This window comes from Achroia grisella, unplaced genomic scaffold (assembly GCF_030625045.1).
Source record: "Achroia grisella isolate CSIRO2021 unplaced genomic scaffold, CSIRO_AGI_Agris_v1 utg900, whole genome shotgun sequence".
NCBI lineage: Eukaryota > Metazoa > Arthropoda > Insecta > Lepidoptera > Pyralidae > Achroia > Achroia grisella.
Genome location: NW_026713059.1, coordinates 37,831 through 109,919, shown reverse-complemented (window position 1 = coordinate 109,919; position 72,089 = coordinate 37,831). Strand labels below are relative to the sequence as shown.

General features: G+C 33.0%; 1 protein-coding gene across 1 annotated transcript; it reads right to left on the bottom strand.

Annotated features, from left to right (window-relative positions):
- Positions 1-20,448: 20,448 nt before the first annotated feature.
- Positions 20,449-50,619, bottom strand: LOC131853188 (uncharacterized). The gene is made up of 2 exons (XM_059204015.1): positions 50,479-50,619; positions 20,449-20,844 (listed from the first exon to the last, which is right to left on the bottom strand). The coding sequence occupies exons 1-2, from the start codon at positions 50,617-50,619 to the stop codon at positions 20,449-20,451; spliced, it is 537 nt and encodes a 178-aa protein (XP_059059998.1).
- Positions 50,620-72,089: the final 21,470 nt, after the last annotated feature.

The following is a 72,089-nucleotide window of genomic DNA, read 5'->3' as shown; positions in this document are numbered from 1 at the left end:
CATTACATACATTTTATTGATGTATTGATTACAAAGACGAAAGCTCCATGAAAGCTGTAAATTTGTTGACTGCATCGTTATTACAAAAAAAAAAAAATCGAATTTTGTTTTGTAATAATTATAATTTACGAAATAAGCGATTAGCGCTTTGTTTTTTTCACATTTTGTCCTTATCTAATACAATAAGAAAAAAAACTACATAAGTATAGTTTTTTTAAAAGAAAAAACATAACTTTTAATTTGGATATCTTCAATAGAATCAGAATAGTAAAATATAATTCTTTATGCTTCCACTCCATCATTAGTTAATAAAAAAATATCTTTTATAATTTACTGATGAGCTGATTGCATTATCAAATTAATAAAAGAATGGTTTGTTTTGTTTTATTGCCTACTACAAAAAGTATTATATATATTTTAAATTCTCTGCTGTGAAGATTGTATTGACAAAATAATCGAAAAGTGTTTTTTTCGCATTCTGTCCTTTTACTGCTTAACAAACAGAAAAAAACTATTCAGTTTATGGTGTACTATATATATTTGTGTTATAATCATTTCACATCATTACCTCTTTTCATGACAACTGGCCGCTTATATACAAGACAGACATGTTCCATATTTTCACCTATAAAATATTCTCACGGCATCCGTCACTCGTCTTATACAACTCTGTTCCATATATATATTTTCTTTAAGATAATCTATTGTTAATATTATATTTTTTCAATATACTAATTACTAGTTGAGGGTCTATTTTATTTGAATATTTATTGTTACCGACCCCACATGTTTATATTTTACTGATCTCACTTTCACACACCATCCCTTAATCATATCACACAAAAAAGTCTTAATATACATAATTTAATGACGTGATTGATTTGATGAAATAATCAAAAAGCGTTGTTTGTTCATATTCTTAAACCATCTAATACATTTTTTTAATACTCCGATTGTAATCATGATATAAGCGAGAAGTGCTATATTTATTCACACTTCTTTGTATTGCTTAATAAAGAAAAAAACTAATCTTTTATAAAATTACCGATGTTTGATATAGATTGATGATGTAGATTACGGAGACAATAAATACAAAAAGCGCTTTTATTTATTTATGTATAATGTATATCCTTTCCTATCTAAAAAATCTGACACTTTTTATAATATACGGAATATAGACAGTTTCAAAAGAGTTAGTGAAATACTAAATAAAACACTAATAAAAGCTTACGTAACAATAACAAACTGATTTTACCTAAATGTCGTTTGGCTAAAGTTAGTAATACAATAAAATACCAGAGTCTGTTATAAATCTTCCAGAAAAAATATTTAATGTCAAATAAAACAGTTCCTTTGCAAAAAAGCTTACTATAAAATTGAAGAATTCGTTAACGATAATAATGTTTTTTCTATAAACATTTAAAGTTTTTTTATATGACAGTTGTGTGACTGATTACATTAATAATGAGTGCGTAGCGACTTCTATGTTGATTATCGCATGCCTCTTACTTGTTATACTGTAATTATTTATATAAAAAAAAACATCTATTAAAAAGAGCAACACACAAGTTTCTTGCTCATTCTTCTTGTGATGAATCTGCATTCCAAATGTGTGGTAGAATCAAAATATGACTATTCAAAAGTGCTTGTAATGAGTTTAATTGAATAAAGATTCTTTCTATTTCTATTTCTATTGCACTATAAAAAAGTTTTATAATGTAAAGGTATAACAAAATGTAACTAAAGTGCATCAAAATGTTTCGTCTAATAAATAATTTATACATAAACTAGCACTCGACATAATTACGTCATCAATCATATACGTAATAATGACATTGTATTCACATCAAAAATTTATTATTCACACAGTAATCGTCTGTATTGTAAATAAACAATGAAATACTTGAAGGTCAGTATTATAACACACAAGAGTTTATTTTATTCGTATATTCTTTGCAGTTTTTTTCATATTGTACTATCACTTCCGGTTTTTCCAGAGTAGTGGGCCTATGAACAGTTATTTGGATACAAAATGGCATTATACCCATTCTGTGTCCGAGTCACTGTTCATAGGCCGCCATCTTGTACCGGAGAAGAGAGAATTCGGCGAACGGAACCAATGAGTTGTGCGCGTGAGTCAAATAATTGCATATTTTTTATAACTCATTTCAATTTTGTTTCATTTGTTAAAAATATCCTGATTAATTAACTCAAGTACAACATCATATAGAAGAGACTGATTCTTGGAATACAGGGTATATTCTATACCGGCCTCAGAAGTAAGGGACTTCATAAGCAATTGTACAAACTATAAAAAAATAAAATACTATGGTGATATTGAAAATAGCGGACACTATAAGAATTTTCTAGACATCAATAGCATTTTTATGACGTTACCAATTAAGGAAGGATTTCATCAAATTTCGAATGAGTTGGTATAACGAGTTACGTAGTTATACCACGCTATAGGTTGCAGTAATGACGAATGGTTTGCAAACAGCAAGCTTACGATTTTTATAAGCTTACATCAGACTTTATATATATATTTATATATCTACCAATAAATAAAAAATGTCTGCTTGAAATTTCAAATTCACAGCTTTTCACATATAAGGTACTTTCATAAAAAAATAATGATTTGTTTGCTCTTGTTAATTACTGAATTTTATTCGACACTATAACATTAGTTATCTGCGAATGGATGTCCCATTCGCAGATAACTAATGTTATAGTGAGTATCTAACTTAGGCTCTTTTCATTTCTGAGTTTATTTTAATACCACGCGGACAAGTCGCGGTTATCAGCTAGTTATATTATATATTACACGTTTATATTTTATTTTAAAGAAAGTAATAACATAAACAATTTTATTAAAGTTACATATTTGACTACAATTTATTATGTTTTGACTTATAAGGCTGATTATGTTTCTAATAAAACATGTATCTATACATTAAAATAATGAAATATGCCATAACCCACCATAGCCTATTATTTGGAATTGTTCATAGTTCATACGAAGACGATACGATAATGAGTGGTATGAGAATTTGGATATATTCATTCATGTTGCTTTCTGTAACAACTATAGAAATACACTCGAAAGATCTAAAACTCAATGATATAAAAGCTACATACCACAGAGCTACAATTTCTGATACATATATAAGCTGTATAGTCAGATATCTCGAAGAAATATTCAGGTATAAAACAATACTAGTTTATGGACAATTGGAATACCCAAATGGAACTTTAAGAATGGCAATGAATGACATAATAAAGTCACTTATGATTTCCAACATGTATGATATAGATTTACGCACAAATAAACAACGCAACTGTACGGAAGTAAGTCTTTCGCCAATTCGCCAATATTTGTTAAGCGCTAACAATAAGTTTGAACTGGATTTTATTTTAAATGTCTACCTTTGTGCTGAATGGTCTTCAGATTCTAGGTTTATTGTGATTACAAATGCCGCTAATGATGCTTATGAAATGCTGAAAGTGTTTAACAATAAAGGAATTTTTGCAGCGGCATTACTACCGATTGTGGAAAGCAATTATCTTCACATTCACGTTTCTATATCAAGATGTCCTGATTTCTTTGATTCTGGCCTTAATTTTATGTATAATTGTTCAAATGAAAATAAGCAACTAAGAATTAATAAGAATATACTTTTGAAATGTAAACTAAAGTTTGGTATTAAATTAGTTCCACCATATACTTATATAAATTTTGTTGAAACGACAAAGAATGTTACAAGTTTATACACGGGAATAGAAACAAAGATAGCGTCTGCTATTTTCAATATACCAAATCTCAATGGAGTTGTATCTACAATTCATAATTTGGCTACTTTCGATTTTAATAATAAATCAAGTAATAATGTATTAAAGGAATTTTATAACGGTAACATTGATATACTTTTTGGTGGTTTACATCTTAAAAAATTCGCTTACATAGAAGCAAGTTACCCTGTTTTCTACGCTGATTTGATTGCGGTTGTCAAGAAAAACGATAACCAAGACGTTTTCAGTATCTTCTCCGTATTTACGAAGCAATCTTGGGCATTTATTTTTATCATTAATGCTATTTTTATTTATGTAATGTACACTGTCGTGGTCATTAAACGTCAGACAAATTTAAGTTTCTCACTTACAGTTTTAAATCTTTTTGGAGTTTCGTTGGGCACGAGGATTTCTTTAAGAGTAAAATCTTTAAGACTCATATTTTTGGTATGGATATTGTTCACATTCGTTTTGAGAAATTCATTCAAAACTCTTCTAATAAGTTTTCTTGTGAAAAAGCAGTGTGGCAAACAAATAGACACATTGAAAGAGCTTTGCGTGGGTAATTTCAAAATCTACGTTTCCGATGTTAATCATATGCATTTTACTAATGGATTACAGCTATCTGATTGTTTTATTCCACATAATAGGTTTGAGTTAGTTAATAATCCTCTTTTATATTTGGCAAATGATCCATCAGATAACGTTGCTGCGTTCATGTATCGACGAAATTATTTTTACAATTTACACCAATATATTAATAAGTTCGGAGATGTGCCATTTCATGTGGTGAAAGAGTTGGTATATTTTGTACCTTTATCCTTTTACTTTAGACGTGGAGATCCTTTGTTAGGTTTGTGTGAACATATTGGATTAAAAATTGTTGATAGTGGTCTTATTCAGAGCATTGATCAAACTGTGGAAAACTCTGTCAAAAGAAGAATCGCTGCGAAGCTACCGTTAGAAGAATCTACTACAGTTCTCTCTATAAATCATTTAATGGTAACTTTTTATATTTATATTTCAGGAATAATGTTGTCTACAATTGTTTTTATATTCGAGACGATGTCAATAATGATTTACAAACAGAAAAATAAGTTTGTTAATTAAATGATTGCTCATGTATATTTGCTTTTCATTTTGACTATAATGTTAATACTAATAGGCTTATATGTTTATAAAATAAATATAAAAAGTAATCAAAATTTTGATGGAGATATTCATTGGTTATACAACAGTAAATATAATTTATTCTTGGTTATGTCACACCATTCGAGTTGTATGTATGATATTACTGTTACTAAGGAACATTAGAATAGTACTAATTTTCTAGCGCTTGTAAACTGCTTTACTTCCGACGGGCGCGAGTTCGATTCCTCGCACGGTACAAAAAAATATTCATGAATATGATTGTTTGCATCGGCTTAGGTGTTTTCTTCATATATGTATTTATAATCAAATGTATCTATGTTATTCATGTTAATATATTTAGATACATTTATTATTAAATCACCGAGGGCTATATAAAAAGACGCCTATTTGACTCAAATGTTAATACCGTGTGAGGAATCGAACCCGACACCATCGGAAGTAAAGCGGTGTACTGAACCGCTAGACCACCGAGACCTAACTAAAGCCATTATTACACATACCGTATTATTTTTACCGCAACTAGATAAAGATATATCGCTGTATTATCGTTAATAGAAACCATTTTTCAGGTGTACGACAAACGTATAAGCTGTTAAAATAGAAAATCCGAACGGAGACGAAATAAAGGGAGAGTAAAATCGCGAAGGTCGCACATTTTTTCTTGGTCTTGTTGGATGTGGAACAGTGGCCCATCTATCTATGAACTGGGAGTTAATGATAGTGGAAGGGCTACCTTACCTTACCTACTGCGAAAGTATAGAGGGAACAGAGGGAAGGGAATTGTTAGTAATGAGAACTCATGACTCCATTACTAGCAATGTACTATGTCAAGTTGACCTCCACGCGGTTCCCCCTGAAAACCATCCTGATAAATTCCTCATCATCTTATCATCCTCCACTAGTGCCCCGTCAGCGTAAACCGTTAGCGCAGACGAGTGCACCATTCCATTATCAACCATAAAAAAACTGCGATATTTTATTAATTTTAATCAATAGATATCAAATCTAATTAAAAGAGCAACACACAAGTTTATTGCTTATTCTTCTTGTGATGAATCTACATTCCGAATAAGCAGTAGAAGCAAAAAACTTGACTCGACTATTCAAAAGTGCTTATATTAAATTTATTTGAATAAAGATTATTTCTATTTCTATCAAATCAAAATATCTTTATTAATGTGATTTACTCTTTATGTCAAATTCACTTTTCGAACTTAGAAGAACAAGAAATTCCGCTCTTTTTTCTTTTACATAAGCTTGTACATGATTATAAAATACAGATTCAATATTAATACGGTTTAAACTAGTTAAACAGAGTTTGTGTTATGCTACTAGACAACTGACATAAATACTTAGATACCATTTATTTTTGTAAATACATTCATATAGAACAAAGCAGAACAATACAAACAATCATATTCATGAATACAAATGTTTGTACCGTGCGAGGAATCGAACCCGCGACTATAGAAAGTGAAGTGCTAAACCACTAAACCACCGAGGCCGTCAATGTCCACTCCACCGTAAGTCACCGTAAGTTCTATATGAATGTATTTACAAAAATAAATGGTATCTAAGTATTTATGTCAGTTGTCTAGTAGCATAACACAAGCCCTGTATAACTAGTTTAAACCATATTAATATTGAATCTGTATTTTATAATCATGTACAAGCTTATGTAAAAGAAAAAAGAGCGGAATTTCTTGTTCTTCTAAGTTCGAAATGTGAATTTGACATAAAGAGTAAATCACATTAATAGAGATATTTTGATTTGATAGAAATAGAAATAATCTTTATTCAAATAAATTTCATATAAGCACTTTTGAATAGTCAAGTCAAGTTTTTTGCTTCTACTGCTTATTCGGAATGTAGATTCATCACAAGAAGAATAAGCAAGAAACTTGTGTGTTGCTCTTTTAATTAGATTTGATATCTATTGATTAAAATTATTAAAATAAATGTCCACTCCACCGTAAGTACTGTTCTATGGTGTTTCACGGTAAACACGGTGTTTGTAGATGGCGCACAATTACAGTAATGTGTCACACATCGGGCCAGTCCGAGGCCCAATAACTCAGCGGTGCCGCCGCACTAAATCTTCCGCGCAATATCATCGGGTAATACGCTGCCAAATAGTGATGTAAGGGAAACTCAGTGCAGATTAATTTGCACCTGGTCTCGTTTTGTAAGTATATTATTAGTTTTAAAACTAGCGTTCATTTACAATAATAATTTTCAAATTATTTATGGGAATTTAATGAACTTACTATTAATAACCTTGGACAATTCACAGCGTCATCTAGTTGTAAACTAAGCAGAGCTTGCGTTGAGGTACTAGACAACTTATAGAAATTACTTAAATACAGTTTTACATACAGAATTGTATATTATGTATGTAAAAAAGTATTTAAGTAATTTCTAGACAACACTTAGAAAGAAAGAAAGAGAAAAGGAAAAACATATTGACAACCATTATTGATATGAACATACATTTACACAATTGACATTGGTACATTTTACATATATATATGTATGCACACATACACACAGACACACACATACATATATACATACACATACATACATACATAGAACAATTACAAATAAACATCTATAACATTTATATACAATGGTTGGCAAGATGGCTGATACTCAGCATTTGCCATGACAACTTAGACTTTATAATGGTGTAAAAAATGGATATAATTGCTAACATTTTTACACGGTATTAACACCGTGCGAGGAATCGAATCCATGACCATCGGAAATAAAGCTAAACCGCTAGACTACCGAAGCCGTTAAAAAGAACAGCCATATATAGAATAAAAAATTATTTCTTCGAATAATGTTACGTTTAAGCACTTTTAGATAGTTACTTATTTTTTTAATCTACTGCTCATTCGGACTATCTCATCACAAGAAAAACGAGCAAGAAACTTGCGTGTTATATAGTCATGTATGAAATTAAATGGCTACAATAAACTGCTTCACTTTGTCTTTAACAGAAGCATGTGTTGCGGCGTACCTAGGTGATGCATTCATCACCATACAGCAACATACTGCGTGGTACCATTATTTTGAAGTGATGAATTTCACTTTGTTCTAGGTACCCATGTTCTTATAATATAAGTGCAGTAAGTTTCTTATCATAGAATTGTCGTAAGTTATCTTTTTCTTCCACATTTTGACGGCCTCTGTAGTCTAGTAGTTTAGCACACCGCTTTACGCTCGTTGGTTCGATTCCATGCACGGTACACATATTTGTATTTATGAGTATTTTTGTTGGAATCAGTCTGGGTGTATTCTATGTATATTATGAATGTATTTACAAAAAAACTATCTTTATATTAGTTGTCTAGTACCCATAACATAAGCTTTAGCTACATTAACTTGCGTCTAGATGGCTCTGTGTGAATAGTCCTGATTTACTTGCCTTATTTTTAATATCTCAGTTGGTACAATGTGTACAGTCTGCATTATTTAACCGTTATCCGAGGTGCACGTGTCTCAAGCGTTACTTTAGCAAAACCTTTTACTGTATTACAAGCAACTTGTATAATCTTGTATTCCGTTAAGTGGATTTATTTTATGTGCAGTTGAGGGTTAACTGGAAAAATATGAAGTTACATATATATACAAATACATGTATAGTTAAAGGAGTAATGTATTTTTATAACCAACTAAGAAAACGTATATGTGCAATTATATGACCTCGGTGGTTTAGTCCACCGCCTTACTTTCGATGGTCGCGGGTTCGATTCCTCGCATGGTACAAATATCTGTATTCATGGGTATGAATGCTTGTACCGATCTGGATGTTTCCTATGTATATTATTTATAGTCTAGTATTAATAACACAAGCTGTGCTTAGCTTGGGCCTAGATGGCGCTGTGTTATTTGTCATGGGTCATTATTATTATTAAAGATAAAACAATAATTTCCTTGTTAATAGTAATTAAATAGAGACATGGAGAATAGCTTTTTGTACCATAAAAATTGTATTGTAATTGTACAAGGTTACAGTAAAAATTAAAAAGTCTATAATTTAATTTAACTAAAAATGTACGTTAATACATATATACAAAACCTAAATATAAACATCGGCATATTCGGATCATTACTATAATAGATACTGTACAATATAATTACTAAAATACACACAGACAACTAAATCTATTTATATATATATATCTACTAAAAATATCAACCTTTTATTTTACGTCCAATTACATTAAACTCACAAAGGGGTAGCTCGAGTAGATTCTTTTATTAAACCGATATGAACTTTGTTCTAGAAATTGAGAGACATTTTCTGCTTTCAGCTATAAGATGGGATCAACAGAACCTTTGAATTTTCGTATTTATACAAAGTATTTAGAAATTGGAGTTTGTATCCATAGTACTGTACAGGCATTTTGTTATTAGTGCTTCTGTAGAATAAGACAATATTTGATTTTGCCAGATAAATATCTAATCTACTTTGATCGCTTATTTTTATATAATCTTTATATTATTTTAAATTACTTTTGAACAATTAGGAATGGATGTGTTTTGGACACTGGTGCTGATGGATCAATTGTTAGTGAAACTGTATGCTATTGGGTATTTTGTATAAATATTACTAAATAAATAACCCTATACAATTAACACAGTGTCTTCTAGTCCCTTAGCGTGGGACTAGAAAACACTGTGTTAATTGTACTTGTAGTAGACAGTAGTAGACAGAGTCTGTTTTATGGGTACTAAACTGCTGATATAAATACATAGATTTTTTTTGTTTGTTCATACAAAATATACATAGAAAACACCCAGACCGATAGAAATAATCATAGTCAAGAATACAAGTGTTGGTACCGTGCGACGTATCGAACCCGGGACCATCGGAAGTAAAGCGGTGTACTAAACTGCTAGATCACCGAGACCGTCGATATGAACGAATAATATTGTGAAATATTATACAAAACTAAATACCGAGTTTCTTGTTGAGTTTTTTCAGCTGTAGAATTCATATATAAATTTTATGTTATCTGTATATGACATACTATACATATATTATGTATGTATTTATAAAATAAAATAAATATCTAAGTATTTATATCAGTTATCTACCTATCCATAACATAAGCTCTGCTTACTGTGAGACTAGATGGCGCTAATTGTATTGTAATAGTGTTAATTGTGCAAAGTTATTTATAAAACAAACCTTATATGCTAACTACCTGATTTCATACACATTCTATAATCCGTGCATACCTTAGTGCAAGTTGCAGCATTTTATTATCATCCTTTAAAAAAGCAAGTACATAGCCTACATGTAGACATGTAGGCTTACAGGACAGTTCTTGTTAACTTGTAGAGCATCTAAAATGGTTGCCATTAATCAGCTTACACTGTGTAGGTAGTTACAGTGTTGCTATATATTAACTAACAATAAACAGAAGTACATACAGGAGGCACGACGTGATCCGTGGAGTCCGCGGGACCCCTGGGAGCATGCACGTCCTGCTCGCGGAGCCCTAAAATGTTACTACGGTACTGTTCTAATATACTTTTTTTATTATTTCCTTAGGTCTACAAAACTGACTGTCTTACAGGGAACATAATTTTACGCAGATGAAATAAACTATTTAAGTAATACATCCTACTAGATGTATACATAGAATATATTACTTAATTTTACATATAAAATTAAACTGTATTGTAATAATTTGGATTAATAAAAATATTTATACAGATATAAAGTTAAAGTATTTGAACTCTCTTTAGGAAACTCACGGCCTAAGTGGTACAGTAGTTTAGCACATCGCTTTATTTTCGATGGTCGCGGGTTTGATTCTTCACACGGTACATATTAGTATTCATGAGTATGAATGTTTGTATTGCTTTGGGTTTTCTATGTTTATTATGTATTTACAAAAAAATGTACTTATATTAGTTGTCTAGTATCCATTATACAAGCTCTACTTAGCATGGGACTAGATGGCGTTGTGTGAATTGTCTTGAGATATTATAATTATTACTATTTATCACTTTTTTAACTCAAAGTATAACATTGGTACATTTGGTAACAAAAACTCCAAAATCAATTTAGATAATAATAAAATGATATTTCTTTAATACTCACTTCAGTAACGTTTAGAGGCCGCGGGAATAGTTGGGAAGCGCCATTTTATGTGTCGTAAAACTCCAGTAAATTCGCTTATAGCGTCACTAACAGCAAACAGCTCTAGGGACGCACGTGACGGGAACAAATAAAAACTACTTGTTCAAGTTTGATACGGGAAATTGTTTTGAGAAACGTAAAGTGGAGATTTTGCAGGCGGCCCTGTCATAGACACGTTCAACTTCTTTAATTCACTGTACGCCTTCTTTATGGTATAAAGAAAGAAGGAAATGTTGCACACAAAACCTAAAACCTTCTAGTAACCCATTTTGTATTTAAAAAAGCAAGTTCTTGCTCGTTCTACTACGTTCTGAATGAGTGGTTTTTGAAAATAGAATTCAAAAATGCATGTATTAAGTTTATTTGAATAAAGAAACATTCTTTATTCAAATAAACTTATTATTATTATATATGTAATATTATTATAACTTATTACTATTCTATTCTGTAACGATTATTGTGTTATGTCACTTTCTTACAAGTTACAAAAATAGCTTCACGGAAAAGGACAAAATAGTTTTTAATATGAAATAGATGGGCATGGGGAGAAACACGAGCGGTGAAGGTGAGAGTTGAGGTACGTCGGCAAGGGGGACTCTTAAACCTACACCCGGGTCACAAGTCCCGGCAACTGCTCGGAGTGTCCTTTTCTGCCACACGATGGACACGTCGTCACCGACTGCTAAGTCTATCTCTCTCTTGATGTATGATGTTTTTTTAATTAATTTGAAGGGGCAATATTTAATGTCATTTTTTTAGATAATAGATAATTTCAAAATATTTAGAGGTCGCTGCACAATTTTTGCATTTTCCTATAAAAAAACGTTTTGTTACACAAAACAAAGCTAGTAGTAATAAAATTAGTATGAAACGGAAGAAGTATATATTTGTTTGCAAAATGAATCATAATTAATTTACTAAAATCTCGTAACCTATACATAAAAATACAGACGGTTTTAGAAAATAACCTTCATTTTTAAAATCGGTTTAAACACACTCCAATTATTTTTGTATGATTTAAATAAATATTAACGTAGTCGCAGATTGAACCCGAAATAGCAGAGAAGAAAAAAAAACCTCATTTTCATATTTCAATATATTTTTCAATAAAAAAATATTGCCAATAAATAATTGCTAAGTCTGAAATCGTAATAAAAGTAAAAAATATCATTATCTATGGTAGGTAAATACTGAAATATTTTCATAGCTGAGAAAATAAAGTATTGGACCTTTTCTCAGTGTAGACCTGTTAAAGAAATTTGAAGGTTTCATAAATAACATTGTATTGAGTGGATACGGTTGATCAATATTCAATTCGGCCGAATTGAATATTGAATTGAATATTCGGCACGTGATACTCAACCAATAAAAAATCTAACGATATGTAAATAAATAACAATATGTGGAAATTAATTTGACGCCCTTGGTGGTCTCATCATCATCATCATCATCGCAGCCCGGAAGACGTCCACTGCTGGACATAGGCCTCTCCCAAAGATCTCCACGACGATCGGTCCTGCGCTGGTCGCATCCAATGCCTTCCAGCGATCTTGACCAGATGGTCGATACACCTTACTGGAGGCATTCCCACGATGCGTCTTCCGGTCCGTAGTCGCCACTCGAGGACTTTACTGTCCCAACGGCCATCTGTCCTACGAGCTATGTGCTCCGTCCATTGCCACTTCAGAGTCGCAATTCTTCGGGCTATGTCGGTCACTCTGGTTCTTCTGCGGATCTCCTCATTTCTGATTCGATCAGGCAGAGTTACTCCGAGCATATCCCTCTCCATTGCCCTCTGAGTGACTCTGAGCTTGTTCATGGGGCCCATAGTTAGCGACCACGTCTCTGTGCCGTAAGTTATCACCTGCATCATCACCTTGGTGGTCTAGTAGGTAAAAACACTGCTTTACTACCGATGGTCAAGGGTATGATTCCTCGCCAGGTATATGATTGTTTATATTGTTCGGGTTTGACCCGCGACCATCGGTAGTAAAGCGGTGTGACAACCGACCCGTCGGAACTATTATTGTTAGAAACCACTGTTAATCTAAACACCACGGATTCGAAATTCGAAATTCCAGCTAGGTATGATCAAGACTTGTTATTTAGTAAGTCAAAGAGATATTAAGGTTTCTTAAGGGTCGGCAACGCGCACGTTACACTCCTGGTGTTTCAGGCGCCATTTACCATCAGATGGGCCGTATGCCTGTTTGTATAAAAAAAATATAAATACACATCTGTTGGGGCTGTTTTGAAGCTGCAGAAATGTCGCTCACGTAATCCTGGAGTGCGTAGCAGTGGCCACACGACGTACACAATCCTCGGAATAGTAAGGTCGCTCCGTGTATTCATTAGTATGATTGTTTGTATCCGCCTGGGTGTTTTCTGTGTATATTGTTTATGTATTTGCAAAACATGTATCTATGTATTTATATTAGTTGTCTAGTACACAAGCTCTGCTTAGCTTGGGACTAGATGGCGTTGTGTGAATTGTCCTGAGATATTATTATTATTATTAACATCATCTTATTTATATGCGTAGTTTGTTTATAATATATATTTATATAAATGTATATATATGTGTGTTATGTATTATATATATGTATACTCTTATATTTATAACTGTTTAATATATTATATAATTTTATTCAGCAAACTTCGAGTATCTCTTCACTCCCTAAGATTGGCTGGTAGAGAATGTTATTAGCATTAAGCCCGTCTATTGTATAAAAAGTTTAAATAAATAAATAAATAAAAAAAATGTAGTTTAACTAAACGCAGACGACACGACGCGTCGTATAAGCAGATATTATTATTATATTACCCTCATATACCTACAGATCGTGTGTGACAGTCGAAAATCCAATTTCCTTGAAGAACGTGAACATTTTCCAATAGACTGGCGTATCAATATTGTTACGTGTTGAGGAACCCCGTACGATCAGCCCATATTGTGATCACACCCCAGTCTTCATGAAAATATTTGAAAAACCATTGAGGTATTATACTACGGTGGTACTAGAGAACGTACGGCATATAATATTATTTATTTATTTCAGGCTACTAGTAGTCTAATATTATAAATACCATATACACTAACATACATATCTATATGTATATAACTCAAAGGTGACTGACGTTGTGATCTATCAACGCACAGCCCAAACCACTGGACGGATCGGGCTGAAATTTGGCATGCAGGTAGATGTTATGACGTAGGCATCCGCTAGGAAAGGATTTTCATTAATTTTCATTAATTCCCCCAAGGGATTTTGATAATGGGTAGAATTATAAGGGAAGGGAATAAAATAGAGGATGAAAGTTTGTATGAAACTTTGTCAATTTTAAACCGATCGGGCTGAGACTTTGCATGCATAAATCTACTATGACGTAGGCATCCCCTAAGAAAGGATTTTGATAAATTCCACCCCTAAGGGGATAAATTAATGCGAGTGAAGCCACGCAAAAGCTAGTGATAATATAAAATTGTATGTGTGATCACGGCACTGACAGCGGCAATCTGCCACGGTAGCGCCGATACACCACACCCTTTGGCCAGTAGTTCTCCTTCATGAAGGTGGGCAGCATGTTGGTGGGGACCCGGGCCAAAAACGACTTGAAACTCGCGTTATGGCTCGACTCCAGCTGCGTCACCCTCAATGTCAGGTTACTCTTAGTACGGATATAATCGACAATGTCCTGTTTCTATTGTATAATGGAGAGGTTGAATGTGCAGCGGCAGTAAATATAGCGAAATATAAAAGTAGTTTATTTTTTTTTTGTTTTATTAATAATGAAATTGCGCTTGGTCTTACCTCATCTGATGGTAAATGATAAAATATATATATTTGGTATATATATATAAAAGTAACAAGGCTCACTCACAACATGTCAATAGGAAAAATTCGCGAACAATAGAAGATATTTCTAAATATAAAATTCAAGTTGTCTATCAATTACGGCCAGATATAAATTTAACAAAGTAAATTTTTCAAATATATAAATATCTTTATTATTTATTCGTTTATTGTACACACACTGTTATTTGGTATATTTTACGGCCTCAATGGTCTAGTGGTTTAGTACATTGCCTTACGTGCGATGGTTGCGGATTCGATTTACGGCACAAATATTTATATTCATAAGTATGATTGTTTGTATCGGTCTGGCTGTTCTTTATGTATAGTATATATGTATTTACGAAAAAATATCTATGTATTTGTATCAGTTATCTAGTACCCATAACATAAGCTTTAGCTAGCTTAACTACACATAGAAAACACCCACACCGATACAAACAAACGCATGAATACAAATGTTTGTACAGTGTAAGGAATCGAAGCCGCGATCATCGGAAATAAAGCGGTATGCTAAACCACTACACCAACGAGGCCGTAAAACATATGTAAATAAATAAATGTAATGATATGTCTGCATTGTGAAAAATAATATTTTTAATCAGCTTTTACATATTTCAATGCTAGAGCTGTCACAAAATTATAACACACGAGATGCTTCAGATATATAAGATGTTGGATATTACTTTTTGCTTACAAATCTTGTGTAGAATATTATAAATTGAAATGCTAAATCAGTGTGGGGATGAAAATATACTTTTTATAGCATAGGGGACAAACGAACTTGCGGCCCATCTGATGGTAAGTGATTGCCGCCGCCCATGAGCACTAGGGGAATTGCAAGTGCGATGCCAGATAACAGAAGCTAGTAAATTATGAGTAAATCTATATTCATGGCTATATTTTAAATGCAAAGGGATGACTGCTTTCTACACTACCTTTTAGTGACTAAAAGGCTGAACGAATATTAATTAAATTTTTGATGTGAAGGATATAGCTTACATTTATCTAAACATACACAGGATGTCGCTATATGCAAGTCGAAATAAGATAAAATCGCTTTTCAGCGATAAGGCCGCCCATTATTACTTCTTAGTCTTGCTCATCATTGTATGTTTATACAATAAGGAATATAGGAAGTAGCAGATATGATGTATAACTATATATAACATCATATCTGCTTCTTCCTTATCCCATTTATTTGCGTCAACGTAATATATTTTTCTCTTCCATTCATCCCTGTTTGCAGTCATCTCGTTATTTACTACCATATCATCTTTCACACAGTCCATCTCTTTTTCGGTCTTTCTGCCCTTATCCACATAAATATGTAATACTTTTTTATATATTTATTTTATACCTAACAGTATATAAACATTATTTTCTGCGAGTAGATTTTGTATTAAAAAAAGATTTTATATCCATTCATTCAGTCGTAATAATTTATTATATTTCATATTATTTCAGTACAGTTTCAGTATTATGTAAATATAAGTAGACAATGTGGATGAATAGGCTTTTAAAAAGAAATTTCGTTGAGTTTCTTACTAGTTCTTTTCAATTGAATCTGTATATTGAACTGGACGGTCGTGAAAAATATTAATACAAAAAAAAAATTACGTTCATATCGGCTGAAGTGTCCGACACGAATAAATGAATTTTGATTGGATTAAAAGAGTTATATATATATTAATTTCATTTTCTTTTCTGCGGAGAATTAAAAATTTTTCATTCATTCATTATTAATAATTTATTATATGTAGTTCATATTATTTCTGCATAGTTTCAGTGTTATACAAAATGTTTACAGCGACATTTCTGTTAGTTAATTATAAATATTGTTGATTCATTAACTTATTAATGAACGTCACGTTAACTCATTATCATATTTAATCTGATGGAGAGTACACGTTAAAAGCGCTTACAAATAAATCTATTAAATTAATGTGCTTTTTAATTCTGTTAAATTATTTTATCTGTGCACCTAGTTTTGTATGATATTTTTTTATACCACGAAGGTAGCAATCAAACATACCATCTGATGGTAAACGGTTACCGTAGCCCATAGACGCCTGAAACACCAGGAGTGTCACAAATAGAAATAGAAATAGAAATAATCTTTATTCAAATAAACTCATTACAAGCACTGTTGAATAGTCATGTTTTGATTCTACCACTCATTCGGAATGCAGATTCATCACAAGAAGAATGAGCAAGAAACTTGTGTGTTGCTCTTTTGAATAGATGTTTTTTTTTATATAATAATTACAGTATAACAAGTAATAGGCATGCGATAATCAACATAGAAATCGCTACGCACTCATTAGTGTAATCAGATAATATTGTCAGTGCTATGGATTTCAAGTTTTTCTATAAAAACATTGTTGTGAATGTTGCCATTCTCTAAGAACTCTTAATATATTTAGAGAGCAGTTAATATCATAGCACCCTACACTGTATCTTAACAAAGAACTTTTTGTTATTCAGTGGAGACGGTTGTTAATAATAGAAACAAGTGGGTTAATTAAAAAATAATTTACTTTTCAAAAATAATACTTTATCTATGTCTATCATGCAAGTCAAGTTCATGATTGCGGCATTGATTCCTCGCGCAGTACAAACATTTGTATTAATGAGTATGATTATTTGTATCGTTCTGGGTGCTTTCTGTATATGTATATTATGGATTTAAAAAAAGTATTTGTATCATTTGTCTGGTACCCATAACACAAGCTCAGGGCTAAATAACGCTGTTTGTATATATTATATAATCTATTGTTATTATGTATGTATATATATGTATTATTATTATTTATATGATAATTGAATAACACAATAATACATAACACGTAATAAATACATACATATAACTATCTGACCCGTACGACTTCGTCTGCATCACACTTACTTAACCAATTTACATAATATCTTTCTAAATTATAGCTTGTGTGTTATTCTTAATTATAAGCTATATTACTAAAAATATCATAGAAATTAAAAAAAATATAGGATTCATTAAATATAATAATAATAATAATCTCAGGACAATTCACACAGCGCCATCTAGACCCAAGTTAAGTTAGCTAAAGCTTGTGTTATGGGTACTAGATAACTGATACATATACATAGTTTTTTTTTTTGTAAATACATACATATTATACATAGAAAACACCCAGACCGATACAAACAATCATACTCATGAATACAAATGTTTGTGCCGTGCGAGGAATCGAACCCGCGACCATCGGTCGTAAAGCGGTGTGCTAGACCACTAGACCACCGAGGTCGTCAAAAATACATAAATATACAGCACATAATACACATAACAGCGTATTTGTAATAACAAATACGCTGTTAAGTGTATTATGTGCATTATGTACAGCATTATGTGTGTATTATGTACAGCATCGCTTTTTAATAAAAAAGCAATGCCGTTGTATAATATTTAATTGAAAAATAAAAATTGTTGTTTTGAATGATCGTTGTTTTTGCATGTAATGTAATTTATTAAATTTCCTACCGAATTGAAAAAGGGATGTAAATTTAATAATTTTACCAAAGTTTCGTTGAGTTTCGCTTGCGTTTCGGGATGTCAGATTTTGATTTGGGTGTAGGTACGCATTATGTTAATTAGAAACGAGAGAGCTATTTAAATGGAGTTCATAAATATTGGAAAGATGTTCACTTTCTAAATTAGGAGATTACTCAGAAAATACTCATTAATATTAGCGGTGTGGTTTCTTGGAGAGTACACGTACTCATGGCACGTCACTGTCGATGATTCTGAATAATTTCTATGAAAAGTGAAACTTCTAAATCTCCTTTGACATTTAGTTTTGAAAATTTATGGAATTTAAATGTTATTTAATTAATTACAAATCTATTGGTAACTAGCTGACCCGCGTAATATCGTCTGCATTATACTTACATGCAATACCATCTTTACCATAAGGGCACGTGGGGCCCGTGCCCAGGGCACCCATTTTCAGAGGGCCCCCGAAGAAATAACATTTATTCTCAAAAGATTTTTGTCGGGCACACTACACTTTTTTAACAAATAAGTAATGTTATTGTTGTTATGCCTAATGAGCTTTTTTTTTTACTTTCCAAGAGGGCCCCGTAGTCCTGTGTGCCCAAGAGCCCTAGTTTAAGACGGCGGTTCTTACATGACATTTATCATTATATTTCTAAAATTATAGTCTATGTGTTATTTTGATGTATAACCTATAATACTGTAAAGTTTCATCATAATCCGTTCGGTAGTTTTTGCGTGAAAGAGTAACAAACATCTATCCATACTCACAAACTTTCGTAATAGATAAAATGAAAAATATTTGAATTATTTCATAAAATGTATTTCCTATTGTGTGTGAAAACTTATATGTGTACTCACTTATATGTGTTTTTTTAATAAGAGAGTCGCATTTCTTAGTATTCTATGGATTCGGCGTTGGGGTGCCGGGTTTATCGTGTGACAGAGCAACTTCGAGCTGTTCCCGGAACTTGTGTTCAGATTATTTTTGATTGATAAAGCTTATCTATAAAAGACATTATAGCGTATTCCAATCGAACAGCATCGGGAATAGACCTAATATTTAAAAAATATTTACATGTCTGATGTATTTATTCGTCTACCTCTTGTCTACTTCCTATATTAGATTATCTAACGATCTGTTCTGGATTCGCAGGGATGCATTACAAATCATTGAATTTCTCGACTTATACAATACTATAACACGCATGCATTATACATATAAACCTTCCTTATGAACCACTCTATCTTGTTGTATATTGTTGAAAACTGCATTAAAGTCTTTATTGCAGCGTAATTTAAAAGATATAAGCGACTAGATAGCAGTTTCGACTTTGTTTTGGTAATGTTATAATTTGAAATAGTTTAAAACCTAGTTTTGCGGATATGCAAGGACTATTTAATGGTTGCAATTCTGAACAGTACAATTTAACTTGTCATTGCAGTTGTTAAATTTCATCAATCCATTTTTTGGTCCTGTTCTAATGCTATTTGTTGCTGGTAGCTTGTCTACCATTCTTTGTATAAACTTCGTTTTTTTTTATATGTCACTTTTGACTAATTGTTTCTTCTTTGCTGTGAGCTCTTTTGGGGTATATACACATTCATTACAATTATTAAAGATTTTTATTAGTAGTTGTGTTCCTGCTTCAGTCACACTATTTTTTTTGCTGGCTTGAGTTGGCCATTACAGTCGTAAATGTAAATGTAGACATCATTTTACGCAATCAGCCTCTCTTCTTAGCCACTGTACGTATAGAGCTGAGACTACTAAAGTAGAGAGCCAAGCACCTCCCAAAAGTCCAGAAGTCTTACGGTGTCTTCACAGGCTTCACAGAGAGGCCTTTACAGTTTCAGCGAACGATAGAGGGTGAGTGCAGATGGCACTCCAAATCCGCGGGAGACCTGAAGGCTAACTGCTACCTGACGGATACGACTTTACTCTGAGGGCACTGCTAGGGGTTCGAAACTCGCCTCAGGCCGTAATTTGGATTCCCGTTTGAATTCTTTTTCTTTTGCCTAGCCTTGGTCCCATTTATTTTGGGGTCGGCCCGTCTGGTCAGTCTTCGCCAGGACGTTCTGTCCTGGGTCGTTTGGGATGTTATTTTGGCGCTTTTTATATCCCTGTCAATAACGGACATCCATGTGAGACGAGGTCTGCCGCGTCTTCTGGGCTGGGTACTTATGTTAAGCACTGTTCTTGTCATGTGGTCTAATGGTTGCCACATGATATCACCGTACCACTTTAGGCGGCTCTCTAAAATCTTCTCCTGTATGGGAGTCACCTTAAAACTACCTCGAACGTGGATGTTTTTGATGTGGTCCAATATTGTAAACCTATCAATTTTGATCTGTTACATGTTAATTGAGAGTTATTAGCAATAGGGTGATATAGTAATATATATTTATTACTGATACGTATTAAAGAATTTGACATAGAGAATAAGAAGACTTATGATTTCAATTGCGACTGTAAAACAAAAGAAACAAAGTTCAAAATTCCGTATGGAGACAGAAGCGTTGCAACAAAGCGTTTGATGGCATTCAAAACAAAAACCCAAATACCGTTATCATTTTTCACAATGACATCGAAGTGCCCGCAAAAAGGAATAAATACATATTTGTGCTTTGACAAAATATGTTTTGACAGTTCCTGTGATGTTTTCCTGCCGGCGGAATAGTACGCTATTGTTGGCTATTGGCGTTTTATTTTGTATCGCATACGCGTATGTTTTTTTTAACTCTAGTTCGGAAATAGGAGGTGAAGTTTATTTACACAGTTTGTCCACTATCACTTTTATGATTATTTTTATTTTTACTATTTTTTTAACGTAGTGTGTTAATGTTATTGTCAGTTTTATTGATTTTGATTTTTTTGGTAATGGGTGTTAATGGAATGGTGTGCAAGCCGGTGTGCTAATGTTATCTACATATATGTTGGGGGGACATCAGTGGAGGATGGTAGGAAGAACAGTAAGTTTGGTCACTAGGAATTTAGCAGTGTTTTTTCCACTGGTTGGTTCAAGGTCGAAAGTTGACTTTACAATTTGAATAAAGTAACGCGTGTAGCATTATTTGAAAAATGCTTATATTAAGTTTATTTAAATAAATATTATTTCTTTATATTGTAAACACAAATTTTATGGTAAATAATAAATATTTATGGTAAATATAGAAAACTAATGGCATTGACATTTCTGTTACTCCTGTGAGCTCGTGACCACGGCTAGTGAGAAACTATTCGAATCGTCGAGAGAGGTAAATACCTTAATTTACCTTAAAATTATTCATTGTTAAACCCAGTTTACAATATAAATAATGTATATTAAACATGAAAGTCCAAAAATTAAGATTACTTATCGTTCTTTAATCTGTTACAATTATGAATTGTTAATAACAGCGTTACATAATTAAGTTTCAGATATCTGCACGTATATCTAATTATAATATTAGCCGCAGTAGATAAATGAATAACTAATCAACACATCGTCAGACGCGGATTGCTGCGAGTAATTACAAACGCGAGTTAAAGTTTAATTTAATATTCACAAACTAATTAACCAACAAATCATAACAGGTGTAACAAGCAATATGAGAGGGGGCTTTAATCTTCTTTTGTAAATTTAGTTTTTCTATATTTGTCACTAGATGGCGCAATTCAATTGCTATAACGCGATATGTTTTCGTTTTTGAGTTACTTATAAACTGTAGCAGTTTTTTTTTAAATTTTATTTTATAATTTAATTCCTCTCCAATCGATTCCCCGTCCAATTCAAACGGTTACCGAAATTACGATGGCCTGAGCAGAGGTTCGAGCCCGTAGTGGTCCGATGGCCCGACTAAAGTCGAATCCGTCAGGCGGGAGTTGGCCCTTCAGTCCATAAGTCCTTCCGCGGGTTTGGAGTGCCATCTGCACTCGCCCCCTATCGTCCATTGAAGCTGTAAAGGCCAGTTGCGGCTCAACAGCATTAGACTAGTCTAAAAAAAATGTGTACTGTTATATTATTTCATATTGTGGTATTTTATTTCTCCTGATGACTTTGAACTGCTACCTATAATACAAGCTCTGCTTAGTCCCATACTAGGTGGCGCTGTGAAAATTGTCCTGAGATATTATAATTGATTATACAAAAAAGGTTTTAGCAACACGGTCAATAGTCCCCATTTACTTTAGCTGTTACTTCCAAAATACACTTCAAAGTCATCAGGAGAAATAAAATACCACAATATGAAATAACTGATATAAACTGTAAAGTTCCGTCGGACTGAAGTCAGTGAAGCCAACGGTAAATACATATATATGAGGGGAAAGGGGATTGTTAGTAATATGGATTGATGACCCCATTGCTAGCAATGTACCATGTTAGGTTGACCTCCACGTGGTTCCCACTGGAAGCCATGGTGATAAATTCCTGCTGAATTTGTCACCATGTACTAACTGACCTGACCTCATGCTCATCTTATCGTCCTCCACTGCCTGCCACCTGCACAGCGTAAACCGTTCGTACAGGCGGCTGCACTATACCATTATTATCTAATAAAATATATATATATGTGTTTTAAACTAATTACAGATTTATTTAGTTCACTGATTCCATTCAAACAGATCTCGATTCTTGATTCACCTCCGTAAGGCTACGGTTTCAAACAATCCAGGTCCCGAACTTACCCTTGCAAGTCAATAAAACAAGGCAAGCAAAGGGCGAAGCTCGATCTAAAGCTGGGTGCACATTGGCGAAACAATTAGGCAACGCGCGCGTAGTCGTGTCACGCGCCTAATCAACCAACTTTCGCTAAGTTAGATGGAGTTACCATGCGAACGGTGTAAATTACTTTTATATAAGTACGTGACCTGACTCCTCTGTCTACACTAGCTGCCGCAATTATGACGTCATCGAAACACCGTATCAACTTTGATGACTTATAAACTTACTTGTGAGAAGAATCATTATGTTGCTTCCCATCCTTGTCTCTATTCTATCTTTTTTCCGTGTTGCGAATGTTAATTGGAGCTATTATAAAATTTTACGTATATGATAATATTAGTTTTGCCCGCGATTTCATGCGCGTGAAATTTATACCTTGTTATTCTGATGTATAAGCTACATATATGACGGCCTCGTGGTCTAGCGGTCTAGCACACCGCTTTACATCCGATGGTCGCGGGTTCGATTCCTCGCACGGCACAAACATTTGTATTCATGAGTATGATTGTTTGTATCGGTCTGGGTATTTTCTATGTATAATATGTATGTATTTACGAAAAAAAAATTATCTATTTAGTTGTATCAGTTATCTAGTACCCATAACACAAGCTTTAGCTAGCTTAACTTGGGACTAGATGGCGCTGTGTGAATTGTCTTGAGATTATTATTATTATTATTACCGTAAAGTTTCATCAAAATCCGTTCAGTAATTTTTGCGTGAAAGAGTAGTAACAAACATCCATTCATACTCACGAATTTTCGCGTTTATTAATATCATTGAAATATATCGACCGCATATAAATTGATCACATAGCCATGTTTCATTAATTCCTTTATTTGTTCGTAGTATTTACTTGTTTTTATTGCATGGTGTTTAGGTATATTTGACATACAGCTATCTAAAATAATTAGTTGTTTGAAAGAAAAAAAATGTTGGTTTGTAGCTTAATACTATAAAAATTACTATTTGAACGGAAAGGACAAAAAATATTTTTACTTTATGTAATACAACGATAGTAATGGAAATATACTAGTAAAATTTAAAAAAAATGTTGTGGGTGTTTATTCTATCTAAGGTTATTATTCCATGCGGATGAAGATGCGAGCTCAGCTAGTGTTAAAATAAAAGTTTCCGATTAAACAAATCGGTAACGCAGGGACATCACTACTCAAATAGAAAAAAATATTGAATATATAACCAATATGGTTATATATTCAATATTTTTTCTATTTGAGTATTTAATTGAATTAGTGCTAATTGGTGGTTTGTATTCACACACTTAAACTTAAAAATGTAAAGTAATAATAAAATTATTTAAAAGAGCAACACGCAAGTTTCTTACTCGTTCTTCTTGTGATGAGACAGCTTTCCGAACGAGCGGTAGATTAAAAAAATGTAATGACTATTCAAAAGTGCTTCAATGTAAGTTTATTTGAATAAATGATTTTCTATTCTTTTCTATTCTATTCCGCTGTAGATGGTAACAATATTTGAAAATTTGACACTTACACCTGTCAGTTTAGTCTCCGGGATTAAAAAACAGACTATAAATATTATTTCATAATATAATAATATTTGTATTATGATTTTTATCATAAGTAGTATTAAATTTCAAGTTCACATCTTGTAAAATACTTGTTAAGCTTGGCCGTAATTTTGTTATATTGTATTATATAATTACATTTCCGCGGAGATCGGACGAGGCAACAAACCGGACGATAGATAAGTGAAATTGGAAAAGCGATCATCTCTACTCTCCAGCGCCGTACCTCCGGGCTAGATAATGAACAATAAAAAAATTACCATCTAATTCTATACCTATACATATAAATAAAATTGCAAGTGTCGGTATGTAATATTGAAATAACCGTTTTTTACTACATGCGTATGAACGGTACATACGCCAACATTTTTGTCTGTCTGTCTGTCTGTCTTCATCTCTAAAAGGGCTGGACGAATTTTTACGGAATTTTATTGGCAGGTAGCTGATGTAATAAGGAGTAACTTAGGCTACTTTTATTTTAGAAAAACAAAGTTAAATTCCACGCGGACGAAGTCGCGGGAACAGCTAGTGAACAATAAAAAGTTACCATCTACTAAGTACTTACTTATAGTAGGGAAATATTTTGACGGCCTCGGAAGGGTAGCGATTTAGCTTAGGTTTAAAGCGATATCGTCAATTAAATAGAAAAATGACATATAAGTCAATTAAATTAACCACGCCGTCTTAATCATTATCTAAATACTTTTAAAATGATATACTATACTTCTGTATAAATTTAAAACTTTAAAAGAAAAACCAATTTAATTGTTTAACCAGTTGTTGTGTTTTGTTTGTTTGTTTTTTCTATTTTATTATTTAATTGAATTAGTCTAATCGGTAGTTTGTATTCATACACTTAAACTTAAATTGTAAGTAAGAATAAAATTATTTAAAAGAGCAACACGCAAGTTTCTTGCTCGTTCTTCTTGTGATGAGACAGCTTTCCGAACGAGCGGTAGATTAAAAAAAAATGTAATGACTATTCAAAAGTGCTTCAATGTAAGATTATTTGAATAAATGATTTTCTATTCTATTCTATAAATAATTAAAAAAAAAACCTTTAAATGCTTGTCTTTTAAAAAAAAATTACATTTTGAATACTGCCATTTTTTTATTTAACCGTCGATATGCTCTACTTTCGATGGTCGCGGGTTCGTTACCTGGCAATGTGCAAACTTTGATAGTGTAAGTCAAGGTTGGCCACAGATACTCTCTCGTGTTTTAATGTAAACAAACAACCAAAATTTTTCTGTAATGAGATAGAGAGATTTTGTTTGTTTGTTTATCATAAGTAATAAACAAATTTCTTGCTCTTTACATCTTTTAAATCTACATTACGAATTCTAGTAATAACTCTGAACAATTCATACGCGCTCTGAACAATAATAGCGCCATCTAGTCTAAAGCTAAGATAAGAGCTTGTGTTATGGGTAATAAACAACTAATATAGTTAAATACATTTCTTTTTGTCAATACATTCATTAATCATGAATCATCATATGTACATAAAAATATTCAGATAATTACAAACACTATGAGTGTTTATATACTTATATTATTAATACAAATAAGGATGTCCACCGTGCGAGGAATCGAACCTCGAAAGTAAGGAAAAGCGCGGGAACAGAAACTAACGGACTCTAATATAATAATCTGTGCTTACGATGGTACAGAGTAGATTTTGAACACACAGTTTTCTCACAAGTTTGCGAAATAACAAAATGATTTACACAAACGTAGCCTGTAACTTTCGTTGAGTTATTCCCATGGTTACGCCATAAAAATGAGTGAAGCTCTGAAGCCATATATAACAAAGGAGATGTATGTCCGAAGAGGAGACAGGAAAACAGGGCGGTACATCATCCGTTGCCTGTATTGCAATTTTATTCCCCTTTATTGGCTGCATATTCCTTTGAACATGTGGGACTGAGCTGCAGTGATTGGATCTTTTATGGATCTATTCAGATTGTGCTATTAAATCCTGCAATCCATTGGTTTAGTCTAAATTTAAATTAAACAGTTAGTAAATAATTTTATATATAATCATAATCATAATAATCTCAGGACAATTCACATAGCGCCATCTAGACCCAAGTTAAGCTAGCTAAAGCTTGTGTTATGGGTACTAGACAACTGATACAAGTACATATTTTTTTTTGTAATTACATACATATTATACATAGATAACACCCAGACCGACACACACACTCATACTCATGAAATATAAAACTGCTCCTGCTTCGCCCGGATGTACATGTATTATATAATAATAATAATAATAATAATCTCAGGACAATTCACACAGCGCCATCTAGTCCCAAGTTAAGCTATCTAAAACTTGTGTTACGGACACTAGATAACTGATACAAGTACATAGATATTTTTTTTCGTAAATACATACATATTATACATAGAAAACATCTAGACCGATACAAACAATCATACTCATGAATAGAAAAGTTTGTGCCGTGCGAAGAATCGAACCCGCGACCATCGGACGTAAAGCGGTGTGCTAGACCGCTAGACCACCGAGGTCGTCAATATATATATAAACCTTATAAACCTTCTTCTTGAATATCTCTATCTATTAAAAAAACCGCTTCAAAATCCGTTGCGTAGTTCTAAAGATTTAAGCGTACATAGGGACGGACAGACAGCGACAGCGATTTTATTTTATACTATGTAGTGGTAATAATTCTCGGGTTACAAAGTTAGTAAAGTATAAAAATAAATACATTAGTAATTTTCACATTTCTATCACCAACCCCTATTTTTTATACCCCTAAGTGACAAGGCTGTTTTGTTTGGACAATATTCTTATGATGGGGCATTGAAAATACCTAGACTTTATTATTATAAACCTACCACTGAGCCTTATACCTTTTTATAGCAATATTAGTACTTTAATTTATGTGGCACAACAGTATTTGACGGGTCAGTTCTATTTCTACATAAGAATTATTAATTAGTAATCAACAAAATTCGATATCATAATGTATATAGCCTTTATGTACCCTGTACAGCCTTATTATAATCCTTTATACTTTTCTTAATCTAGAGGTAAAGCCAACGAGTTTGACACTATAGAAGTTCTGAGTACTCTCCGATACTACTGAAACATTTTTGAAAATACTTTTATTGTTGGATAGATTTGACGCTGACGTAATTGAATTGAATTGAATATCTACTCAGCGGAATGATATCTTAGGTGTTGCCAGCATTAATTGGACATGTACTCTATAACTATATCATTAAAAATTATAATTATGAACTTTCTTAATATAAATACATAATAAATATTAAACAAAGGAACAAAAGTATATATTTAAACTTACAAACTATTCCTTGTGAGAGTCTGGTGTCTGAACTAAGTCGAAACCTGTACTACAGATCTCCAGGCTCTCTCCGAGGCCTTACTGGGTTATGTAATAAATAAAACAAAAACATACACTGATATTTAACAAAATAATTTCTATAAAGTTGTAGAAATTCTTTTGTTAAAAACTATATGAACTACGATCGAATTTGAACACTGGGGGACGTATAATATTAAATATTAATAGTATTACACACAGTTATATTTATAATTGCAATAACGGGACAAACAGACAGAAACGTTAATGAATTACTGTCACATTATTGCTGAAACGGCTTTTAATTATTGGAGGTGAGTGCCGCACATAATGGCTCTCAAATAACATCGGCCGGTAACTAATTAAAAGTTAAAGGGATCAACCGCAAAAATGTTGCAGATTTAATAAACCGTCTGAATACTTCGGCAGGATTGGGTGGGGTACTCCCATCGTTTAAAAATATATAACAACAAATATAACACTTTTGAAAAGTACACGCCCTATATTGAGGAGATAAAAACCTTCGCTCCTAAGAATATCCTTTAATTCTTGCCCCTGACGGTCCAGCAGAATAGATCTATGCAGGTCGCAATGCTACAGATACAGGTAATAGCCCAATAGATGGCCACTGGGGCAGTAAAGTCCTCGAGTGGCAACCGCAGATCGGAAGATGCAGCGTGGGAAGGCCTCCAGCAAGGTGGACCGACCATCTGGTCAAGATCGCTGCAAGGCATTAGATGCGAGCAGCGCAGGACCGATCGTTGTGGCGATCTTTGGGGAGACCTTTGTTCAGCAGTGGACGTCTTCCAGGCTGAGATGATGACGATGTATAGCCCAAACATATTAATAAGAAAAAACGTTACGTAAATTTATTTAGGCATTAGTTTAACAACAATCTGTAGATTTTGCCAAGCAGAAGAGGAAATGCCACTGCACATCCTATGTGGTTGTAGCCCACTCATGCATAAATGAAATGTCTCCTTTAGAAGCGTACTCTATCCTGAGGAGATAAAAACGGTCGCTCCTAAGAACAACCTTCAATTCTTGTTTTTGAAAAAGGGTAACTACAATAGATCCTCGCAGGTCGCAGTGTTACAGGTGTACCTGATAATAGCCGAAAATCCCAATAATCAAAAATAAAATACTTAAATTTCTAAAACTTTCCATAATATTTGAAAACGAGTGCTGCATGTTAAGACTGCTCTGTTCTACTCTACGACTAATTTAATCTTATTTAGTTGCTTAATCAGTCGATTGTGTATTTATTATTTTGACTCTAATGAATTAGTGCTATTATTATTAAAGTGCTGGTTGATAGTTTATATTCACATATTTTAACTTAAAAATGTAAAGTTACAACAATTAATTAAAAGAGCAACACGCAAGTTTCTTGCTGGTTCTCTTTATGATAAGACTGCTTTCCGAATGAGCAGTAAATTAAAAAAAATAAGTATGACTATTCAAAAGTTTAAGCACTTTTGAATAGTCATACTTATTTTTTTTACGTATATTCGAATAAAAAAAAAATTCGAATAAACGTTATTATTTCATTACATGAAAATAATAAAGATTATAAATGAGAAATTTTATTTAAAATATTCTTAATTACATTTTTTTAGTTATGAGTACTAGACAAGTGATATAAATATTATACTTAAATATATTTTTTGAAAATCCATACGTACACATAGAAAACACCCAAACTGATAAAAACAATCATACTCATGAACCCGCGACCATCGGAAGTAAAGCGATGTGCTAAACCGCTGAACCACAGAGACCGTATTATACCTGTTACAACTTATCTGCGATAAAAGTTCCTTTAACCACTACCAACTTAAAACTAAGTCTGTACTTATCCGAGTTACTTGAATATTTTTAAAGTAAAGCCTTATTCAAAGATACTGGGAAGGAAACGTAAATTAAAGTAGGCACCGATGAAAAACAACATTGTAATAGGACGGCGCTACACTAAAGAGACCGAGCGAAGCGATTTTTTGAACCACGTGACTCACGTGATACATACTAGAGATGTGCTAACTCGTAATAAACATGACTCGAGTTGAAATTCAGGTAATTCGAGTTGACTCGAGGTACCTGGAAAAAACCGTTTTTTTTTAAATTTTTCGAACAAGTCTAATGTTTTTGGCCGCACCTAGCCTTGAAAGCTTCACCGAACCATAGGGGGCGTGTAGAAATGGCACTTCAAACCCGCGGAAGAACCTATGGAATGATAACATAACCGGACAAATATGTATGCGGAAAAATAATGATAACGACCTCAAACCAATATTGAAACATTTGTGTGTTCACCAATAGTGAAAATTGTATGATATCAAATGATCGGAAAATTTCATGTCATTATCGGTTCGACGACAGAATCATGCTCCCGCTCTTTCACTTGAGTTGTTCATTTACCAGCTGAATTCTTCCAACTCGAGTTGGCAGAATTCAACTCGAATTCACCGTAACTCGAGTAAACTCGAGTTGACACATCTCTAATACATACCTATGTGTTTACAATAAGAAATTGGTTTGAATACTTTAACATCTGTTAAAAAAGACGTCTAGTAGATTGTCGCTTGGAAAGTTACACACATTTCTAAATGAAAAAGATGTACTATGATGAATGTACAGTGCAATTGTATTGTACCTGATACTCAAGTTAATACGAGACAGCATATCATGTGTCATCTATACAAATATATAACATTAAAGTTTCTTTTCGTAATATCAAATTAACTGTCACTAAATGAATATGAAAATATATACGGTACTTCAAATTTAATTAGAATAATTTTAGTCCCTCTGTCTATCTATTTGTTCTTACTAATCTCTAAAACGACTGCGCAGTGATGGCTGGCTCATCCGTCATACTCGTGAACGAGTGCTGCTTGTAGGGACTGGTCTGCTCTTATCACTACGACTGATTTAATCTTATTGTATGATTATATTTGACCCAAAAAATTAATTGTTGGTAGTTTGTATTCACACGTTTCGACTTGTAAATGTAAACTTACAAGGATTATTTAAAAGAGCAACACACAAGTTTCTTGCTCGTTCTTCTTGTGATGAGACAGCTTTCCGAACGAGTGGTAGATAAAAAACAAATTGTTATGACTATTCAAAAGTGCTTAAATTAAGTTTATTTGAATAAATGATTTTCTATTCTATTCTATTCTATTGTAATGATTTTACACTCGCAGATAGCTAATATTATAAGTAGTACCTAGGCTACTTTTATTTTGTAAATTTTAACGATTTTAATTTTCCACACGGACAAAGTCGCGGGAAATAGCTAGTATACAAATATAACTAACATCTGAGGATACCGATTCATATACGATAATACTAATCGGAACGATAATCGAATCTGAGACTTTTATATACAAAGAAAAATACTGATGTTGTAAAATTTTAAAGGCCATATCTTTTCATATAAAATATTTATATCCGTTTTATACTCTTTACAGCTAAGCGACCTCTTTGAAGTCCTATGATATAACTCAATATTTTTTAGTACTAAAAAGTGTAGTGTAGTATTAAGTGTAATACATGGAAAAGATTTCCAATTAAAAAAAATATAGTTTCGTATCTTTCACACTATTTGAATATAATTTAGGTTAAATTTTAGTGTTTGTCGTTTTCATATTATACATTTATACAGCTTATACTTACCTACATGTACTTATATATATATATATATATATATAATACTTTATACGTAACAGTCTTTATGTCATATTGTTTTATTCATAAATGTAACAAATCTCGTTACACAATAGCACGTCAATAGTAATTACATTTTTTTAAGATAATTATGTCACAATTACAATTTTAAGCATTCAAAATAATAAATTAAATAATATATAACATACATAAAAGTCACTTAATGGAAAATGTCATAATTATACATTGGAATTCAGATATTCCGTCACGTTGTAAAAAGGATGTTGTTCGAAATATGATTTCTGTTTATGTCAATTCCATTGTTTTATTTGGTAGTTTATAGTACATTTTTATTTTTAAGTAATTACCTCGTTTTGCAAATAATTGTTTTTGCAAGTCGTAATCTTAGTAATACCACATATAATATAATATGTAATACTAATTTATGTCCATTTCGTGTCATGTAATTATGGTTATCCGCCTTTTTACGAAGTGTATTGCTCTTTTCGTGTATGTCTAACAAGGAGTAGTATATGAACAATGATGTAACTATCATTATACGTTGTTCAATGAAATACGGTCTCACAGAGGCGCGTCTATGGACTCTTTAGAAACAGAATTGGTATTCTGTAAGCGTTTTATTAACTCATTTCACATATATCTTCATTCAAAGCCCTCGTATCCATTTACAAATATAAAGTTTATACTGAGATATCGAGTTTGTCAATATTTCTAAAAAAATTCTAGTGCCTGTTTTAGTACCATCCCGCTCTCGAGCATATGTCTCTGCAGTCCCTAACGAGTTTTAGAGAAACCCAATGTATACTCTCACTGCGGATTCCGCTTTCGCATTCGTAAGTCCCCTCTGATCGATCCCCCGTGCAATTCAAACGGGGATCAATATTACGATCACCTGAGATTAAAATCGTATCCGTTATGCGGGAGATGGCCTTCAGCCGTTCCATAAGTCCTTCCGCAGGTTTGGAGGGCCATCTGCACTCGCCCCCTATCGTTCGATGAAGCTGTAATGGCCAGCTGCGGCCAACAGCATTAGAGTATCCCGAAAAAAAAATTCGTAAGTGATGCTTACAGAACAGGTAGCTTATTACTCGCATCGTGTTCGCTTGCACTGGAAGGTATACTCAACAAGCACACATAAGGAATGGGCCAGAAGTTCCACCATTAAGATAAGACAAATCGTTCGTTGGTTATTACAAATGGATTTTTAATGTCACGATAGATATGTTTACTAGTTACAAACTAAAGTTCTTTATTGTAATTAAATATTTTTGTGATTTATTGTTTTTGTTTGTTGTAACTTCGAACGAGTTTAAAGCCTCATTTACTTTATGAAACTTGTGTGGATGAAATTTCTTTTTTTGACATTAATAGATTTACTCTAAATATCTGTTAAAAAACTCTGTATGATACCTTTTTTACCCGTTCGCCCCCGGAGGAGCTAGACGCAAAAAACCCCAGGGTTTCCACCACGCTCTCTTAGTGCCGGGGGTCACGAGTTGCGCAAGCTTTCTACCCGGCAGTTTTTTTTATTTTTTTTTATTTAAATACATTTTTCCACAGACATATTCGTCCGTGCCTTTTTTAATTTACTTTAATATTATAATATTTATTTAATTTCCATTTTTGTACAACTCCAGCCGAGATGTTACAATTTGCCTAACAGTGACACCGAGGCAGACCTTATCCGTCTGGCCCAGAACCACCGCTGGCCGGCCGGGTGAGTTGATAACATGCAGTGTCACCCATCTTTATTTGGAGGATTCTACCCGGCAGTTACACCTGCACATGTTGGTACCTCTGTCTGATACCTTTTTTTACATGGGGAAAATCCTCATGAAGACCCGCCCGCATCGGGGGATCTATGCCGCAACTGCTGGTCTCTTACCGGCTAAAAAGCCCAGGGTGTTCTCCACGTTCTTTTAGTACCGGAAGTCGCCGGCCATGTCAGCATTCTATCCTGGCCCCAGCTATACATGCACATGTTGGTACCTCTGTCTGATATATTTACCTGGGGAAAATCCTTCTGAAGACCCACGACCATTCCCATTAACACATCTGTGTGACATTTTCAATTTATACGATTGTTTATACATAATATATAACAATAATGTACGTCAACTGCATAAAAATATCGTAGGTTTAACGAATTTGTTATTGTATAAATATAAAACTGTTATGTTATTAACACAAAACTTCTTGTCATTTCGAATGGAGAAGTATATAAATTAAATATTATGGTAAATAATTTATATGTATTATTTCTTTATATTCCATAATTATTTAATAACTTTCTAAAGATTGAAGATGGGTAGTATCGGCCTCCTACCAGCTAACTCCGGGGTGTACTCCATGCACTGTTAGCGCTGGGGATCTCGAGGTCGCGTTAGCATTGTACCACGGCTTATGCCGGCTAATGCACTTTCTTATTGCATTCGTACCACTATATATTTTTTTTTTATTTAGCATCACCAACAATTGTTACATTTATACTATTAATTTAATTACATGTGATGGGTTACGGTCTAATTGTACAATCATTTGTAGGCGAAGACAGCATGCAAAATAATGTACAAAAGTTATATAAAAAAAAAAGGAAATCTTAATTTAACTGTTATGCTATACAATTTATTTTAGCCGTAAAGCACTTTGCTTTGTAAACTGTATTTCGGTTGAAAGGTCAGGTAACAAAATTTTAGAGTAACGAATGGATGCTACTACGGTTTCAATAAAATATTTTGTGACGTTCATAGTACTTGTTCATATATTTAGCCGACGGTTACAATTAAGTGGATCATAACCTTGTTTACTATTGGAGTTAAAACAATATATGGGACGCCAGCCGTCCCTTATTTTTTTTCAATCATGTGGCGTGTCTTGCTATTCCAAATACATAAAGATATTCTTATGATGATTATGGAATGGTACACCCATCTGCTCTAACGGTTTGCACTGGAGGGACATACCGATGTCCCTCCAGTGTAAACCGTTAGCGCAGTTGGGTGTACCTGATGGTCTGACTGACCTGACCGCAGGTCAGTCAGACCATCTTGGTAAATTCACCATCTACCATGGTAATTTATTACGATGGTTTCCTGGGGGAACCACGTGGAGGTCAACGTGACATGATCCATTGCTAGCAATGGTCCATATAAGTCATATAATTCCACATTACTAACAATCCTCTTCCCGCCCATAAAAAAATATGTATTCATTATTTTTATTACCAACATCTCTATTAATCCATAGATTTAGTGATGTTCCGTTTTCCGTTAAAATATTTATTGTATTAATAAGTAATGCTGGTAGATAATGTTAATAATAATATTATACCGTAAAACGAACCGTAACAAGAGTTATAGGGACCGGAAACAACGGGCAAGCTTCCAAATTCTCCGATTTACTGCCTCTATAGGGCTTAACTGAGGCGCTAGCTTGGCGGGAAAATTGAGCATGAATTTGTTCACTTTGTATATATATAGGTATAACAGTGCTGTTGTAGAAAACAATATCAATCTTAAATTACCAAAGAGATAGACAGAAGGGATTGTAAATAATGTCGGTTAATAATCACATACCTCCTATACATGCGTTTATTGTTGGTAGGTAGTTACAGTGTTGCTATATATTAGCAACATTGTCAGTTTCAGATTGCGCTGCTATCACAGTAAACATTAGCTCCCTATATTTTTGCTTTTTAAAAATAATATACATCGTCAAGACCAGTTACAACTAGTCAAAATTATAGAAAGTAGTCTAAATTCTTAGTGACAGTGTTATCTAAGCCTTGGACGTATTTAAAATGAACTTTTAACGAAGAAATAGAAATAGAAATAGAAATAATCTTTATTCAAATAAACTCATTACAAGCACTTTTGAATAGTCATATTTTGATTCTACCACTCATTCGGAATGCAGATTCATCACAAGAAGAATGAGCAAGAAACTTGTGTGTTGCTCTTTTTAATAGATGTTTTTTTTTTATATAAATAATTACAGTGTAACAAGTAAGAGGCATGCGACAATCAACATAGAAATCGAAGTGACAAGTCTCAATATTACATGCATAAAAACTTAAACTAATTAGTGATTGAAACCTGTGAAAGTAATTTATATTTATGTGTTGACCCATTTTACTGTAATTGTGTTAAAAACTGACAAAAAATAAACCTGAACAATAAAATAAAAAGGAATTTTACAATTACAACTTGGTATGTACTTTTCTTAATTACACAAGAATACCACGTCATCCTTGCAACTTATTCAAAAGTAAAGTTTGCAGAACTAATTTGGGTCGTGTTTCACCTGTCGTCCGTTTATCGCGCCTGTACAACGATCTTGCAGAGGAAAATCCTGAAATTGATTCATTTTGACAATCACTCCGAGTTCATAACTAAGCTCAAAAGTGGACGTTCCTTGTCACATAACAACGTTGTTATATGTATGTTTTATTGTATTATTGTTAGTAGCAATCAAGTTTAATTAATTTTATTGATATATGTAATAGTAGTGATATAATCTTGTAACTCAAAGCATGCTTAACAGTTAGTTTAAGACTATTAGAATTGTATAGAATGATAACAATTTTTTTATTGCTGTATCTTATGTTGGTAATCCTTAAAAATAAATAAATAAATAAACACTGTAACTACCTACACAGTGTAAGATGATTAATTAACTATTTAATCCTTACTAATATTATAAATGCGAAAGTAACTCTGTCTGTCTGTCTGTCTGTCTGTCTGTCTCGCTTTCACGCCAAAACTACTGAACTGATTTAAATGAAATTTGGTACCCATATAGTCTAGACGCCGAGGAAGGACATAGGCTACTTTTTAATGCGAAAAAAGGGTTGTAAGGGGTTGAAAATTGTAATGCAAGGTTATCTTTATGCGGTTGAATACACACTTATTATAATAATGGCTTAACTAAAAAATTAGATATTTTGGAAAGTCTACTTTATAATTGTGTTATTAAGTCTATTTTCAAAAATTTTTAATTTCTGAATTACACCAGTATTGTACTAGATACGCTCATATGTCATAAATAAACATATATGTCATTTGTATAAGCAGCGCGCGCAACTGATTATTGTCAATCCGTTGTCTCCTTATGTATTTAAATGAATAAACGTTTGCTCTGCAATTTTATTTTATAAATACATAAATATAATCCTGGTATAGCCTATAACTGATGACCCTGCTCTTGGACAAGAGCGTAAGAACATATTATTAATATTTTTGAAGAATAAAACAACATATAATATTAAAAATGTTGTCAATACATATGAACAACATTTCCTTGGAAGAAACAACATCTACCGTTCCATCCGAGCTATTCAGGTTCGGAATACGCGTTTCTCCATTCTGGCCAGTAGAGTCAGAGATATGGTTCGCGCAAGTAGAGGGATAGTTTGCAATTTAGAATATCACATCTATTATTTTGATTTAACAAAATTTTATTATGTTATTGGCCAACTGGACCACCAATTTTCAAAAGAATTTAAAGAAATGTTTAAACTGTTTATTAAATATAAATAAATATGACATTTAAATTTGTAAATATCACATTGTCACCATTCAAGGGGTAAAATAAAATAGCAGATAAAAGTTTTTATGGAAATTCGTCATATTTGAAGCTAGAACGATGAAGCTTTTTTCTTACGCTTTTTTGGGTCAGTTTATTTAATAAATACCTTACTAATATTATGAAAGTGAAAGTGACTCTGTCTGTCTGTCTTAAAAGCCAAAACTTCTGAACTGATTTAAATGAAATTTAAAGTCTAGATCTTGAGATAGGACATAGGTTACTTTTTAATGCTAAAAAGGGTTATAAGAGACTGAAAGAGGAATTTTTTTAAAGTTTAAGCTTCAATCTTATTTTTTTGCGTATTGATTAAATATAATTAACGAAAATGGGTTGTAAGGGTCAAAAGGGGAGTTAAAATGTTGTATGCATGTATTGTCATTTTTTAAAGCTAGAAACTTGAAACCCATTTTTTAGGCTGTTGAGAAAATATCAGTACCTACCGCCACAGGACTCAGCCATAAATGGTTACAGTATAGCGACATCTTATCATTGGTACATGATGACACTAATATAAGTAGCATTAAAAAAAACAAGAAAAAGGGTTATAAGGGGTTGAAAGGGGAGATGTAATGTATGTATGGTATGTATGGAAGTATCTTCATTTTAAAGATAGTAGTTTGAAACTTAGTTTTTGGCTGTTGATTGAATTGTATGGAATTATGTATGGAAATTTCATTTTTGAAGCTAGAACGATGAAACTTTTTTATTGGGTTAGATTATTAATATATATTTTTTATTATTTGCTCAAGGTCACTATTTTACGCGGACGAAGTCGCGGTTACAGCTAGTGGTATATAAGTTAAAAAAAATTGTAACCATACTTGTATGCGATGTATGTATAAGGTACTTGCTTTTTTAAATTCTAATTTGCTAGTTTAAACTAGAGGTCCCTAAAATTTTTTGTGTCGTAGACCCCTTGCCATATTTTTCTGTTTTGTGTAGACCCCCATTTTTACTTTACTTAAGAATTTTCTAACTGTAGTAAAGTAAAGTGTTAAAAAATAAATTAAAAACAACAAGACGATCGCTGTCGTAGACCCCTTGTAGTTTGTCTTAAACCCCTGGGGGTGGATATAGACCACTTTGGGAATCACTTTTAAACGATGACAAGGAAATAATTCACATTTCATTGCCACGCTGCGTGCGCTAACGGTTTGTGTATATATGTAAATAAAGTAACTGTACGGGGGGAAAGCATTACTAGTAATGTCCACATTACTGTTTATAACCTTATTGTGAGCAAAATCCCATGTCAGACTGACTTCCACGCGGTTCCCCTTGGATACCATCGTGTTAAATTCCTAGTGAATTTACCATGGGCTAGTTAGCCTATATATGACTACGAAACATTATGTTATTAGTTATTATTAATGTAATTTTATTTATTAATGTAATTGTTTATTATTGACAAGAGCGTAGCTCTTAAATTATGAATGAATGAATGAATGTAATTGTAATTGGATTGAATTTATATAAATATGAATTACTGTATGTTATGACTTGCCATATATGTAAAGAAGTTTTTTACATTGGTTAATAAAAAAAAAAAGTATATGGTCATAATCAGTTAACCATGCACTCATGCTATCGTAGTGGAGGGTCCACTACCGGCCTGTGCAAATGGTACCCCGCCAGAGTATACCCTTTTCACAGGCTGGTATTCCATTATCATACATTAAAAATAAAAACCAAAGAGAGAGATTAGACTATAAAAAGTCGAAGATACCTCATTCTCAACTGTCAGCCGCCAAGCTGCTTGCTTTGTAGTCTGTGTAATGTAATGTAAAAGAAATATTGTAATGGGTGAAAATTGTAATTGGTACAGTTTATGCTGTAAATAATATAAATGACGTAGTGGAGTAACTTGAAACAGTCATGCTCGCTATAAAGTTGAAACTTGTGGCGGCGTGATGGGTCGGCTTGATGTGCTCCTCTAATATGGCTGAGTGCATTGATGGCTGGCTCATCCGTCATACTCGTTAACGGGTGCTGCTTGTGGGGACTGGTCTGTTCAGGTTGCGAAAACTGATTAGATTTTTTGTTTTTTGGAATAACATATGCTGGTGGTCACTCTGTTCTCCCAAATCTGAATTTTAATGACTGTATATTATTGCTAACGTGTACAACATTTTTTTTTATAAGAATACGAATTGAGTTTCTCATCAGTTCTTCTCATCTCGAATGCATTCCGAATTGACGGTAGATTTGACATATCATAAAAGTCAGTATTAGACCTATATGAATAAAGATATTTTGAATTTGAAATTGAATTTTTGTGTTTTGGTTGTAGGGTTCAGGTACATTAGGAAGTGAAATTATGACATAACTACTGACATAAAACTAATTTTTTTTTGTAAATACATAGTATGCATAGAAAACACTCAGACTAATACAAAAAATCATACTCATGAATACAAATGTTTGTACTGTACTAAATCGAACCTGCGACCATTGGAAGTAAAACGGTGCGCTAAACCTCTAGATCACCGTATATACAAAACTCACATATAATTTAAGTTAATGTGCTTTAAATTAGATTGCACCTGCTGCTCCTCATTTATATTCAGCCATTCCATCAGTCATATATAAACATATAGACATTGTAAAATAAGATTATATGTACACATATCACACATATTCAATCACGGTTCTTTTTATAATTTCTATTCTTAGAATACCATATCAGTCCATTTATTCATACGAGAAAATATATTTATTTATTCATAAAATATTTTTAGTAAAATAATATTGTTCATACAGAACTCACTGCCAACTCACTTGTGAGCGCACTTTTGCGGACGCTATCTCGATTCAAATAACTCAATGGTAACAGTCGGTAGGACTAGTAACACCCTTTGTGTCGATTCACTGATTCCCGATATGTCTTTTTTGGTTATTCGTCTGTTATTTTTTTTGTGGATTCACTCGTGTCGAGTCCGGGTTTGTATAATAGAATGTGTTTTTGATACAATATCTTCCCGTTCATGTATGATTTGTAAACTTATATGATACAACGTTGATACGTATAAAATATTGTAGCTCTTGACGTGAAATCATCTTTATCTTTTGGTTGTTATGATGACATACAATGAATAAATTGTTTTTAAAATTTGTATTTAAATATTTATTAATAATCTACAGTTTACTATTTACGTATTGATGCGGAAATATTTTCCATCAGGTGAACAGTCCATTTCTTTCCCATTTCAATTAGATAAAAAACACTTGCTTAGTTTATGAATAGTGCTGGTCGTCGGGACCATTAAGATTGTAATTTAAAATGGATTAAAATGAGATCTTGTTTAATAAAGAAATATGTTTTCTAATATCGTCGCAATCATCCGTTCATCGACGTATCTGTCATAGTCAATTCTTCAGTCTGTTTTAGTTATATTTTTTATAAGAGATAAGTAAAAATTTGTAGTCAATTCTAAATTGTTCTCTCTATCCTAGTTATATTTAGCGTCTTTAACAGCTTATATGAGAAAGTCAAACAATTTCAAAGAAAATCTTTAAAATAAATGACTGTTAACAAATGCTCTTTGACGGTGTAACTAAAGATGGCAGGTATATGTTAATGTAGACCAACTGTGCTCACTTGCAGGGTAAAAATAAAGAATGTAGAAAAAGACTCGGCTGGGAGTTACCTGGAGGGTATGCAAAGAATTGCAAATGATATGAAATATTGTCGGACATTCGCTGTTTTAAAGTGCAATAGAAATATAGTACTGAACCCACAGTGCACTTAGGATTCGAGGGTAATACATAAATATTTAGAAAATAAGGCAGCTAAGCCCTACTACGTTTCTTTCCTGGATATTTGGTGTATACGCCGATTAAAACCGTAAGCAAGATGTCTCGTCAAAGAACATGACAATTAAAATGAATAACACCTATATAAGTGGTTTAATATTTTGAATTTCTTGCCAGTTTCTCAATTGACTCTGATACTATATTGAATAGGAAAATAATAAAAAAACTTAACGTCTCGACTACTAAAATATATAGCATACATGAATAAATTATAATTGATTTGATTTAAAAAAGTGGAGTTTAAATATAGTCATAATTATATAGTAATTGATATTATTAAATTACAAATTGAAAGTTAATATCAATTGTATTTTTTTAGAAAAGAGTTAGAATTTAATAAAATTTCTCACTATTTTTTTCCAGCTTTAATCTACTGTAAAAATTCGAGTAAATAAAAATATCACTTAAAAGTGCTTCAAATTTAGTTTTATTTAAATAAATAATGTTTCTACTTCCTTTTTGGGGAGAAATATTGGATATATGTTCCGTGAAATTGTACGTACACCGAACAAAAGATCTAAAATATTAGATGAATGAAAATGTACGAAAATGCATTCTAAATACATTTGAGCTGCTGCATGCATGAGATAGAGAGAGACGTCGCATATGTTGCTTTATTCTAACACAATAGGTAGATACTTCTTTCTAAATGGCAAGTTTAATAAACAACTTATTAAACTTCTCCAGTTTTTTAATTTATTACTTATCGCTTAAATTGGGTAAAAATATAAACTTATAATGTGCCTTATTAATCCATCAGATTCTTACGAGAGTTGTCAACGAGAAAAAAATAAAATGATTGGAACTAGTAAAGTTTATTTTGAGAAATAGATTTGTTTACCACTTCTCCAGAGGCTGTGTTAAATGATTCTGAAGTAGATAAATATAAATCTGAATTATTCATCATTCCGGTTCGTTAGCTACCATAAATTGTTTAGACACATATATATATATATATATATATATTAGAAGTAGAGATATGCTCTGTTAATTTATCAATATATATAATAGCTATGCTCGCGATTTTATCAGCGTGATATTTATAGCCTATGTATTATTAAGATGTATAAGATATATCACTGTAAAGTTTCATCAAAATCCGTTCAGTAGTTTTTGCGTGAAAAAGTAACAAACATCCATCCATACTCACAAACTTTCGCGTTTATAATATTAATAAGATTAAGTACAACACTCGAGTGTAATGGTATATATATAATGTTAACTATGATGTGAAGCGCCATCAATTAAAAATTGTAAAGTCAATACATATTGTTGATTCATGATTCTTTATCTAAGGCTCTCAGAAAAAGACAGAAGCCAGAGCCCAAATAATCTATATGGGCAATTAAAAAAAAGGGCTATTTTAATTTTTTATTTATTTATTAAAATTTTGATGTACAAATACACAACTATAGATGCATATGGTGGACTTAACATCTTGAGGCATTTTCTCTCAGTCAACCATAAGGCAAACAGAGATTGAAATATGCATTTAAAAAAAATATATTTTTTAATTTATCTCATTTTAACTTTTGAATAACAAAAAGAACGAAACGAACGAACGAGTTTTTTTTATATATGAAATTGAAATGGTGAACCCGCCTGCACCAATGATTTACACTGACGGGGCACCAGTGTAGGAGCATAATATGAGCATGAGGTCAGGTCAGTTAGCCCATCATGATAAATTCACCTGGAATTTATCACGATAGTTTCCAGGGGGAATCGCTTAGAGGTCAATCTGATATGTTACATTGCTAGTAATGGGGTCGAGATTGCTAACAAACCTTTTCCTCCGCGAAAGACGAGTTATCTTCTAGAATAAGTAATTCTTCTTCTAGAATTACTTATTTGTAATATAGACTTGTTATTCAATGTGAGTTAAAAACTATATCAGTGTATTAAGATCGTGAACCATTAGTAACAGAAGTATTCGCTCTAAAAGCATTACGTGGAACGTCTGTAAACCGAGTAGCGACTGGATCTCGATTGTTTATTCAAAACGACGCCTGTTTTAAACTTCAGTCGACTCTTGATACAATTAAAGTTAAGTACTTCGCGTGAATCCATAATTAGACATCATGTCATTCCCGAATGCAGCTGATTTACATTCGTTTCGTGTTATTAACAAATAATTACGGTTCAAGAACAAGTTTTAATTACGTTCTTTGAAATTTGTAGTAATTATCTAGTTATTTACAGATCTAGACTTTGAATAAAGTCAGGATAAGCAACCTCTCTTATCTGGTTCAGCCACCAAGTATGTACAAATTTGTAATCCGTGTTTTGGTTTGAAATTTGAGATGTGGCCGTGAAATTTCAGTGTATTTTTATACCATGAATGACAGTTACAGAGTTTACTGTTACGGTTACTGAGAGTATTAGGTACTAACCCTTCCATCTCTAATTGTGATCAAATTGTAACTGTTATGAGATCTACGCGCATATTACGACACTCGTTGCACCTTGGAATATCGGAATTAAACAAAATAATATAAATCTATTAAATAAAGAAATTGATTTCCACAAAATAACACTTATTTAAAAAAAAATATGGAAAATAATAATAAATGAAAAACGCATATAAATATCAACAAATTACTTGTTGTGTCCCTAATTTAATTCAAAAAGAGTCTGTAATAGACTTACCTACATGAATAAATTTATTTAGATTTGATTTGATAATGTATTATGTTAATTTGTTAAGGATACTTCTATAAACCAATCAACTAAATAAATAAATAATCCTGCACAATTAACACAGCGTCATCTAGTCCCACGGTAAGCAGAGCTTGTGTTATGGGTACTAGACAACTGCTATAAATAATTAGTTATTTTTTTTCTTCTAACTCCTTACATAATATATATAGAAAACACCCAGATCAATACAAACAATCGTGCTCATGAATACAAATGTTTGTGCCGTACGAGGAATTGAACCTGCGACCATCGGAAGTAAAGCGATGTGCTAAACCGCTCAATCACCGAGCCCGACAAATAAAAAACAAGTGGTTTCAAATAATTGTCAAAGCAATAATAATTGAGGTTCAATATTGAGTAATTATGTTTATTTTGAACTGAAATGGAGGTAATTAAGTTAGTTTAGTTGGAAACTTTTAGTATATAATGGTTAGTAATTGAATAGGTTCAGTTTTACTTATGGTGACGACTACCCACTTTTTTTACTGACATATATTTATAGAAAATTACTGTAATTTATAAAATATATATGACATACATATAATAATAATATATATATAATTACATAGTATAAAACAGTCACTGTCACTGTCTGTCCGTCTATATGTATGTTTAAATTTTTAAAAATACGCGACTGATTTTGACCCTGTTTTTTTAATGGATAGAGTGATTCAAATATTTTATCTTCATAAGATAGAATTTTATTTACGTTAAAGCCACACACACACAATGCACAGTAATATTAACAACAAAATAAAATGTAGGCACACAATTAAATTGGTCAGAAAACAAAATACAATACAAGTGGTGGGAAATTGCGGAAAAATATAGCAAATAAGGTTTCACCACCATGCGGTAGGGCGCGGTCGCTGGTTCAGAAATATGATGTTAATTCGCTGACTGATTAAAACATTCAATTGTTACCTGCAATATATTGGGCTTGTACTCCTGGAGACCACCTCTAAACGGCTGTTGCACAGATCACAATGATACAAGCAAAAAACACAAAAATATTGTCCAAATTCGCGATTAACTTTTAGCAGCGTGCACGGCGGTTGATTGCACAAAAAAGCAGAGAGTTTTTTCTTTTTCGAAGTGAATAGATGCACAATTGCACTCGCAGTGACGCGACAGAGGCTCCACTTTACAGGTACATACTTACCCGCTAAATTACAATATATACTATATATAATTGTTAACAATAAAAATGTTCTAAATGGCGTAACCAACAGTTATACCGATAAAATACAATATAGGTACAAAAAATGATGTGACGTATGTGCGATGTATCATATATTATATATATATTAGTGTATATCGAAAATATATGTTTTAGTATAGTATTTAATTGTATCTATTTTAGTTTATATAATAACAGGCTCTGTATTTAGCATTTTAATAATACGAGTACAACTGTACATTTGAATACTAAATTTAGCATTCGAAAATATTAACGCGATAACTAATAATAGTCCCGGCGAAAGAGACTTAAAGTTTCAGCCTTAGTTTGTATACTGTTTAGCATTGTAGCTGCAAAATGCTTCAACTAATTTTAGTATTAAAATTGTTTTCAATTATCTTGTTGTTCTGGTCAGTAGGCTTTTAATAATTATAATCCTTATTAATCCTTATGTCCTTATCCTTATCCTTATCCTTATCCTTACTAATATTATAAATATGAAAGTAACTCTGTCTGTTAGTCTGTCGTGCTTTAACGCCTAAAGTATTAAAACGGGTTTAATCATATTTGGTACACAGATTGTCTTGACCCTGATAAAGAATATAGAATATATTACCGTAAGTTTTAAACTTAAATCTTATTTTTTAGGTTGTAGATTAAATATAAATAAATATGACAATCAAACTTTGTCAAAAATTTACCCTTATAGGGGTAAAATGAAATAGGGGATGACAGTTTGTATGGAAATTTGACGTTTATGATGTTAGAACGATGAAACTTTTTTCTTTGGTTCCTTGGGTTTGATTATTAAATATTTAATGCTATCGAAAGTCACTATTCCACGCGGACGAAGTCGCAGGCACAGCTAGTGACTAATATCATAATTGTAATACAAAACAAAGGAATATTAATGCCTATTAACTTAATTAGGTACTTCCCCGAAAATTGTATAACGCTGTAATAATCTATCAAAATAATTATATTACTAAGATTGTGAGGGAAAATTATGTCAAGCAAACACCTTGTAATCCAATTATGGAGGGTTCATCGATTCCTCTGATTAATCAATTAGAAACCTTCGTACTGTTATAAATGTCACGGCGGCAAACAGGCTCCACGAATAGATTGCAGTCAAATTAATATATACATCCCATATTGTATATTGTAGACAATTAAATTATTAACTATTGTCACGTCTTATCATCTCGAAAGCATTACGAACTGATGGTAGATTTGACATACCATAAGAGTCTGATATGCCCATATGAATAAAGACTTAAAAATGTAAACTTACAACGATTATTTAAAAGAGCAACACACAAGTTTTTAGCTCATTCTTCTTATGATGAGACAGAGTTCCGAATGAGCGGTAGATTAAAAATATTGTTATGACTATTCAAAAGTACTTAAATTAAGTTTATTTGAATGAAGGATTTTATATTATATTCTAAAGATATTTTATTTGATAACGTCTTCAAATATTTTTTGGTGTTGCTTTGTTGAGTATATCTTCGATTTATTCGAATAGTGATAGTCGATTTCTGTCGAATGTAGCTCAGTGTGTAGTCAGTAGCGAAAGGTGGCGTTAGCTTTCATCTAGGAAGTTACCTCGCGGAAGGATACGGCGTCTGATCGCGGAGAGGAAGTCTGATCTTTCCGCTGCACTCATCAGCCGCAGGAGAAGAGTCCGGTCTAGAGGCAGGGACGTACCCAACTCTACCTTACCTCTATCCTCCACTGGTGCCGAGGTGCTCACCTTGAGCGAGGCAACGCCCGAATTAAAAGGCCCTGGAGGCGTACGCGTGTACCCATATGTTTCCACAATTGAGTAGGGCGAAACAGGTCGTCTAATAATGAGATGAGGTCTGCTGTACACCATCTACAGTGCGGGATGACGTCGCCGGAGTCGCGCTAGACCGCAACTTTATGACTCGGCATCAGCGGCTCATAGGTACACTGTGTGGTTTTGTAGTGAGTAAGAATCTCACACATCCGCCATCTTTGTAAAGATTTTTCCACATGATGAAAAGGGTTGCTTTGTTGTACCAATGTCATCTGCTGTTTTGTATTGGTGAGTGCTTCATATGAGTCTTATTTAGTTAACATTTTAAGATAACTCTTAATCATATAATTAAAAAAAACATTAATTAAACTGGTGTAAAATTTGAAGCTCCTGTGATCAATATTTGGTCTCTTTTAATAGGGATCGAAATTACGTCGGCCCGTACTGGGAAAAGTGACGAAATAAATTATAAATAATAACCTCGGGCGATTTATACCTTTCATTTAGTCCTAAGGCTCTAGGCAAAGCTTGTGTTATGGGTACCACACAACTGATAAAAATACATTTTTTTTCGTAATTGTCAATTGTATTTATGAATACAAATGCATCAAGCGCGGAATCAAACCCGCGACTATCCGCAATAAGGCGGTGCAAAACCGCTAGACCACCGAGGCCCTCATATATTTATATATGACATATATATACATATATAGTAACATGTATTACTAGCTGTCCCGGAAAAAATGATTTTGCCGGATGAAAAATAGATGTTGGCTGATTCTCAGACCTACTCAATACGCTCACAAAATTTCATGAGAATCGGTCAAGCTGTTTCGGAGGAGTATGGGAACGAAAACTGTGACACGAGATTTTAATATATAAGATATGGATAGGACTGGTATTAACGAGTCAAAGCTAGAACTTTAACTGTTTACCTCCTTTCTGACACCGTAACGTCGATCCTCGCTAGGTATTAAAAATATAACTTTTCCATTTTCGTGTTCGACCGTTTTTTTTGTATTTCGAGTCGTAAAATAAAATGAAGTTTAAAATATTAATGGGCAGTCGCGGAATACTCGACGAGCGTGCGTGTTACTATTTACACTTTACGATTTTATTCCCAGTTTATGTTCGTGTTAAACGTTTCGCGTTCTTTTGTGCAAATTCTTTTATTACTTTCCTTACAATTACTTTTACGTTATTCCGCTGTAATTATTCTTGATTCTTTTATTGCTACAAAATGAAACCAGGCAGGAAAATTATGTTTCAAATAGTTAAAAGGCATATATTTTGTTTTGCGCCGTGTATGAGGAAGGGAGGAATTGTATTTCTAATTTACGTAAATTTTTACTGTTCTTTACTGCATTTTAATGTTTAAAGTTGTATTGTAACATGGACAGGAAATATTTAAAGGTAATTTAAAATATTGTTATAAAAAATATACTTATACACAAACTTTTTGGTAGCATAGTCTTAAAAACAATAATAATATTCCAATAACAATCATTTACGTTTATAAATATAACAATACATAAGTTAATTACGGTACTCGCAACCAGCGGACAAAAAAACAAATTATTTTCAATATAAATATAATATTATAAAAAAATGATTTTTTCTTATATATAAGCTATATTAATGAAAAGCTTCAATAAAATCCGTTCAGTAGTTTTATCGTGAAAGAGGAATAAACACACACTTATCCGTCTATACACATTAACTTAGTAAGATTACGTAATGTGTAAATATCTCTCACATCACAAATTTAGAGTCGCAAACGGTAAACGACTGAGAGACGTGCTGCGTTGGGCGTCCCCGGCCCAATTTGTATGAATTTGTACTTGCTTGACTAATGATTGTTCGTAACAATTTCGCAAAACGACCATACGTACGTAATTTAAATTACTGTTTCCATAAGAACACACCTTTATAATTGTCATAATTAGCCATTGTGTATGTACATTTAATTTTTAACCGACTTAAAAGGAGCCATTTCTCAATACTTGAATGGTGGGATTATTTATATTCATAGTTCATTTATTGAATGAAATAATCATCAATAAATAATTACATATGTAAAAATTCACAAAAAAAACAATCATTGTAATCCAACGCGGCACATCGAGGCAGCGTACCCAAGATACTGGCAGCGTTGCCTCTTTGAATGGCCATACTTAGCCTCTGGGCAAAGTAACTACCAGCTCTTGGATCACAAGTTACCTCGATGAGCCGCACTGAAACACTTGTCAAAAACAATTTCGCTTCCGGGCTCCATGGGCCAAATATCTCCACGGCAAATGGAAAAAACCAACATGATCTTTACAGAATCGTGTATTTGCGCCTTTTTAAAATTGCTGCCTGTGTTTATAGTTATATAATGGCTACATTTCATTATATATATATTAATAATGATATATGGACATTTGATCTATCATGTTCCAAATTCACCAAGTCATTATTTAACCATAACAGTTTTCAGTTTGATTAGTCGGTCAGTAGTAATATCACCGTGACCTCTCGGGGATAGGATATTGTGGAATTCCTGAGGTGATTGATATAAGTAATAAGGACTAATGACATCATTGCTGATAAGGTCAAAATCTACGCAGTCTTCACCGGAAATCATCGTTAATTCCTGGTAAATTTGCTACTATATGCTAACAGACACGACTTCAAACTCTAGATCGTCCAATGGTGCACAGTGTAAACCATTAGCGAAGGTGAGTGTATCATTCCATTATCACCCTTTAAAAAATCCTTTCTTTGTACCGCTGCTATTAATGAAGCCAATGCTAATAAATATCAATTTCTCTCAGCTGTCTATCAACTAACAAGCTATATAGCTTATATTGAAGATACTGGTTCTAATTACTAAGAATTCTTTCGCCCCTTTCTTGTAGCTTGAAACAAACTGTTATTATTTTACCAAATACAAGAAACCTAGGCTATGACCCTCCAAGTTTTAGATTAGTTTGGTCTGAAGTTCGATTTTTCCATGAAACTGGATTGATGGATGGAACTTCCCTGATGGTATGTAAAAACCGTTGCCTACATGAAATAGAAATATAGAAGTAGTCTTTATTCAAAAAACTTAATTTAACCATCTTTGAATTGACACATTTTTTATTCTACCACTCTTTCGGATAGCAGTCTCATCACAAGTATGAGAAGAAAACTGACGTGTTGCTCTTTTAATTATTGTAAATGTTATTTTTAGTAACAAGGAGGAGGCATGAAAAAGCACTACTGATATCACGTCATTATGTCATCCCAATAAAGTCAGATTAAGTAGCAAGTAATGCTATGTATATACTGTAAGTTGTAAGGCGGCGCAACAATGTGGCGCACAAAGATGTTCTGTTCCTTGGTGTGTAATGTAAGCAGGACAAGTTTATTGCCGTGGTCGGTGTTGCGGCACGCAACAAGAAGTTGGGCCCAGTCGGTGCTGTGCCACAATTGTTTAGATTTGTTATTATTGGTAGAAAGGAAGAGGCGCTTCTTTTCTATCATGATAAAACCATCATCATTTATAATCTCACTCATGATAATGGTAATGGAATTAAACATAATAATATGAATTCATTAAGTAATACATTACAAAAGCAATGTAAGGTACTCGAGAACACTTGCGAAATGGAGAAGCTTCGAAGCGTTGTGACTCGACTCCAGCTGCGTCCCCCACAACGTCAGGTTACTTTTGGTCCGGATATAGTCGAAGATGTCCTGTTCCTTGATGTGCATTGCCGTGGCAGTAGATTTGTTCTGCACCATGACGAAACCATCACCATTTGTGATCCCACATCATAATGATAGTGGAATTAAATATAATAATATGAATCCATTAGGTAATACATTAGAAAAGCAATATAATGTACTCGGGAACACATGCGATATGGAGAAGTGGTTATGGTAAGACACGCGCGTAGACTGTTAACTTGTTTGTGTTGTGCCAAATATGGGTCTAATGTTGGGATTGTCTCGCTGTTGAATAGATACGTAGCTTAATACATAAGTATGTTTATTTATTAATAGTTATTGACGGCATAGGTGGTATAGTGGTTTAACACAGTTAATTCTGATGGGTGCGGGCTCGAATCCTCGCACGCTGCAATAACAATATAATCTACTTTGCCTGCGGTTTCACCCTCGTCAAATTTCAATATAAAATATAGCCTGTATATTATTCTGATGTATAGCCTATATGTTATTCTAATCCATAAGCCATATTACTGTAAAGTTTCATCAAAACTCGTTCAGTAGTTTTTGTGTGAAACAGTAACAAACATCCAAACTTGCAAACTTTTGCGTTTATAACATTATATTAAGATTAAAATTAAAATATATCATCGTTCATCATATATCCTTGCAAATTTCGATAATAATATCCACCTGGACATTTCATACAACTCCATCTAGTCGTAAGCTAACCAGAGCTTATTTTATGGAGTACTAGACAACTGATATGAATACTTAGTAACTTTTTATGTAAATACATACATAATGTACATAGAAAATACCCAGATTAATATTGTACAAACAATCATACTAATGATCGTGTTACGAATGCACTGTCTAAGGAATAGTAACCGCGACCATTGGATATAAAGCGGTGTGCTAAACAGCTAGACCACTGAGGCCGTTAAATATGTGTGTGTATTTATAATTCTTATTTTTTGAATTCCCGTGCGAAACCGTGTGGGGTCGCTAGTGTTGTTATACGGCCTACATCATGCTTAGTAAGTATAATAGAAAATCCTTTATTCAAATAAACTTAATTTAAACACTTTTGAATAGTCATCACATTTTTTTTAATCTACCGCTCATTCCAAAAGCTGATCTGAAGAAGAATAAGCACGTGCGAAGCCGGGTATGTAGTTTAGAAATTTACACAAACACAAATTAATATATTTAGACACTCATAAAATATAAATATATTCACAAAGTAGCGGCGCTGCGTCAGATCCGTGCTAAACCAATCAGTGCCCGCTCATGTATCTAATGCATACGGTTATGAGATGGGTCTCTTGTTTGTATGTTTGTACATATTACTACGGAACCTCAACTCGTTATCTTCCAATACTTATTACAGTTATTAGCGAGATACTTTATATTTTTACAGTTTAATAATAATAATAATAATAATAATAATCGTCATCATCATCATCATCATCATCTCAGCCCGGAAGACGTCCACTGCTGAACAAAGGCCTCCCCCAAAGATCTCCACAACGATCGGTCCTGCGCTGCTCACATCCAATGCCTTCCAGCGATCTTGACCAGATCGTCGGTCCACCTTGCTGGAGGTCTTCCGTTACGCGGTCGCCACTCGAGGACTTTACTGCTCCAACGGCCATTTGTCCTAAAAGCTATGTGCCCTGCCCATTGCCATTTCAGTTTTGCAATTCTTCGGACTATGTACTTTATACTAATTAATACCTATGCTAAATAAAATCTATCCACAATCCTCTAGAAGATCCTGCTCTGTCTAGAGCTGCAGTAAGTTTTATACTCTAGTATATAATATTTAAAGCTGCACTAGCAGGCTTTTACCAGATTTGGCTGTGCAAGAATAGTAATACCAGCGGTGAAGTTGAGTGTTAACATACGTCGGAAAAGGGGTCCCTTAAACCTACACCGGGGTCAAAAGTTCTGGGATCTCCACGGAGTTTCTGTCTGTGCTACACGACACACTGACCCGATATGCGCACAGTGAATTCATGGAATACTAAAAAGTTCATTTCTGCAAAACCGCGGGTCCAGCTATTGGTAAGTGGTAAATGCTGTCTATTTTTTTTTTTTATACTACTATGGTGGCAATCAAGCACACGGCCCATCTGATGGTAAATGGTTACCGTAGCCTATGAACGCCTGAAACACCAGGGGTATCACTTGCGCGTTGCCGACCCTTAAGAAACCTTAATATACCCTTCTTGAAAACCCCATGCTGTAGTCTCGTGGGAAAACCTCGGCAGGAAGTTCATTCCACAATCTAAGTGTACGCGGGAGGAAACTCCTCTGAAACCGCACTGTTCGGGACCACTTAGGTTCCAGTGTGTGGGGATGAATTCCCTGTCGATATGTCTATATACATGAACAGCACCTTGGACATCAAATGGTGTTGTTATTGGGGAAGACTAAGCTGTCATGTCTCCGTATGCTGTAATATTACTGCTATATTTCAATCTTCAATCAATACACAGCATACAAAGGAACTCCTTTGCGGTTAACTGAAATGGGTGAGACAGATGTACCCACGTAGAGAACTTTCGACGAAGTCTAGCTAACTTTTTTTTAACGTGGACTCACATTACTAAAATCTCCAGGATGTACCTCAGTACGCCAAGGCAGTATGGGAAACATATTTGTATTCTACTGCGACTGCTGTAGCGGCGACCTGCACTGTGAGATGTTTAGAGTAGATACCTCTCATTTTTTAATCTTATAAACTTTCAACCTTGGTTATAAGATATTTAGAAGGTACGCAGGAACATGCGCATATCTTTTCGGAACCTGTTTTACAGAGATGGCATGCCTCAGCGTACACTAAAGTTCGATTATAGAGGTCGTAATATATTATAACGTCCAGTTCTGATGACGTATCCAATGCAACGATCTCCTGTATTCCCTTTTTCGCCATGATTTCTTCACATCGCATCTCCCCTCCGATCGATCCTCGTCCAATTCAAACGTGGATCGAAATTACGACGGCCTGTGCCGAGGTTCGAGCCCCTAGCTAAAGTAACTAAAGTTTTATCCGTCAGGCGGGAGTTGGCCTTCAGTCGCTCTATAAGTCCTTCCGCGGGTTTGGAAACTGTAAAGGCCAGCTGCAGAGTACCCATTAGAGTAGTCAGAAAAAAAGACTTCCACACAGAATTTCTATTGCTGGAAACCATGAATTTTAGTACAGCATATAGTCACAGATCCTCTCCCATAACCGCTGTCAGGACACGATGACCCGATATGAAATTTACTTATTATGTATAAGAGCTGAATACGAATTACCTTCGATGTCAGCAAACAAAGCAACGTTACAGTGAGCTGTCTTTAAAAATATAGTATATATCTAAGTCATAATAAAATCCTGACCTTTTATCCGCTTTATTAAATTTTTGACTCAATATTCTATGCTTTTATTACAAAGACAAATTTTCTTATTTAATTAAATTCCATTGGCAGGTTATTAATTGAATATTATTTCATAAAATTCTATTTGGAAATATACCCTAACATTTCACTATAATCTTTTATTTCATTTTGTTTCACTACCTACGCTGCGTAACTGGTATTGAGTATCTGAACGAAAAAAAATAAGCTTAATATTTTAAAATAAATTTAGTTATATTTAAATATTTCTACAATTATCAGTTTATTTTACTAATAGGAAAGATAATCTTATATATAAAATTCTCGTGTCACAGTTTTCGTTCCCATACTCCTCCGAAACGGCTTGACCGATTCTCATGAAATTTTGTGAGCGTATTGAGTAGGTCTGAGAATCGGTCTACATCTATTTTTCATCCCCCTAAATGTTAGGGGTAGTCCACCCCTAAATTTTTTAATTTATTTTAAGACAAAACAAGCCGCCGGGACAGCTAGTAAATACATAATATTACGTTTCCGATCACCATTCAGATCTATACAAACAATCATACTCATGAAAATAAAAGTTTGTGCAGTGCGAGGAATCGAACCCGCGACCTGATTATTATTTGCCGCCTTTGGTAGGCCTCGGTGATACACGGATGTTTAAAAATATCAAATCGAGTTTCGATGGTAAGTGAGATGAGTACGGCACATCTCATACAAATATTTGCGTACACCTACTACCTGACCAGGGACGGCCAGTGTTCATAAAAGCCTGGTTATCTATAATGCATGCAAACAGAACCTATTACTACGTACCCTGGTGCAGTATCCACATTATTATTTCAAACAAAGAAGGGATCTAATAAACAGCGAATGTTTACAGTTCTTGTATCGCTAGCTTTGTGATTTTAAATTAGATTTTACATGTGAGCATTTTTAATGGGATTAAAAAAACATGTTGAAGTTTTCAATTATACACTGTTATGTGTTATTTCATTTATTTAAATGCTAGCTGTGGCCGCCGTTTCATCCGCATGAAATTTATATCTTATTCTGATGTATAAGCTATATCACTTGAAATTTTTATCAAAATCAGTTCAGTAGTTTTTGCGTAAAAGAGTAACAAACATCCATACTTACAAACTTTGGCGTTTATAATATTATTAGGATAAGATATATTTATTCATTCATACAATATAACTAAAATTGAAGTGTCTGTTTTTAATTTCAAATTGACAGCTTATAGCTTATAGCAGCATATAAAAGTAAATACGGTACTCACATCAGTAAATCAATTTTTGAAATATTTGTCTGTCAGTTTGTTATTGCTAATATCTGAAGTAGCTGATAAATATATAAAATGAAATGAAAAAAATGCGTGAGTACTTTTAAATACAATTTAGCCAGTACATACATAATATATTTTTATATACAAGACTATCAGACCCATAATACAAGTTCTGCTTAGGATTAGATGGCGCTGTGTGAATTGTCCACAGCAATAGCAATATGAAATGAAAAGATGAGATATGCTCTTTAGATGTTCAATACAGCAGAGCGCAATGACAGAAGTGTTTAAAAAATAAATGTATACAAAGAATACTTCTATTTGACGACCTCGGTGGTCTAGCGGTCTAGCACACCGCTTTACGTCCGATGGTCGCGGGTTCGATTTCTCGCACGGCACAAACATTTGTATTCATGAGTATGATTGTTTGTTTCGGTCTGGGTGTTTTCTATGTATATTATGTATGTATTTACGAAAAAAAAAATCTACGTATTTGTATCAGTTATCTAGTACCCATAACACAAGCTTTAGCTAGCTTAACTTGGTTCTAGAAGGCGCTGTGTGAATTGTCCTGAGATTATTATTATTATTTTAAATATGGATAAATGAATATACAAACTGCCAGTTATTCTCATTGCCCCTCCGATCGAGTTTCGAATCGAATTCTCACTGTAGGTTTAACAGATATTATTAATTAAGGGTCGCTACGAACGAAAACGCGAGTACATCAACATGTGATTGTATAGAATATGAAAGGCCAAAATGTTGTTTTCCATTCATACTATGTAATATTATAAATATAGAAGTGTGTCTTTCTGTCTGGTGCCTTCTATATATTTATCTTCATTAACAATTTAATAGTAAAACTATTAAATAGCTGACCGATACCTAAGTAACGATACAAACATATCGATCTGGGTATTTTCTATATGTGTTATGGATGTATTTGAAAAAAAAATCGTATGTATATATCAGTTAATTAGTACCCATAACAGAAGCTCTGCTTGGCTTGGGACTAGATGGTGCCGTGTCAATTGTCCAGGGATACTGTTATACTATTACCACAGATAATATAATATTACATACTATTACTAATTAATGAAGGGTGGCTACGAACGAAATCGCGGGCACATCAACATGTCATTGTATAGAAATATGAAACGGCAGAATGAAGACATAATTTTTTTGCCGAAACAAGCCTCCCCGTTCGTGCTAAAAAGTGTTATGCTGTCATTTGTCATGGTCGCCATAAATCAACGGAGTTATGAAAACGTCACGTGTCATGACTACGGGCTCCGGAATGACCGGTTAATGTTGGTAAAAGTGTTTGGCTGCCAAATTTTTTTAATGTGCATAATTTTTCGACGGATTCAATAAAAGTTGGAGTTCTGAATTCAATTGTTGTTTCTTTTATGGGGTGATAATGGAAATACCTCGCCTGCGCTGTCGGGGCACCAGTGGAGTCACCATAAAATTTCAAGTTAATATAATAAGTAAATTCTACCATAATATTAAGGCCGAAGTTTAATATGATGGTTTCCTTAAAAGTTTCAGGTTCTGAATTGAATTGTTGTTTTTTAAGGAATATAATGGAGTCCAATAATATAAGGAAGGTTTACGACCAATGTGTGTTGCCAGTGATGACTTACGGAACAGAGACGTGGTCGCTAACTATGGGCCCCATCAATAAGCTCAGAGTCACTCAGAGGGCAATGGAGAGGGCTATGCTCGGAGTTACTCTGCGTGATCGAATCAGAAATGAGGAGATCCGCAGAAGAACCAGAGTGACCGACATAGCCCGAAGAATTGCGACTCTGAAGTGGCAATGGGCAGGGCACATAGCTCGTAGGATAGATGGCCGTTGGGGCAGTAAAGTCCTCGAGTGGCGACCACGGACCGGAACACGCAGCGTGGGAAGGCCTCCAGCAAGGTGGACCGACGATCTGGTCAAGATCGCTGGAAGGCATTGGATGCGAGCAGCGCAGGACCGATCGTCGTGGAGATCTTTGGGGGAGGCCTATGTCCAGCAGTGGACGTCTTCCGGGCTGCGATGATGATGATGATGAATGGAGTCCAATCGCCTGCACTGACGGTATACGCTGTCGGGGTACCATTGGAGAACGATCAGATGAGTGTGAGTTCAGATCAGTTAGCCAGATTTTATAAAATGGACATATTTTTCACTAAAACAAATACTAACTGTCTTTTTTATTTAACAAATGATTGTATAGGGTCATCTATCTATCTATATATATAAAACTCAAAGGTGACTGACATTGTGATCTATCAACGCACAGCCCAAACCACTGGTCGGATCGGGATGAAATTTGGCATGCAGGTAGACGTTATGACGTAGGCATCCGCTAAGAAAGGGTTTTGATAAATTCCACCCCTAAGGGGATTAAATAGGGGATGAAAGTTTGTATGAAACTTTGTCAATTTTAAACCGATCGGGCTGAGACTTTGCATGCATAAAGCTACCATGACGTAGGCATTCCCTAAGAAAGGGTTTTGATAAATTCTACCTCTAAGGGGATTAAATAGGGGATGAAAGTTTGTATAAAACTTTGTCAATTTTAAACCGATCGGGCTGAGACTTGCATGCATAAAGCTACCATGACGTAGGCATTCCCTAAGAAAGGGTTTTGATAAATTCTACCTCTAAGGGGATTAAATAGGGGATGAAAGTTTGTATGAAACTTTGTCAATTTTAAACCGATCGGGCTGAGACTTTGCATGCATAAAGCTACCATGACGTAGGCATCTCCTAAGAAAGGATTTTGATAAATTCCACCCCTAATAAATTAACGCGAGAGAAGCCGCGGGCAAAAGCTAGTATTTCATAAAACATATTCCTCTTTAAATATTTAGCTGTTAGAAATATCGTTGGAAATTCACTAGGAATTTAACATGATGGTTTCCTGGGGAACCGCGTAGAGGTCAACCTGATACATTGGTTGCAATCGGGTTATTAATCCACATTACTAATAATCTCTTACTCCATACAAGCACCTAAAAGTATGTTGTATTTTGATTTATTTGATTTTGTGTGTATTTTAATTGTGGTACAAGTTTATTATTTGTTTCATATAAAATTGTTTCCCATTTATATTAATATGGAGGGGTGACTTTCTGTCTAATGCCTCTGCTAGATATTTAATAGTTATACTATAAGACAGACGGCCTCTAACGATACAAACGTGTAGGTCTGGGTTATCCTTTATCTATACATGTATACATATAAATAAAATTGGAGTGTCTGTTTGTAATATTGAAATAACCGTTTTTTACTACATGCATATGATAATAATATAAATACGGCACATACACCAAAATGTCATTTTTTTACTATTTTTGTCTGTCTGTTTGTTCCGGCTAATTTCTGAAATGGGTGGACCGATTTTGACGGAACTTTTTTTGGCAGGTAGCTGATGTATTAAGGAGTAACTTAGATAACTTTTATTTTAGAAAAAATGTTTTATTTTTGAAAAATAAAGTTATATTCCACGCAGTCGAAGTCGCGTGTACAGCTAGTTTACCATAAAATTATTCGTATTAAAGTCCGTTTAACTATTTATATTAATAATGTGTATAAAACGCGAAAGTATATAAAAAAATATTACAAATATCATTTTAGCTATCGATAAAAATGACAGCAATTGAAAACTGTTGTGTCTCGATGTGCAGTATTTTTTTTTTTGCTGATTATGCCTTCAATATATTCGTAATATTTTCCTAGCTCGTTGTCTTAGGGAGCTGAGTGAACATTGATTTGGTTTTATTAAAGTGACATCTGGCCCTCTCGGGAGCCTGTGACGAACTTCACCAAATTATTCACGTCAATTAGGGAGCTTGTTGTATTATATATACTGTTTGATAGGCAGAATTTATATTATCTATGCTAATATTATAAAGCTGAAGAGTTTGTTTATTTGTTTGAACGCGCTAATCTCGGGAACTACTGGTTCGAATTGAAAAAATATTTTTGTGTTTGATAGTCCATTTGTCGAGGAAGGCTTTAAGCTATATAACATTACGCTACGACTAATAGGAGCAGAGCTGCAATGAAAAATATTGCTAAAGGTGGGGAAATGAACCGCAGACGAAGTTGTTGTCAGCTAGTATTATATAGTATAAATATATATATTTCAGATTTTTTTAAAGCGTTGTGCCCTAGTTTGTATTTCAAATCTGACCGCACTAAAAAACCTACAATTTTATCTCTTACATATAGCTATACAATTAGTGAGTAACATAGGCTGTAATCCAGACAGTGCTGAATACATCGAGATAAGAAGTTCAACTCTGTTTAATTAGAAAAATATGATTTTGGTGACAACGATAAGAGTTACGATCAAGGTTTCATCTCATTGGACAAAAATGGAGTGCGTTGCGATTTATATTCCGATAGTTGCATGCCTAATCCTTATTAATGTATGTTTACTTGTAATTGAACAACATGGAATTAAAAGAGTACACAAATTATTTGCTCTTGCTAAAAATTGCTTACATTAAGTTTCTTTGAATAAACATTATTTCTATTTATGTTTCTATTACTACTGAACGGATTTTCAACAGGGTACATACATTAACAAAGTGATTTCTACAGAACATTTAAGTGTATAATTGATTAAGATTTGGTGTAAATTTGTTGAAATATTCATCTAAATCCGAGCCGAGTACTGACTAAAGTAATACAATATTCCCTTCGCTAAATTACTAATCTTTAAACGTCCTCAAACTTTACACTCTAAAAGGTCCACCTAAAAAACGGCGCCGTTGACGGTAGATACGTTCTGCATTCCCTTAATTCAGGAGGCAGTTAACTCAAACGATTTTAGTGGTTCTATCAACTTTCCACCTCATAAACGTCCCGGGGGACGCATTGATTGTCGACGCGGATTTCGCAGAATTTGCATTTTATAATTAAAGAATTAGATACGGCCTAAGAAACTGGGGTCGAGGCGAGCGGTGCTAGTGAAGTGTATATAATTCGGGACAAAGAATGACGGAAAATAGCGGGACGTGCCTACTTTTATATATATTTAAATATTTATTTATGTTTGTTTGTTATACATTTACTATCTAATACAGTTACTCGAGACTTTGCCTAATGGAAAATAGCGAGTCGTGTCTACTTTTATATATATTTAAATATTTATATATGTTAATTTATTATACATTTACTATCTAATACAGTTACTCGCGACTTTGCCTAATGGAAAATAGCGAGACATGCCTACTTTTATATATATTTAAATATTTATATATGTTAATTTATTATACATTACTATCTAATACAGTTACTCGAGACTTTGCCTAATGGAAAATAGCGAGACGTGCCTACTTTTATATATATTTAAATATTTATATATGTTTATTTATTATACATTTACTATCTAATACAGTTACTCGAGACTTTGCCTAATGGAAAATAGCGAGACGTGCCTACTTTTATATATATTTAAATATTTATATATGTTTATTTATTATACATTTACTATCTAATACAGTTACTCGCGACTTTGCCTAATGGAAAATAGCGAGACATGCCTACTTTTATATATATTTAAATATTTATATATGTTAATTTATTATACATTTACTATCTAATACAGTTACTCGAGACTTTGCCTAATGGAAAATAGCGAGTCGTGTCTACTTTTATATATATTTAAATATTTATATATGTTTATTTATTATACATTTACTATCTAATACAGTTACTCGAGACTTTGCCTAATGGAAAATAGCGAGTCGTGTCTACTTTTATATATATTCAAAAATTTATATATGTTTATTTATTATACATTTACTATCTAATACAGTTACTCGAGACTTTGCCTATTGGAAAATAGCGAGACATGCCTACTTTTATATATATTTAAATATTTATATATGTTAATTTATTATACATTTACTATCTAATACAGTTACTCGAGAATTTGCCTAATGGAAAATGGTGAGACGTGCCTACTTTTATATATATTTAAATATTTATTTATGTTTAATATTTTATTTTAATAGTTTTCATTATAATTGATTTTTTGAGAGTTTTTGTTGCACTAAATTGGTTTAGATGATAGTAGTTTTTGTAGAACAAAATCCACTTATCACGTAAATTATTAAAGTAAGTGGAATTAATCTTTGTGTAGAGAATGTCTGAGACTCAAGGTTTAATATGTGCTCAAAGAAATTTACAGAATATTAAATAGTAAAATTTTGGTTAGTACTACCTGTTCCCGCGACTTCGTCCGCGTGGAATAAAACTTTATTTTTATAAAATAACAGTAGCCTAAGTTACTCCTTATTACATCAGCTACCTACCAAAGAAAGTCCCGTCAAAATCGGTCCAGCCATTTCAGAGATTAACCGGAACAAACAGACAGACAGACAAAAATTGTAAAAAATGTTATTTTAGTGTATGTACCGTATTTATATTCATATGCATGTAGTAAAAAACGGTTATTTCAGTATTACAAACAAACACTCCAATTTTATTTATATGTATAGATATATAGATAACAATTTAACATATTGTTCGCTATATAAATAGTAAAATAAACATATTCATATATAACTGATTATTTGGCAGTCTTTTTTGATATTTCAATATCTATTATTATTTTTCTTGTGATGAATCTGCGTTCCGAATGAGTGACAGAATAAAAAAAAACTTATTCTAAAGTGTTTATATTAAGTTTATTTGAATAAAGATTATTTCTATTCTATTCTATAATTACATTAAGAATGCAACGTGTAAATTGAGTACTCTATATATGACTGAAAATTGAGTACCTCTGGTTGTTAGACAAAAGGGCTTAAGTAATTGTTGTAACTGGCTATACAGATATTTCTTTAGTAATTCCTTTTTTTTCTTTTTGACCATTTCTGATTATGGGGGAAAAGAATATAATAGAATAGAAAATAATTTATTCGAATAATCATTATTTAACCACTTTTGAATAGTCATAACAATTTTTTTTATTTACCGCTCGTTCGGAAAACTGTCTCATCACAAGAAGAATGAGCAAGAGACCTGAGTGTAGTTCTTTTAAATAATCCTTGTAAGTTTACATTTACAAGTCGAAACGTGTGAATACTAACTACCAACCAGCACAAATTTTTTGGGTCAAATATAAATATACAATAAGATTAAATTAGTCGTAGTGATAAGAGCAGACCAGTCCCTACAAGCAGTACTCGTTCACGAGTATGACGGATGAGCCAGCCATCACTGTCCTCGACCATATTTTAGGGAGCCCAATGACCCGGCCCACCACGCCGCCACACGGGAGTGTTGGCTAATCAGAAATGTATTTTTTATTCTAAATTTGATTTTAAATTTATAGTACTTTCATTGTACATTCTTGTTTTGATACATTTTTTCTGTTGTCAATAGTCTTTCTGAATATATTTTCTCCGTATACCTAATCTCTTTCATTTTACCTATACACAAATAAAATAAAACTACAACAGTAATATGTATATATTTCTATACACATATTATTTTTATACAAAATACAAACTTTTCTACGAGGCAGATAATTAAAATATATCGCTACGTACCTTAACTTCATTTGTTTTATCTACATTTACATGTAGAACTACGAAAGAAAGAAAATATTTCATCTCTTATAAAGATTTATTATAAAGCGAATATATCACAATAAGTCGAACAAAACTCATTTTATACTTTTATAATGACTTGTACATAAAATATCCGTAACTAACTTATGAATAGATTGATGAATGTAGAGGAAGCAAAAGAGGTATGTATGAATTAAATAAATAAATAACCTTGGACAATTAACACAGCGCCATCTAGTCCCACGGTAAGCAGACCTTGTGTTATGGGTATTAGACTACTGATACAAATACTTACATATATATAAATTTTTAAATACATACATAATATATATAGATATTGCATTCAACATTACTGTCTACCCGTTATGGCAGACAAGCGTGATGATACGGTTGTATTATTGATTTAGCTTTCACCTACTTTTTAAACCAAGGTTCATTTCAGGTTTACGATATATAGATTCAAATTCAAAATCATTTATTCAAGTAGGACATTTTAGCCGCTTATGAACATCAAATTTTTACATTATGATTTTAATTTTTTCCCTACCGTCCAGTTCGGTATATAGATCCAATTGAGAAGTACTGGCATATATAGATAGAATATACTTTTTTAAAATATAACAGAAAACAGAAAGATCACACTTAATAAATAAATAAATAACCCTGGACAATTAACACAAGATTATCTACTCCCACGGTGAGCAGAGGTTGTGTTATGTAACATATCTGATATAAATATATAGTTTTTTTTTGTAAATACACACATAATATACATAGAAAACATCCAGACCGATAAAAACAATTATGCTCATGAATATAACTGTTTGTACTGTGCATCGAACCCGCGACTATCGCAAGTAAGGCGATGTGCTAAAACAATAGACCATCGATTATATGGAAAGTATTACTTTATTGAATTAAAAAAATGTCTGCTTAGTACATACGTGTCCCAATTTCTTTGCCGGAATGTAACTGTCCCATATACAGCTAGAAGTGTTGGCAACCCTATCCCTAAGCTTTTTAACGCTGTTTCGAGAGTTACATTTTAATGACCTTTATTTCCTATCTGCCGTGGTTACTGATTCTTAAGAGTGCCGTTAACTCAAGGTATCTGTGCCTACACTTATAATATTTCTATCAACACTCGGCACACTCCCATTAGAATAGAATAGAATAGAAAATCCTTTTTTAAAAAAAAATAATTTAATCACTTTTGAATAGTCATAACATTTTTTTTAATCTTCGCTCATTCGGAAAGATTTATGGAGATATTCAGTGGATTACACATATACAGCAGTAAATATAATTTGTTCTCGTTCCGATCACAGTTGCACGTTACATATAAACTGTTACTTAGCAGCATGATTACTTATTTTGAATGTGATGGATTAGAGTTTTTCTTTTAAAATCAATGTGCCTAATAAAGCTGTCTCTTCACAAGAAGACTGAGCAAGAAACTTGTTTGTTTCTCTTTTAAACAATCGTACATCTACATTTTTCAAGTCAATACGTGTGAATACAAACTACCAACTCGCACTAATTTATTAGGGTCAAATATAAATACTAAATAAGATTAAATCAGTCATAGTGGTTAGTTTACCTTTCCAGATGACAGATTTAAGTTAAGTGTAAAGCCAGTCCACGTTACGACTCTACGTCGAATATACGCGTTACTAATCAGCCATGTAGCACACTATCTAATAAACTTACTAATGTATAATAAACAATACAATTATTTCACCTGTATACTCACTACCTACATACTATAAACAATATATTATGTAGCGACACCTCATCACATCATTTATAACTCTACAGTGGTGAGGTGATAACCACTGCGCTACATCCACAGGCAATTTACACAAAATCTTAATAATATAATTCGGAACTACAGTTATCACTTATTTAAAAGAGCAACATGCAAGTTTTTTGCTCATACTTCTTATGAGTCTGCGTTCAGAATGAATAGTGGAATAAATAAAATACGTTTTTTTTATACTACAATGGTGATAAACAAGCATACGGCCCATCTGATGGTACGTGGTTACCGTAACTTATGGACGCCTGAAACACCAGGGGTGTCACGTGCGCGTTGCCGACCCTTAAGAAATCTTAATATACCCTTCTTGAAAAACCCCATGCTAAAACTACTATTCAAATGCTTATATTGAGTTTATCTGAATAAAAATTATTTCTATTTTTGTTTATATTAGAATGTTCTTTGCAATTTGCATTTAGACTGTGGTATTGAATGAAGAATAAGATAGTCAAAAATAATAAAAGTCAATGTTTTCTACTATTACAAGTTGGCTAAAGTTAGTAATTCGTTTTATGGCAATTGCGTAAGGTTTTACAATAAAATACCAGAGTCTGTTATAAATCTGCCAGAAAAAAGATTTAAATGTCAAATAAAACACTTCCTTTGCAAAAAAGCTTACTATAAAATTGAAGAATTCGTTAACGATAATAATGTTTTTGTAGAAAATTTTTAAATACACTGACAATATTATCTGATTACACTAATAATGAGTGCGTAGCGATTTCTATGTTGATTGTCGCATGCCTCTTAGTTGGTATACTATAATTATTTATATAAAAAAAACATCTATTGAAAAGAGCAACACACAAGTTTCTTGCTCATTCTTCTTGTGATGAATCTGCATTCCGAATGAGCGGTAGAATCAAAATATGACTATTCCGAAGTGCTTGTAATGAGTTTATTTGAATAAAGATTATTTCTATTTCTATTTCTATTATTTCTATTACAGAAATAATTAATTTGTTGTTACCTGGGAACGATTTGTACAGAATCGACAGGGTGGGCTTTCCGACCTACCTATTTCTACCGCACTTATTGCTCGTTAGTTCTTCTCGGCTCTTATATGTGATTCAGCATCACTGTATACAATAGATTTACATGAATAAAGGTATTTGATATAATTTAACAGACATTTACGTAAGCAAATTTCTTATATTTAATTCAAATTCAAATTAAAAAATCATTTATTAATGTAGGACATTTTAGCCGCTTATAAATGTATTTTTTTTTTATATTAGGTATATTTTTTGTTCTTCTGTCCGGTTTAGTATATAGATTCAATTGAGAAGAACTCGGAAACAAGTCAATTGAATTTCTTTTTTTATTTTTAATAATTAATGTTTAATAATTTTCTTCAAAATGTAATGTTGCAACTATTTATTTAGTTATGAAGTATGACAATTCAAAATTGCTTAAATTGCTCATTCTTCTTGTGATGAAACACTTTTCCGAACGAGTGATAAATTAAAAAAATAAACATGACTTCAAAACTGCTTCAATTTAAGTTTATTTGAATAAAACATTTCCTATTCTATTTTATAACCCTACCTGGATATAGGGTTACCAGTTATCAATATCAAATAGGAATCTGTAACGAAGGAAGTAAAAAAATATTTCACCAAAAGAAATTTACGTTATTAGGGTTCATTCAACATAAGCTGTATTTTGTGCAATCAACGACACGGTATACTGCTAGTAAAACAATATAAAAAAACGTTTAAAACTCTATTCTCTATATGAACTAGACCACAGACACTTTCCTCAAAATGATCATCGTATTTATGGGGACAATCCAATCCCAACGCCCCTGGCTCGGATGCGTCTCGCAATATATCAAGATTTATTATTTAAAACGAAACGTATATGAATAGTTGGGGAAGCCCCTTGGGGTGCGTTCCAGCGCGCACCGTTGAGCAATGGCGTACTTCTAGGCTCAATATTTTATGGCTTACGTTTCATACAGTTTGTCGTGATAAATATACTCACAGTGCATTACGTATAAGACGAGCCGAAGTAAAAGGATTTGCTATTAATATATTACATACTCAATCCACGACTCCGTGTCCCCGGTTAGCAGAATAACAAAATATAAAGATTTTTGAGTCGCGGTTTGGTCGCCGAACAGCAACACTGCCTAGTGTTTCAAGCTATATCCGAACTCTATTCAATGCCTAATGATGCCTCGTTCAGAGGCGAAACACGTGTCGCAATATGGGTATAGACTCCTTAACGCGCGGAATTTGATTACCACTAGAGAAGGTCGTAATGGTAGTCAAATTTCCGCACTGAATATTTGAGATCCCATACATGCTAATTGTAATAAATTTGTAAATTGTAATTAATTTGTTATAATTTTTGTAAAATATTGTATGTTCTTTCTTTCTAATGGAATTAAACAAAATAATGTAAATTCATTGAGTATAAAGATTTTGTTGTTAACTTACTGTAACTATAAAGGCGGAAGTTTGTGAGTATGTATCGATGGATGTTTGTAACTCTCTCACGTTATAACTACTGAATTGATTTTAATGAAACTTTACAATAATATCGCTTATACATCAGAATAATACATAGGCTATAAGTTTGACGTGAGAGAAACTGCGGGCGCAGCTAGTATGGTGACAAATAAATAAAAAAATAAAATTGACAAATGACAAACAGATAAAATTTCTAACAATCGAAAGTTGAGTGAAATAAGCTATACTATGTATCTATATAAGAATATATATCAGTTGTCTGGTACCCATAACACAAACTCTGCTTAGGGATATTATTATATACATACCAGCTGTATCCGCGTTTCACCATAATGAAATGTAAATTTTATAGCTATGTTACTGTAAAGTTTTATCAAAATCTGTTCAGTGGTTTGTGTGAAAGTATAACAAACATCCAACCGTCTATCTATCCATACTCAAAAACTTTCACGTTTATAATAATAATAAGACTTTATGTTAATAAAATTCAAAGAGTTTTTAGTATAAGGGCATAGTCGAGGCAAGCTACTAGTGATGAAATAAAATATATGTATAATCATTAAACTGCCAATAATATGACGGCCACGGTGGTCTAGCGGTTTAACACACCGCCTTCCTTCTGATGGTAGCAGGTTCGATTCCTCGCATGGTATAAATATTTGTATTCATGACCATGATTGTTTGTATCGGTCTGGGTGTTTTCTATGTATAATATGGATGTATTTACGAAAAAAAATTAACTATGTACTTGTATCAGTTATCTAGTACCCGTAACACAAGCTTTATCTAGCTTAACTTTGGAATAGATGGCGCTGTGTGAATTGTCCTGAGATGATTATTATATGAAGATTATTTCATAGATTTATTTTTTACTTTCATTTGTCCTCTACCTTTTGAAAAATTAAAAACAGATGTGAGCCCCAAACAATTGTTACATTGTTTTCTTAAAAATAAACATCTTATGTTTTAACCCTCGAAACAAAGCGGGTTAATCTGTTTTGTTTTGTTAATTTGTTTGTTTGGTTAATTAATTTCGGAGTTACTTCGCAAAAAATTGCGGTTTTTGTGCAAATTAGGGCAGGTGGGCGGTTCAAGGGAGAATTAAATGGATGTTTTTGTATGTGTGTCGCATATTTTGGTAGTTCATTTACATATATTATTATTTAACATACATATATAATAATTTACTTAATGTATGAATGAATGTACATATAAAAATATATTTCACAGCCTCGGTGGTCTAGCGGTTTAACATACTGCCTTATTTCCGTTGGTTGTGGGTTCCATTCTTTGCATGGGACAAACATTTGTATTTATTAGTATGTATATTTGTATCAGTCTGGGCGTTTCCTATGTATTTATAGAAAAAAGTAATTATGTATTTATATTAGTTGTTTAGAACTTATAACACAAGCTCTGCTTAGCTTGGGAGTACATGGCGCTCTGTGATATTTCTTGGAAAATGATTATTATATACTCACCCCAGAGTAATCTCAGATTCGTGGTTACTATTAATTTAACAAGTTATTATTGCAGATTAATTTAACACTTCACTGGCCTACATTATGCTAATCAAACTTATTTAAAAAAGTCGTAGTTACAATAACAAACACCCATCCATACACACAAAGTTTCGCATTTATAATATTACTAAGATACCACACATCGTACATGATATATTAATATACTAGCTAGTCGCCCCAGCTTCGCACGGGTGTATATGTATTATATATATAAACCTTCCTCTTGAATCACTCTATCTGTTAAAAAAACCGCTTAATAATCCGTTGCGTAGTTTTAAAGATTTAAGCATACATAGGGATAAACAGCGACAGCGACTTTGTTTTATACTATGTAATGATTTTTTAATTACTCCAATGTAATGTTTCTTAAATGAAACGCAGTTATTCCACTACCGATTTATTTCAGACAAAACTAATGAGTATGTAGAAAAGTTATAACCATCATTTATTAATTATAACATACATTTATTTAGCAAATATTATTGATATTAACATGTTATTTGTAATATTAGCATAAATTAATATTTTTTTTTAATTTACAATAATTATAAGGTTTATTTAGAATATTTACATAATTTAATCGTACAACTAAGAACCTAAAATTAAAAAGCTTCAAATATAATAACTAAAATATATTATTAAAAGGGGTCCCTTTAGGCAAAGTTCCGAAGATACAGCAGCGTTCCCTCTTTGAATAGCTAGACTAATTCTTTGTCCAAGGTAGCTGCCAGCTCTTCTGCCTTCTGTGACGTCGACTAACCTTTTCGTTATTTCTTTGAAAAGTCTTAAATGTATATGTACATATACGTACCGATATAAACAGATAGTTACACCAATAGAATAAAACGAATTAGAAACCAATATGCTATTATAAAATATTTGCTAAATAGGACTCCGCTCAGCATATTGCTGCAGCTAAAGCTACAGCACTGATTTTTAGCGGATCCTTAGGATAATAATTTAAATACCTATGACGTTTAAAAATTTTATCTACTCAAGTAAATAATATTAGAAAAAGTATATCTAAAGCCCCTCACACAAATTTAACGAGGTGACGACTTAGGGGTGGAAAGTATGGGGTTATAATGATACCCGTAGGGATTTATAGACCATAAGGGTAGTTACCCCTGAATCAGAGGATGATTTTGCGCATTGAATACAAATGCGTGATGTAATATTTGAAAGAAATTTACAACTGGTTAATTGTATAGTATTTTAATTAAATTTCTCACGTACTGAATAAAGAGGGGAGATAAAAAAATTGCGAAGTGCAACTTTTAATTTTATAATAATTTAAATCCAATATGCAGCTATTAATAAAAATTCCAAAATATTTTCTAATATTTTTATCATATGAGATAAAAGAATTAGGACATATTATACTTCATTTATGTTAAAAATAATTATTACTATTTTGTTAACTTTTTAACAATCGTCTATCAAAATGCCCAAACTTGCGAATTTCATTTATTTGTTTTGAGTTTGATTTACGGTTTTTATTGTTATCTGTTCATGTCTAATTATACATCATAATAAATATCTATTTTTAAATCCACGTAATTGCAGACGCATTTAAACATACTTTTCTATGAGAGAAGCAAGACAAATACACTGGAACATTACTAAAATGATCGCATTCGCAAACAAAGACTACTTTCCGTGCATTTCCTACATCATCCGCAGCGGTGGTACTCAAACTGTCTTCTTAATGCGAAATACGGTTCTAAACTTTCTTTTAAAGATTCGCATCGAGACACAAATGCATAACTTTACAAACATCTCGACGTTATTGCCCCGCGATAAATGTCAAATTTGCTCGTTCGACAACAGCTGGTGTCGTTGATTGTTAGGTGCTCCTGGAGGGTAGTTGCACGGAGCATGCGCAGCCAATGCAGCCCGCTAGTTCCCAACACGCCGTGTTGCTATCAGTTGGCCTCTGTCAGTCGATAGGCGACTGCGGTACGGGGCGGTCGCGCGCACTCGCCTCGCAACTATCGTAACAGAAACACGACTTCTGTTTTGTGACTTAAAAAATATAATGTAGACATTTGAAAAATGTGAGAATAATTTTAAGTAACTTTTTCATAAGCTCTAAGCTTCTGTTTAATATTTAGAGGTGTTATTTCAAATATATCAGTCGTTGAGGGTGTTTGGTGACAGGAAACGAACTAAGCAGGTGAGTGTGAAGTGTTATGAAATTTACATATTTTTAATTGACAAAAAAAAATATGTAAATGGAGAACGGGTTTTAATAATTTGTAAATGACTAAAACATTTCGTTTCACAATAGTAGGGAAAATTTAGCTTCCGAGTTTTAATTTGACTGGTGAAATTTGAGCAAAGGAAAGCGCTCTTACTGTTATGAAAGCAAGAGTATAGGAAGGCGGAAGGGCTGTGTAAAAGAAGAAATCTCTGTTCTGTACAAACGGGATGGCTGAATAAAAATAATAACGGAAGCCATAAGCATACTGTAGCAACCCTAAATATAGGGAAAAGGTCTGAATGATAATGGTTTTATAGTTGCTCGGGTTTCAGATACTTTTATCTTATCTCAGATTAGACGGTTAACTTCGTATATATACATGATTGCAATTTTTTTATACAGTATGTACGGAGCTTGTGTTTATATCAGTTAAAGCTATTCTGAACAAGTCAAAAATATAAAAGTAAAATTACAAATCATATACCATAAATATCTAGTATAAATTTACATTAATTATACATTTTAAAGAAATTTCACGAATGAAATATTCAATTTACTGGCAATTGCGTACAGGTAAACATGATTAACTGGAATAAAGAATGACCTATCTTCCTAATGATATTTGGGATGAAGATAGATGGTATCACGAGGCTATTTTTTATCTAAAAATATAAGGGATGAAATAGGGGATGAAAGTTTATTCAGACGAAGTTGTGAGTAATAGCCATTACGTATTTCTTATTAAATAGGTTTATTACCCGTGTGTTGTTTATACACTAGGTCACATGTTGAGTGGCACCCGTTTATTCTTTAAAAGTTGACCTTAACCGGTCGGGTATTTTTTTGAGTGGTAAACGACGGACTCCCGAAGGTGGAGCTTCGATGAATTTTTTGACAAAGAGTGCAAATTTGACCTCTAAGATCATTTTGAGCTCATAAACTTATAATTATAAACGCAGAATTTTGTGAATGGATTAATGTACAGATGTTTGTTACTCTTTCAAGTAAAAACTACAGAATGGATTTTAATGAAACATAACACATAGGCTATAAGTTTCACGCGGGGAAAACCGTGTGCACAGCAAGTATATCATAATTAAAAAGAAAAAACGATTGGCTTAACCAGTAAGCTATAGAAGCGTGACAATTAAACTCACTTTCGAATATCCTATTAGTAATGTCAGGCGATAGATCAGCGTTACATTGTTACACTATCGCTAGTAGATTGTTAAGATAAGGTCACCATAAGTTGATT

Excerpts from the sequence above, each read along its gene's own strand:
- LOC131853188 (XM_059204015.1), bottom strand. The coding sequence starts at position 50,619 with ATGGTGCAGAACAAATCTACTGCCACGGCAATGCACATCAAGGAACAG. Across the intron at positions 20,845-50,478 it reads CTTCGAAGCTTCTCCATTTC|ATCAAAATTGATAGGTTTAC; the intron begins GCAAGTGTTCTC and ends AACATGTAACAG.